The sequence below is a fragment of the Carex rostrata genome, chromosome 16 (genome assembly GCF_964058835.1).
Source record: "Carex rostrata chromosome 16, lpCarRost1.2, whole genome shotgun sequence".
NCBI lineage: Eukaryota > Viridiplantae > Streptophyta > Magnoliopsida > Poales > Cyperaceae > Carex > Carex rostrata.
In genome coordinates, this window is record NC_135933.1 from 8,366,061 (window position 1) to 8,438,149 (window position 72,089).

Below are 72,089 nucleotides of genomic sequence, written 5' to 3' on the forward strand. Positions count from 1 at the left end.
TTAAAAATTAAACACTCAAATATAGCACTCGTCCATTTTTACACACATCATACGGGCCCTCCTCGTGAGGTACTCTCACTGACAATGGGGCCCATTCTCCTTCCGAACCGAGAGTGCGTATCCTCTGAGATATCTCAATTTTTGCGTGACCGACGTGTCCGGTGCCTTTTCGGGGGTGATGTAGGGGTCAGTATTATGTGGGCTTTGAGATTCGTGCATAATATATTTAAACGGTTGGAAGTTTCCATAAAGTCACGCAAAGTTTGAGATATCTCAGAGGATACGAATTCCCGAAGCGACGCACCTCCTTTCCTTCTTTCAGACCGAAGTACCCTATATACCCCCCACCAGCTCCCATCTCTACCCGAGTCGAAAGAGGTATTCTAACCTAGGGTTTCAACCGAAATACCAAATTCCTCTTTCTTCCAATTTTCTAATACTTTTCCTTCTCCGACGAATCTATGGCGGACAACGGTGGCAAGAAGATTACTCTGAAGAGTTCCGATGGAGAGGAGTTCGAGGTGCCCGAGGTGGTGGCGATGGAGTCTCAGACGATCCGCCATATGATAGAAGACGACTGTGCGGAGAACTCTATCCCGCTTCCGAACGTGAACTCCAAGATTCTCTCCAAGGTGATCGAGTACTGTAAGAAGCACGTCGCCGCGGCGGAGGCAGCGGCGTCTAAGGCTTCGACGGAGGAGGGTACCGCCGCCGCTGCGTCTGTGACCAAGCCAAGCGATGAGGATCTGAAGACCTGGGACGCGGAGTTCGTGAAGGTGGATCAGGGCACGTTATTTGATCTCATATTGGTATAGTTTTTGTTTCATCTACGTCTATCTTTTTCTTTTTTACTGTTTTTAAGTGTATAATCTTAGTTTTTAGTAGTAGAAAAACTTAGATAATGTATAATGGAAATCTAGCGCTCTCTGAAAATTGAAAAAAAATATTGGTTTACAACGTTTTCTTGTTTAGAAGGTTGTTTTATTAAGGGAGGAACCATCATATTTTGTCCTTTGCATCATATTTGAGTTAAAGTAAAGAACGTTTTCTTGTGTTTAGAAGGTTATTTGATCTCATAATGATATTTGGCCTGTTCTTTTTATTTTTTAAAGTAAAGAACAGGTTCAGGCAAAGTAGTGGTTAACAGCATAATCATAGCATTATGTGTGTAGATTGTTTCTACTGTGTCCTCCTATTTGTATTGTTGATTTGGTATTAGTTTAGTTCACATGTTTACATATCGACAAGGTAAGTGCATTATTTCCTTCTGTTTCACATAATTATGAACTTAAGCAGGCAATACAAATTACCTTAAATTGAAGCATATTTGAAGTAATTTTAGAAAAGTTTTGTCATAGATTGTACAATAAGATGCTGTATACAATATCTTGTAATGCACTGTCTGTTTAAGGGCCTGTTCGGCCGACAAATGGGAATGGGCACGGGCACGGGAATTGAACTGAAAAACACTGTTCCCGTGGGAAAAAATAATTCAGTTGAACTGAATTTTTTTTTTCCCACGTGAACAGTGATTCGGCCGAACACGCCCTAAGTTGACACCCTTGTTTTCATTTCTCTAATGTGAATCACTTGATAAATAGATTTCATTTATGAGAACTGTGGAGTATGGATTTCAGGTGATTATATTTAGAAGCCTAATACTTTCCTGTAATTGTATTTTGTAGGCTGCTAACTACCTGAACATCAAGGGGTTGTTGGATCTGACATGTCAGACTGTGGCAGACATGATAAAGGGGAAGTCACCAGAGGAGATACGCAAGACTTTTAACATCAAAAATGACTTTTCTCCTGAGGAGGAAGAGGAGATTCGCCGTGAAAACCAGTGGGCTTTCGAGTGAAGAACTCTCCTCCTGTTTCTTAATAGACATTTTTAATTACCTACTTATCTGTGTTACTTTTCAATAGTTGGTTTGTGTAAGATGGTGGTTGGCCTGTGTGTTATGCCTGTTTTGTAAGTACCCTTGTGGCTTTTGGTGGTGCTGGTGCCGGTAAAATGGTAAAACTCTTATTATGAGATCATTTTGGCTGGTTAAATGTTGAAACTCTTTGAGAAGTTGCAATGAAGATTAGCACTTGTTTCTCTCTCCTCTCTGTGGTTTGTGCACATGTTGGTTGATTTGGATCATCAAATTATCGATTATTTAGCTTTTATCTGGTAAAATTATGACCAATAATCACTGCTTGACTGAAATTTTAAGGGTCAAATGGTAGGATTTGTGTAATCTGTTTGGCCTTAAACTGAATTTTGAAAACCCTTAAAAATTCAATTTAAGGGTCAAATGGGAATTTTTGAAAACCCTTAAAAATTCAGTTTAAGGGTCAAATGGGAATTCTAAAATAAGATAAGTCAAAATAGACCTTGATGATTGTACCATTTTTTTCTCTGTGGGCATATGATAAAATATTTGATGATTGGATTATATTTGTATATACCTGGTATTTATTTCGATATATTGTAAGGGGAAGAATCACTGGATAGTGTAATATATTATGTTTTGACTAATACTGACGATATTCTCAGATTAATTCAAGTAAACTGATGATATATTCTCAGATTAATTCAAGCAAATCTATATAAAGTTGAAATAATGAGCGGAGGAAGGCAACGGAGAAGTACACAGTTTATATCTTTTACCTGGAATGTCTGATCAAATGCCAGCAAGTAATAATTACTACTTTGTACATCCTGCTTTTTGTGTTCTGCGTTGTAATATATTATTTTTCACTTGTCTGATTAAAATCACACCGCGAAGGAAAAACGAAAAAGCTGTATACATCGTGAAGGAAAAGCCCGAAATTTTTATTAATATTAAAAAAAAAATTAATTTTAAAAACTACCACTTCTGTGTTGAAATTTGAAGTTTATCTAAATCGGTTTTTTTTTTTTACCAGTTTTAAGTCAACTTTTCTGAAATATTATTTCCGGTTCAAATAATTCCAACACCGGTGAAAAAATTTTCGGTTTCTAGAACCGGAGATACTATTACCGGTTTTGAAGCTTGGGAGTTGGGATCGGCATTTTTTTCAATATGCTTTTTACCGGTTACTACCGGTTCTATTATTATCTGTTTGTTTGCATTGAAATACGTGCTTGTTGGGTCTCAAAGCAGATGAATAGTTGGAATTTGTTAGGTAGTAGTAGGTGTCGAAGATCACTTGGACCATCTAATGAAATTCTTACAGTTAAGGCCTGTTCGGTGGATTGATTCCATGGTTATTATTTTGGGAATTGCTTGTCTGTAGGAATATTTCCTGGTATCCGTTCGGCATACAAGTTTTATTTCCTATTTCACAATTTCATATGGGTATTTTGCCCTTGTTCTCTTCAACTTTTTGTGGGAAAAATACATTCAGGGCGTGTTCGGATGTCACGGGATTACGGAATGGGAATAGGAATGGGAATAGGAATTCACTTTTGAAAAAGTGGGAACCCACGGGTACGGAATGCACGGGATTAATTATGGGAATATGAGAAGATGAGTGTTCGTTTGTATCATGGGATTAATTGTGGGAAATCTTTATTTATTTTAAAATATGTATATTTATTTAATTGTTTTAGTTTAGTTAAGTTATAAATGATTTTTTTATTTAATTATTATTTTTGAATAGTATATAGTTCTGTTCTGTATTGATTTTAACCAATTAAGTAGTAATTAAATATAAAATTACAATGAAAAAAAAACTGTCATGCCACCATCTATTTATTTAGACCAATAATATATTGTCAGTTTAATATTTTAATGGGTTGTAAATTGTAACATTTGGTAAACATAATTTTTTTTAAAAATTATATTAATGAAATTAAATAAAATTGATTAAATTATAATATTAAAAAGATGAACTATTTCTAATAAAAAAACTAACTAGAATTGTATAAATATTAAGAAAAATAAACATTTATAAACAAACAAACAAACAAACATTTAAAATATATAATTACAAAAATTAGAAAACAAACAAACATTTAAAAATATGTAATTACAAAAATTAGAAAACAAATAAATATGTAAAATATGTATTAAAAATTAATTACTAAAATGTATACAACTAAAATAAAAAAATGTTTATAAATAGAAATAAGAACGGATCTACGTTTATATTTTATTATGATTTTTTATAATGATTTTATTTATAAATAATTATGATTTTTAATAATGATATTAAAATAATAACAAAAAACATTATATTTTTTACAGTGAGAATGTTCTTTTATAATTAGAAAATTAAATTATGTGAAAATATTTAATTGTTATAGTTTGTATTCATAATAACTTGTTTATATTCATAAATATAAACAATTCAATAAAGTCTAAATTTTGTAATTTTCTTAAATATATATATAATTAAGAAATGTTCAAAATAATTATTAAAGTTATTGACTTAACATAATATTTATTACAACTAAAAAAAATAGAGATGATATCACAACTTTTTTTTTGTATGCTCACATAGCAACCATGTTATCTAAAGAATAAAATAAATATCATCAAGTCATCATTGCCATGGATTAATATTGTCTAATGAAAAGAGAGAGAACAATAACGTTTGGGAAAAAAAAAATGCAATCCGATCAAATTTTCTTTTTCCCACCAAATAACAAAGAGTTGGGTTCAAAAATGGGAATAGAACTCAATCCCATCTCTGTAAAAATATGTAACCGAACGGTGCTTTGGAATTTTTTTCTACCGGCCTCAAAATCCTTTCAATTCCTATAGGTTTAGGTGCAGCCGAACACGCCCTCACTTGGAGCTCTGTTTTTTTTCCGTTGATGGTGCGCCTCTTGATTAAAATATATAATAACTTCTGTTCCTAGTTAACCGTTCAAAGATGTTTAAAATTTAAATAATAACTTTTGTTCATTAATTAAAATATATATTTAATTGTTTAATTAATTAAAAGGGGAATTATACTAAATAATACTTGTATAATTAATTAAACTGAATTAACTTGTACAATCAAGCACTCAATTAAACAAACACAATTTAATAATACAAAGGTTTAAAATTAATTAAACAAGCACAATTTAATAATACAAGAAATTATTAAACATGCATAATTAAACTACCAACACTTAATTTTAAAAGTACAAGAAACTATTACAAGCATAATTAAACAAGCATAATTAAACTAGTCAATTCACCCATTAATCACTTTGCAGTGTGTGGTCAGTTCACTCTGATATCACTTTGCATTGTATAGTCAATTCACTCGTAAACTTTTTTAGAATTTGATATATACAGTTATATTGATCATAATCAATGATTAGTATTAATACACTTAATATAGTTTAATATTATTATTACTTCTTCTATAAAAAAAAACAAACAAACATCCTAATAAATTTTCCATGCTTTTGCCGAACACCTACATTTACAAATTTTCTATGGGTTAAATAACTTTGGTTTGGACAAATTGAAATTCCCATTTTCATATTAAAAATTCTCATTCCCACAAAATTCCCATGCTACCGAACAGGCCCTAAGGGTGTGTTCGGATGTCACGGGATTATAGAATGAGAATAGAAATGAGAATGAGAATTCACTTTTGGGAACCCACGGGTACGGAATGTAAGAAATTAATTATGAGAATATGAGAAAATGAGTGTTCGTTTGTATCATGGGATTAATTGTGAGAAATTTTTATTTATTTTAAAATATGTATATTTATTTAATTATTTTAGTTTAGTTTAGTTATAAATAATTTTTTTTATTTAATTATTGTTTTTAAATAAAATTGATTAAATAATAACATTAAATAAATGAAACATTTTTAATAATAATTACTACTAAAATGGGTAAAAATAAAATAAAAATATTTATAAAGAAAAAATAAGCAAACAATAATTAAAAACATTTCCCAAAAAATAAACATTTATAAACATTTACAAAAAAAATAAACATTATAAACAAACAATTCATGTATGTAAATTGAATTTTCAAGAATAATTTGTGTATAAAATATAGTATTACAACATGTCACCTTTTTTATTCACTTGAATACTTTAATATTGAAAAAAAAAAGAACTCAGTCCGGATCATTGGTTTGCTTAGTCCCACTATTTAAAATGAATAAAAATTGATCACTTTATATATAACCCATTGTAAATTAGTATGTTATTGGAGAGAATGCATAGTGGAGAACTGGAGATGAATAAAAGTTGGCAGCTCTGCCACGTCTTCAAACAAAAAGTAAGAAAAAACAAAAATGAGAGAGAATGGGAAAAGAAAAATGATGTCTGAGACCGGGTTTTTGAAGAAAACGAGTCGTCTGCCCCCAGGGGACAGGAAATTCATGCCCCCAGAGTCTCTGCAGGGTGGGACCGGTTACTGTTTAAGGGTTTAAATATTGTTACTGTTTTTAAATGGGCCCCACCTGCAGAGACTCTGGGGGCAGACGATTTGTTTAAGGGTTTAAATATTGTTACTGTTTTTAAATGAGCCCCACCCGCAGAGACTTTGGGGGCAGATGATTTGGTCTCGTTTTTGAACATCAAAAATTGTACTGAAATGAGAACACATCGGGTACACCTAGGGGAAATTTTGAGAAAAATTTTGGACTGCCGAACGCTTTAAAAGGAATACAATCCTATTTGATCAAAACCCATCAAATTCCCAGTAAAATTTTGACAGCCGAATAGGCCTTAGAGAATCATGAAACTGAGGATAATTTTACCGGTCCTACAAACCGGAAAAATTATCATCAGTTTTGAAAGGCTTTAAATCAGGCTTTTTATTATCAAAAAGTTGGCTTGATTGTCCGATCAATTCGGCCATTTTTATTAATACCTTAAAAAAAAAATTAAAACTGCTTCCACATTTATTATTATTTTTTTAAAATTGCTCCGACCGTCAAGTCCACGGGCGGCCCAGATCCTCTAGCAGACCGCCCGGGCCAGGGGCAGTCCGCTAAGGACCAGACCGCATGCGGGCCGGGCGGTCCTCTATTTTTTTTTTTTAGAGATCTTAATATTTTTGAAGAAAAAAATTTATTGTATGCCAAAAAAAAGACATTTGATATATTTATGAGTGATATGTCGTAACTCGTTCAAGAAGGAATCTTCAACGCACCAAAAAGCTATACTTTCCGAAATCTAACGCACGGCGCCAGGTATAACTTTAATTTGATTTGTCAGTTGGATATCACAAGTCTAAAGATAACACTAATTAAGGAATTAACATTGATTCTTAATAATTTATAATATTCAAATATACACAAGTAAATATGGTTAGATTGCATCAATGATGTCAACTTCTTTATTTTTTTTAGAGAATAATTGGAGAGCGAAAGAGAGAATAATTGAATTATTTGATTATTGTCAACATATATTATTTGCTCGGAGATAGGCAAACGAACACAATAGATAGTAAATACATTTTAAAATAATTATATGGATAATTCTTGAATAATCTCTTAGGCTTTTGACTAAACAAAATACCGATCGTTGTATGCCTACCGTTGAACGAAAACTTAAACTGAATTTTTGAGGCACTAAACGATGTTTTTTTGAAATTCTGATGCTTCAATTGGAGATTCTCCTGGGCAATATTCAGATCCATCTCGTCCCCCCTTTCGGAAAAGTGGTCATACGCGCAAGTCTGACTTTCCTAGCCAAAGTTATTGCTGTTTAAAGTTTTTTCGAAAGCTAAACTTTGAAAATTCATAACTAATTGTAGAAAAATCAAAATAAATTGAAATTTGTATCAATTCTGTGTATTTTTGAATGCTCTACATGCTGGTATAATCACTTTTATAGTTTGGTTCCTGTATCAATCCATACTTGCTGATTTACTAGCAAAGGTCAAATTTGATGTTTTTAGTGCATTGCACTAAACCAGTGGCCTTTGCCTAGTGCTTGGCTGCTAAGTTTGGACTTGTTATCATACCAGAGGTTAGTTTAGGGTGCTTGTGCATGGACATATCTAATTTGAGATTTGAACATATTTTAGTAGCTCTAAAGTACTGTTTTAGTATGAGAAATAAATAGAAGAAGATCAACAAGCTGTCAGAGCTTGGAAATTTTGTAATCAAAGCCAAGTCCTTAATTAGTGTTATCTTTAGACTTGTGAAATCTAACTGACAAATCAAATTAAAGTTATAAAGAGTTATGACATCACTTCATAAATATATCAAATGTCTTATTTTTTGGCATACAAGAAAACTTTTTATTCACAAAATTATTTAAATCAAAATATTAAGATCTCTAAAAAAAAAATAGAAGACCTCCTCATAAAATAATTAACATAATAATTTAGCTATTATAAATTTTTGATATGTAATTGTAGTTACCATAGATTTAGCTAACATAATAATTTAGCTATTATATATATCAAGCTTTATTATCTTAGCTAAATCTATGGTAACTACAATTACATATCAAAAATTTATAACAGCTAAATTATTATGTTAATTATTTTATATAGTATCCAATTAGTTATTGAGTTTGAACCCGATAAACTATTTGAATTCGATTTCTGTCCCTCTCTGACAAAAATCCTGCGTCCGCCCCTGGGTGTTGGATGTGTTGCGTCTAAACGAATTCATGCTCTACTACTGCAAATGCCATGTCTTTTGCTAACGAAACAACTCACGATACGACTAGACACGACCAAACACGGTATGGACAGCACGAGCAAGCAAGGGCACATCACCGATAGATGTTATTATTATTATTTTTTGACATGAAGCCCTTAGGCACGATAGATGTTATTAAACACGACGTGCCAATCCGTGCCGTGTTATTTTCCGACATTGTGTAGAATAATACCAGAGCAAATTTAGTATGATTTTAAAATTTTTAATCACATGTATTAGAATTTCATTAGTCTTTCTATTTTTGACATGTACTGGCCTTCCTATTTCATCATGCGTAGTTCAGCTGAACCATCAGCAGCAAGCCACCGCCACTTATTAATCCTACAATCGATATTTTTGTGATCTAGTGTTGCCTTTTTAATTTAATTTTAAAAATAACTAGAAAAGAAAAAGAATAAAATAACATAAAATAGTTTTAAAAGGCGATCTTTATCCCTAATATTTAAAACTCTTATTACTTTGTTTCTGTGTGACACGACACGACAAAACACTGCGAAAATAAGGCTGAACGCGCCAAGCAACGTTTACAGTTCAGTAGCAAGAGTGCTCTAGTTTTGTACGTAGTGGAACTTTCATATCCTCTCCAGTTAAATACCAAATAGGATAGATGGCATCTTTATAATTTTATAATTTTAAGTTCACACATCTTTATAACTAACAAATGCAAATCGATACTTGTAAGTTTACAAATGCAAACCGGGTGCGTCAATTTCATGTATAATGCAAACCATAAATTTAATATTATAATTATCATATAAATATTTGTAATTAATTTGCAATTAAAATGCAAATGATGCACGTAGGCCTTACAAGCAATCTGTGTTTACTGTTTAATTTGGATCCATTCTGTTCTGGGCTATTGCGCGCGCCGCTAACCTTTTGGGTTATTCTTAGCAGAGTTTTTATTTCATTTAGGAAATGAAATATCAACGAAGTTTAGATGAGTTCTTGACTTCTTGCTAACAGAACAATGTCATCGATGGTGTACTACCCATAGTGACAAGGTACCCGAATTATATCCGTTTAATTCTTTTTTGGGGTGATGCTGAACCGAACACCGAATTATTCGGTTGACCGAATTTTGACCGAATTAAACCCGAATAATTCCCGAATTTTACGAACTTTTCCCGAATTTTACGAATTATTCACGAATTATTCACAAATTTTTCCTGAATTTTTCCAAGAACAATTATTTTTTTGCTCCCTTGCAGGACTGAGATTTCTGGTCCGGATAATTCCGAATCATTCCCGAATTATATCCGAATCATGAATTTTTGATCTCGCCGAACCGAACCCGAATAATTCATTTGTCACTATGGTACTACCTACTCCCCACGTTGACGCAAATAGCAAGCAATCTGAGCCGTCCATAAAAGATCGGATGATATGTATAGATATTCGATATTTTATATTCCTTTCAATCTTAAATGGACAATTACTTCGGAATCAGATTGATGATATCAGATCAAATTCGGTTAGATATCAGATCAAATTTAGTTAATTATCAGATTGTTATATTTCTTTCAATCAGAGTCGTCAGATATATATCAGAAAATTAATACATATAACTTTAAAATTCGTACAGATTAAGTTTGCACAAATATTAATACAGATCAGACAACTACACATAAGACCAAATTTAATACAATACTCAACGTGCTACCCCCTCCGTTGTAGAAGGGGAAACTTTACATTAATTGTCTGTTAAGTTTCTTTACCAGTTGTGCTATGGGATTTGAGCAAATGAGATCAGAAGATATGCTCTTCTTCGCGGATCCCGGTTGAGAGAACATTATTTCACAAATGGCGGCAGTGATGATCTTTTACATGATTGGTTTCATTTTTGGTTCTAGAATAAAATGTCAAAGTAGGTAGATTCCAGAAGTTACATAACTGTCCTCATAATTTTGTCCCATGATGTGGCAAGTCGTTCTGTTTTTACACAATCCTTTTTATAAATAAACAAAGATTACAGTTCTCAAATTACTTTCAGTGCGCACTGAATTTTTTTTTTTTTTTTTTAAAGTCAGTGCGTCGGAACTCCCGACAATTTTATTGATTAGTTAAAAAATTAGTTTCCCTATTTTATTGGCTATTTACAAAAAACTCAGCACAAGTACTAAATTGAAATACTACTCCTACGCCTATCCGCATATATCATTCCTTGCTCGGGGATCCGACTTTGCTGCTTTTCTATAAGAAAAGCAAGATCCTGCTTTTCCGATCCTAACCATTCAAAATTTTCTATTTACGTATCTTTATAAAGAAACTTTTTCATGCACAAACCTCAACAAATTTAAACAAATTTAAATGGTTGGAATTCGAAAAGCAGGACCCTGCTTTTCTTATAAAAAGACAGCAGAGTTCATTCCTTTGCTCGGATGTCTGCCTGCCCCTGGTATAAGGTTCTGTACCAGCGAAAAAAAAAAAAAAATTGTTATTGTGCGCTAAACCAAAGAGCCAGCGAAAATTACAGAGGGCTTGGCCCGTTTGATTTAAGAGAAAGCAGCCAGCAAAATTAGGCCAATATGGGTCCGCTCCTGCACAACAAGTTTATAATTCACTAGTTACAAGGAAAAACAAGACAATAAACAGCAAATCCTAGCAACTCTTCATCATGCAAAATTCGTGTGCTTCATACGTACGTTTCAAGTCTCTCATGCACCTTTCATTTGCTTCATCTATTTTTTGATTACTTCATGCATTATTTGTGCTCAGAAAAGAAACTATATAACACACAAATTCGTCATTAAAAATTGCATTTGTTTTTTTTTTGAAGGTCAGTCGGCAAGATGCCGCTAATGGGATAATTTTATAGAAAAAAAGGGTCAATTTACAAGTGCATAGAAATACTGAAAGTAAAACCCTATTACACGATCCCCCTAATGGGTTTATTTATTAAAAATTGCATTTGTTACACTAGTACCAGCTAATTTGAGGAACCAAATCTGCTGCTATTCTCTTCCCGTGAACAGTAACCCTGTTATTCTTGCTTTTCCGAATCTAACTGTTCAATTTTTTTGAGAATGAATCTCAAAGCAATCTTTTTTAGAACTTTTCTGTGCACGTATCTCAAAATAATTCAATGACTGAATTTAGAAAAGCAGAAATAGCAGGAACACTGTTTATGCACGAGAATAACGGCAGATGCGTATCCCTAACTCGACATATATCTTCACATTTTCCCAATACACGCAGTACTTGTACTCTAAAAGCCTTAATACCAGTGTTGCAAAATGCGGCGCATATGCGGCCGCATATGTGTATGCGGTTGGAAACCGCATAGAAAAAAACATATGCGGTCTAATATGCGGTTCCGCATGTGCGGTCTTATATGCGGTCTTATATGCGGTTCCGCATATGCGGTCTAATATGCGGTTCTGCATATGCGGCCGCATATTCAGCCGCATAGAACCGCATTATGTTTGTATTAAGCTGTTTGTATGCTATGAAATTTATGTATTATGTTGTGATAACTGACTTGTGATATGCTTGTATTATGTTATTTTATGTTCTTTGATATGTTTGTATTATGTTGTTTGTATGCTATGAAATTTATGTTTGTATTATGCTGTGATAACTGACTTGTGAGCTGTGGCATTTATGTTTGCTGTGATAACTGATATGTTGGCTACAGCTATTCACTATTTCACATTTATGTTTGTATTTTTATTTTGTTGTGAGATTATGCATATAATGATACAAATTATATATGAATTCTTATTTTAAAATCCGCATATATTAGTCCGCATAAAAATCTGCATATGCAGCCGCATACCGTATATGCGGTATGCGGTGCCCTTCCGCATACCTTCCGCATACCGCATTTTGCAACACTGCTTAATACACGCATTACCTGTACTCTTTGACTTTTTGTACGCGGGTCTTTCTTGCACGCTAAACTTCTCGTGAGCGCCTTGATGCTTCTCTAAGCGTATTCTCTTCTTTTCATGCCCACGTATATCATCCATATCGTTGTTACCTTATAGCTGAAGAATCATTACCCATCTCTCCATTTCCTCCATGAACTGGAGACTTTCTTTACTTCCTCCATGCATCCACTTATCTTAGAAACCGAGATCATAAATAAAAGAAAGCTAGTTTAAAAATAAACTATATTGTGAACTTTGCTTTTATGGTCAACATATTTTGTAAGAAAATTATCTAAATCAAGAGCAATTTTGTTCATTTGCTTGTCTTTTTACATTCCATACAAAAAGTGTTCAGAGAGAAATTTTGAAAATTTGAAATGTCTTTCAATTATTGTACTGCTGCGTAGAATTTTTAATGCCACGATGTAATATAATAACCAGAATAGGAATATAAAATTTAAATAATTAAAAAATATTCACTATAAATTCATACACTCACAATTTTTTGTCATTTGCTTGTAATACTAATTCTTAAAATGAAAGCAGAGAATGTGTAATATATTTAGAAACAGAAATGGAGAAGATCTGTATGAACAGAATAAAAAATATATTTTCATACTTGGATCTAACTGATCCAAAACATATGCTTCTTTTTACCTCATTGGGTAAGATTGCAGTTTCCATACGTTGAATTTTATGTTTGCCCAATTGCCCTGTGTAATTTTTCTTGGAATTTGGGTTTTTCTTTGATGTGCTTTTACTTCTTATAATTCTTGTATATTCTCTCTCCTTTTTTTTTTTTTTCCTCTTTTGGGTTGATACTAGTTTTCAAAAAGAATTTCAGGGCTGCTTTTTATAAACTACCCACTTTATAATCTCGATACGATACACTGCTTATAATCTCTGTACAAATCATGAGACATTCTATTGTACCAAAACTGCACAACAACAACACTACCTCAAAATCTATCTCCAAAGTAAAATCTAAACAATTACGGTCACGCAACCAATGTCGGTGCTCATGTGGATTGCTCATCGGCCTTGTCACCTTTCTAATCTTACAACAACTTGAGACGCTTGGCCGAAGCATCGCCTTCCTTCACCTTGACTTGTCACTTCCTTCATGGCGCTTCCCGAACAAGTTCTTCCTTCATACCTCTTTTCACGGTAGCAAATTACCGAATGAGTTATTCCTTCATACCTCTTTTCACGGTAGCAAATTACCGAATGAGTTATTCCTGCATACCTCTTTTCGCGGCAGCAAATTACCAAATGATGAGTTCTTGCCATTGAAGGATCTAAGCCTTGCAAAGGTCCCATGGGATGGAAACACTTGGTTCATGAGCTCTTTAAATGATACGTTTGATGCGGGTGAGGCAGAGTACCTCCATTTCCCCTCTAATCAATCAGAGGGACGATTCCTCTGCCTGGCAGGCAACAGTACCAGAAACGGTACGTTAAATTCATACGCCTTGGTTCGTCCCGAGAAATTTCCACCTGGCTATAGGTTTGTCCCAGGTATTACATTTGTGTCGGAGTCTTATTACGGTTACAACAATATATGTCACGGGCTATTTGCCATGATGCCATTTGCAGCTTGGCACTATAGAAAAGGGTGCGTGCAGCCGGATAGGTGGGTACTGTACCAAAGAGGTGAGATAAGGAGAGAGATCTCTAATTGGTTGAGAAACTTTATAGAATTAACCTTTGGTGAGGAAATGATGATCGAGAAGTTTGAAACAGGAGGTAAAGTGAACTATGTTTCAAGTTGTTTCGAGGAGGCGGTGGTGTTTCGGCACAATGAAGGAAAGATGCTAAAGGATAAGAAGATTCAAGTTTATGAAATGGTGAGGTGCAAGAGCAGGAAATATTGTAAGATCCTGGAGAGAGATGAAACCGAGAATGTGATAAAATTGACATTGTTACTGAGAAGCAACAGTCGATCGTTTAAAGATGAAGCCAGCGTGATAAATGTGTTTCGAAAGGAGTGTGCAAAGGTGAAGGCATGTCGGCTTAAGGTAACCCGGCCCGATAACCTCACCTTTTGTGATCAGGTTAGTCGTCCCTTCTATTCTCTGGTTTTTAGATCGTCTATATGTGTCTATTCTCTTCATGGATCATTTAAGTTTAGTTGAAAAGAATCCAAGTCTTTTTTCATATTTTTGCATTTACTTTTCCAAATCAAAGGATTCAATTCAGAATTATCTATAGTGAATTCCTACCTAAATCTAAAAAGAATTGGCGGTTAAAGTTGTCGGCATGAACTCATTTATTTTATTCACTTGTATGTGAGCATGTTCTTATTGCATAACTATTTTTTTTTCTTTTTTTATTACTTCACCTCATGATATTTAGAAAATGGATACATAACCTTTTTGCCATTGCAAGTAGTTAGTAATTTCATATAAAGCAAGGACTGGATTAAAAAAAAATGGTTGAGAAATAAGGCATCTTTCGGTTTTGTTAGAGTTACTACAGCAGTAAGGAGAAATTCTAAACTTATGGATTTGTTAATTTAAGCATTTCTTTTGGACAACAAATTAATACATGCATGCTCACCAAGAAAAAAAAAAACAGCCAACAACTACCATTCTTACATTCTTTAACCATATATTAGTTTTGTATGGCTTGCTCAATCAAATAAAATTTTCTTGCAAGTAATGGCTCTAATTTGCCTACTATATTTCATTAAGCCAAATAAAAAGAGCACAAACAAAGAATTACTTGTAGAAAACAATATATATATCTTAAGAACCGATGAGTTTATTGAAGAGAGATGCATGGTGGTTGTAAGATTCCTTTTTTTCTTCTTGTTTGTAATTTCCCAAAAAAAAGGAGAGCATAGAAGGTGATCACCTTTTAAATTCATACAGGTGAAGATGATGAGCGAAACTGACGTTCTAGCATCGCCACATGGTGCTCAACTTACGAATCTATTTTTTATGGACAAGAACAGCAGTGTCATGGAATTCTTTCCAAAGGGATGGAAGGATTTAGCGGGCCCGGGACAGTTTGTGTACCAGTGGATATCGGCATACTCTGGAATGCGCCACGTTGGCACCTGGCATGATCCTAAAGGCGATAAGTGTCCTTATAGTGACAAAGCACAATGCATGTCTTTTTACAAGAATCGGCAAATAGGAATCGATGAGCACTTCCTCTCAAACTGGACCTCCAGTGTTTTGAAGGAGGAGATGGCGCGGAAATTGCACACATTGAAATTAAATAGAGGAAAGGAACGGCAGTGCAAATGCAGTTAATTGATGTTAGTAATTCAAGAAAAAAAAAAATGTTTTTGTTAAATTTTGAGATGAATGTGTGTCGCATATGGTGCAGGCTAGGCACAATTCTAAATAAATGAAGTAGATTGTTCATATAAGGATTCAAATGCATTAATGGAAGTTGAATAAGTCGGGAGAGTGTTTTCATTTGTATCAGGGTTATGGTCGAACTGCTACAACATTATATGAATTGAATGTGCTTCCTTCATATATGCGTCGATCCCTCCAAGTGGAACAGTAGGTTCCTTTTTTTGTTAGGGGTATTTTGACATTAACATTAATCAATGTCGTATAATTTTAAGCTTCTTATTGTAAATATATATTCTTAATGGTTTATTATGATAATGTGACTGGTACGTGAAATTGGATGCCAATTGCAAAAGAAATATTCAAGAAGACTCGCAAGTGAGGCCCAATAGTCGGCCTTTTATTTAAGTTAAAATTACTGTTTGTATCATATATATATATAGAGAGATATTATATTGTTTAATAGTATATTCTGAGTGCAGGACTCTAAGCCTATCTCCAATTCCAAATATATATATATATATATATATATATATATATATATATAGACTAATATGTTTTTGGTAACACTTTGACCAAAGTGTTACCGATTCAAATTCTAAAAAATTACATTCAAAACTTCGAACTAAATAACTGTAAATTGGTTATATATTGAATATGGCAAAAAAAATGGCCTAAAATAGTGGCAATTTTCTTTTATTTTTAGGTCATATAATGCCATCTTTCATAAATCACAAAAAATAGTAATAATTGGTATTCTACGAGTTCAATATATAACTAATTTATTGAGCTATTTAGTTCGAAGTTTCGAATGCAATTTTTTGGAATTTGGACCGGTAGCAATTCGGCCGAAGTGCTACCAAAAACATATTAGTCAATCTCTCTCTCTCTCTATACATACACACACACACACTCCATAGAGTAAGGCTACCATACATTGCAATGCATATGCATTTTGGTGCATTGGATTATAAATCACCGGATTCAAAGTCCAAATGACCGATCCAAACCGTTCATCTTGTTCTCTATATTAATATGGAGTTTGGCTAGTATAACATCAGTGTCATTTCAACCTATATAACACCAACTCTAAAACCTATCAAATCGACTTCAAACGGTGAATCCAAACTGTTCAAACCGATCAACTTCATTAGTTGTGCGTTTACATGCAAAATTTATAACTTTTCGAATTTATTTAGTATTAAGTCAAGTGGTCAAATGTGTGAGTTTTTAAGTTAATTTTAATACATTAATTTTTCAATATTTTTACCGCTTGATTTGGTACTAAAATAACTCGAAAATATAAAAAAAATCTGTATGTAAACGCATCACTCATAATGTAAATCGGTTTGAACGGTTTGAATTAGTTGTTCGAAGTCGATTTGATAAGTTTTAGAGTTGGTGTTATATAGGCTGAAATGACACTGATGTTATACTAGCCAAACTCATTAATATGTGCTTGGAGACCAAATTTTACATTTTTTGGAATTGTTTTACTATTTATTAAGCCACTTTGAAAATCGCTGATCCAATGGTAACAGTAAAATCAAAAGGCACCGTTGGATCAGCGATTTTCAAAGTGGCTTAATAAATAGTAAAATATTTCCAAAAATGTAAAATTTGGTCTCCAAACACATATTAATATGGAGAACAAGATGAACGGTTTGGATCAGTCATTTGGACTTTGAATCCGGTGATTTATAGTCCAATACATCAAAATACCTATGCATTGCAATGTATGGTAGCCTTACTCTATATGTATATATATATATATACATGAGGAGGGTTCAAATGCCTCCATTTTTTGTGCCTCCATCATGCCTCCATTTTTAAAAACTTTAATAACTCAAAATTTAAATCTTAAAATTCAAAATAAAACCGTTGGATATGAACTATATCATTTTATCTATGCACATGTAAAAAATTATGGCATTTCAACTTTGTTTTGATTGTCATCTTGAGCTTATAAAAATGTATACAAATGTGGATAATTTTTAGACGTTGATTTTTCAACTTATTGATTCATATAAAAGCAAAATCAAAATGTGATAATTTTTTATGGGCACATAGAGAAAATAACATAGATCACATCTAACGGTTTTATTTTGACGTTTAAGTTTTAAACTTTGAGTTATTTAAGTTTTTAAAAATGGAGGCATGATGGAGGCACAAAAAATGGAGGCATTTGAACCCTCCTCTATATACATATACATATGGGAGTTGGCTACAGTAGATGGCCTCCGTGTAACAGCTCAATTTTTGAGTTTTCAAGATCCTTACGGTCGATCCGAACAGTTCAACATGATCTCCATATGAATATGTACTTGCAAACTAAATTTTACATTTTTTAGAATTTTTTTACTATTTTTTAGATAGGTAGAAAATCATTTGATGTGAATGCGTAATTTTCAAATCAAGTGATTTTCTACCTATCTAAAAAAATAGTAAAAAAATTTCAAAAAATGTAAAATTTAGTTTGCATGTACATATTCATATGGAGATCATGTTGAATGGTTCGGATTGACTGTAAGGATTTTGAAAACTCAAATATTGAGCCGTTGCATGGAGTCCCTCTATGCTATGCATAGCATATTAGCATTTTTCTATATATATATAGAGAGAGAGAGAGAGTGGCTAATATGCATTCGGTTGCATATGGACCGAAGTGCTTACGGTCCAAATTTGATTTTTCAAAATCCAAACGGTCGATCTGAACCGTTCATCTTGTTCTCCATATTAATATGTGTTTGGAGACCAAATTTTAAATTTTTCTGAATTTTTTTACTATTTATTAAGTATTTTACAAAATTGTTGATCCAACGGTAGCTTAACAAAACAGTAAAATCAGCAGCTACCGTTGGATCAACAATTTTGTAAAATACTTAATAAATAGTAAAAAAAATTCAGAAAAATATAAAATTTGGTCTCCAAGCACATATTAATATGGAGAACAAGATGAACAGTTCAGATCGACCGTTTGGATTTTGAAAAATCAAATTTGGACCGTAAGCACTTCAGTCCATATGCAACCGAATGCATATTAGCCTCTCTCTCTCTCTCTCTCTCTATATATATATATATATATGAAATCTTCATTATGAACCAACATTGATCAATAATTATTTCCCAAAAACATTGATGAAGATTCAATTTTAATCGATATTTTTCGAGAGTTGATTGAACTGTCTTAATGAACTAATATATTGAATTTTGTTCTGTCACTGTCACAAAGAACAGAGGTGCACTCTGTTCCAGCAAGTGGAGATTCAATGAAAGCGCACTACAGAGTACAGAGTGTTAAATTAGTGCTAAGATTGCATGCCCAGTCAAGCATGCTAAGAAGCATAACAGATTGCATGGGTTCGATCCAAGAAACGATAACCTATGAAAAAGAAGAAAAATGGAAGTGGAAACAACTGTACCTTCCACTTTGGTACTTAAGAAGCAAACTTATCAGTAAAAATTTGACATCACGCGTGCCTCGAAGTGTGAAAAAGGCGACGTGGATAATCTCCAGACTTCATCTAAGCTTGGTGGCAGTTAGAAGAGCACTAGCAAAGGGTGCATCTTTGAAAGTTCCTTTAAATCTAACAATCAATTTGATCTCCTTAATTTAGAAATTCAATTTGTTTTCTAGAATTGAATTCTTTGGGAATGAGAATATATACAAATATATATATTTGCATAATTGAAGGATTTTGATGAATGAATATAGGATTTGAAGATTTGCTCACAACTTAGCAGAAGCAATGCTTTCTTGTTTCAGAAATGCTATGTTTAGTCAGGCAAATCAAATTATTTTTTTTAGAAAAATGAACCTAAGTGGGAGTGTTGGAACATGACCATAACTTTCACAACACTAACAAAAAGATAACATAAAAAAGAATGCAGCACTTTAATTTTTTTGTTAATTTATTGCATGGACAAAAACCACAATCAACAAAATGGCGACACATACCACCTTCTTGCATTATAAATACTCAACCCCTATGCATTCTAAGAAACAGCACAGATCAAAGAGAGATGGATTTCTCTAGAGTTCAATGGAAATGGCTTCTCTTTTTTTTCTTTTTGTTATTGGTTGTAGAAATAAAAGGAGAGAATGAGGACAAGAAACAGATTTATGTAGTGTACATGGGTTCAGTGTCACCTGATTCATCTAAGGATTTCTTAAGAGAAAGCCACCTTCAACTTCTTGGCTCAGTACTTAAGAGGTTGCTAATTATCTATGTATAGTATTTATTTATTTCTTTTTCTTTTTCAAACTTTGTCACAAAGGTTCGTATTGCTCAATACGATACGTAGAAACCCTACCAGAAAGTAATAATAATACAGTTAGGTTTAGAAGTGTTGTGTGGTATGGTGACGGTGTACGTAATTAGAATGTGGAGGTTCTGAACTGGTATATACCGGTTTAAATCTGACTAGTATATTACCATAATGGAATTACCAAGTACTTAATATCTAAATCTTGTTACATTCTTTATGTGGTAACATATAACATATTTGGAGTGGTTTGAACACAATACCAATGGCTTGTACCAAACTGACAGGTACAGTACCATAACATTTGCTCAAAAGTCTTTTTATTCTCTCTAATTCTTCAGGGGAGAAAAAGCTGAGAATATTCTAGTCAGAAATTACAAGTATGGCTTCTCGGGCTTTGCCGCAAGACTGTCAGAGGCTGAGGCTTTGGCATTGAAAAGAAAACCCGGGGTAGTGTCAGTTTTTGTAGACCCAGTCTACAAGCCCCATACGACCCGCTCCTGGGACTTCTTGCAGAATTATGTTGAGATCGACTCGAGACCAAATTCTGACTCAACTCCTCCTGCAACAGCTGATACCATAATCGGTTTACTTGATACAGGTAACAACAAAAATATTTTAAGATCTGAGACAATTACAACTTAAAATGAAAGAGCTATACAATAAATTACTGGTAGCAGGAACTGTGTTTTTGTAACAGGGTTTTGTACTGCACTCCACTTGACTGGAGCAAAATTTTAGGATGATGCAATTATATTTATTTTAAATCTAAATTTCTTTTTATATATATATTTTTTTGAAAATTTTTAGAAATAGAAGAATAATTTTTTACTTTATTTGTGCCAGTGCCATCCCCTGCCCCATGTCGCTCTGCCCTTGACTGTGCCAAGATATAATGCTACAACAATCTAAGCGTGTTTCTTTTATTAATGATTATAATCTTCTCTTATTTATTTAGGGATTTGGCCAGAATCTGAGAGCTTCAGTGATAATGGTTTTGGACCGGTACCCAGCCAATGGAAGGGGATTTGCATGAAAGGAAGCAATTTTACTTCTTCCAACTGTAACAAGTAAGTGAAAATGCATTGATGCGTTTGTTATATGAAAGATCTAACTTCAGGTTTTTAATATCATGTTGGAACCCAAAATGATAGCATTGTAGTCTCAGACTTTGGGAATATTACCATATCGTTTGATACATGTCATCTGTCATTGCATCCCTATATGATGCCCTTCATCTGACAATTTTAAAAACAGGAAGCTAATTGGAGCAAGATACTATGCAACTGATGAAGCACCTTTTGCCCGTACATTCGGATCCAATACCAACTCAGCACGTGACGAAGAAGGCCACGGGACCCATACTGCATCTACTGCTGCAGGGAATTCCATCACAGGCGCATCCTACTATGGCCTTGCCTCAGGTTCTAACCATTATTTTTATAAGGATTTGATCTCAATTATACCAACAGTTGAAGTGTTGAACTAATATACTTTTTTTATAAAATATTTGTCTTGCATAAATAAAATGTATCTAGTGAGGCTATGGTACTATGCATTACACAGATTGGTCCGTACTACGGATCAATATTTTGGTTTTCAAAGTTCGAGCAGTCGATTTGAACTATTCAAAGTGATTTTCATATGAAAATGTAATTGCAGAGTAAATTTTATATTTATTTTTATTATTTTTTTAGATAGACAGAAAATCACTACATTTGAATGGTCTAGAATCTTTAGATCAAGTGATTTTCTACCTATCTAAAAACTATTTCTAAAAAAATGTAAAATTTGATCTACAAGTACATTTTTATATGGAGATCATGTTGAACGTTTCAGATCAATTGTTTGGACTTTGAAAATGGAGATATTGATCCATAGTACGAACCAATATGCACTATGCATAGTACCATAGCCTCACTCAAATGTATCACCTCTGCATAAACTACACCATTTTGCATGTACAGCACAAAACTTTTGTATTAGTCATGTCATATATGCCGTGTACCTATACTGTTTTACATAACAATTACTTCATACAATATACAACGTGGAAGATGTTTGGTAACTAAATATTCATACCAGGAACGGCCAAGGGAGGATCAACAGGTTCACGGATCGCCATGTACAAGGTCTGTTCATCAGTGGGTTGCCCTGGGTCCCAGATCCTTGCTGGCTTTGACGACGCGGTTGCTGACGGGGTTGACTTGTTATCGGTTTCTCTCGGTGCATCTGCATTTTTTCGGCCTGATTTTTCAGAAGATCCAATTGCCATTGGTGCTTTCCACGCTGTGGCTAAGGGAATCACTGTGGTTTGCTCAGCCGGTAATGACGGGCCCACTGCCAGCTCAGTGGTGAATGCGGCTCCATGGATTTTAACCGTTGCAGCTACTACAATCGATCGTTATTTTGAGTCCGATATATTGTTGGGTGGAAACACGAGTGCGATTAAAGTATGATTTCAATTTTAGCATCTTATATATGAAATTATATCTTTTTTTGTTTAAATTTTAGAATCAAACTTAAATTAATACTAATATTAATTTTTTGAAGGGAGAAGCTATAAACTTCTCAACGCTCGACAAGTCTCCAAACTATCCTTTAATTGATGGCGGATCAGCAAAATCAAACTCATCAGATGTTGCATCTGCAAGGTTGTCTATATATTCATACTAATTTGACACAACTTTTCATATCTTGGAAACAAAAAGATAGCTGAATTTCTGAATACTTTTTCTTTTTTAAGCCACTGTGAGCCTGGAACATTGGATGGAAGCAAGACGAAAGGGAAAATAGTTGTGTGCAAGCACTCGCAAAGCGACACCTCAAAAACCATTAAATTTGAAGCATTAAAGGACTCAGGTTCTATTGGCACTATCTTTGCTAACGACATGGAAACATATGTTGCCAGTTCATACAACACCTTTCCAGTCTCTGAAATCACTGCACAAGCTGCCAATGATGTGTTTAGTTACATAAACTCAACAAAGTATGGGTAAAAACTATTAAGTAAAATCTTTTGGTTTCATTTATGATTTTTCTTTTTTACTGATTTGGTTGATTTGTTTCACAATTGAAGGAACCCAGTTGCCACCATTCTGCCGACAATTACGGTGACAAAGTTCAAACCAGCACCTGTTATAGCGTATTTCTCTTCAAGGGGTCCATCGGCACAGACAAGAAACCTCCTTAAAGTAAATCTTCTCTTAATCTTATTTAAAACTGTACATAAATTAAAAACAAGTTAAAACAAAGCACACAATGGAAAAATATAAAGAAAATTCCACAGCTCTGACATCTGAATTTGTAGCATACTGGTAAAAATTTCAACTTGCAATTCACACAACAAGATGCTTTGTTATAGAAGACGATTGGGTGGCAAAAACGTAATTTTTAAAAATAAATGGAGATTTAATCAATAAATTCGTCTAGTTTTACCTCTGAATCTTCTTTAATTATTCCAGCCTGATATAGCTGCTCCTGGGGTTAACATACTGGCCTCATGGATACCTACATCAACTGGAGTACCAAATGGCCAGAATCCGTCACAGTTCAACCTAGTTTCTGGTACCTCTATGGCATGCCCTCATGTGGCCGGTGTTGCAGCCACGATTAAAGCATGGAATCCTACATGGAGTCCCTTTGCAATTAGATCAGCGATCATGACAACAGGTTTGCTTTCAAGCTGTAGTACCCGAGGATTATAGTTTGACAGTTTTAAATCACACCGGTACTCATGGGTGGACCCAGGAATTGGGTCAGGGGTAAGCAAGAAAATGAATTAGGCCCAAAGGTAGGCAAATTTGTTCACCCAAAAGCTCAAAAATACATGAGCTAAAATTGGTTTTTAAAATTCAGGGGTGCCTGGGCCTTACTGGGTCGCCCCTGCCGGTATTAGTTGGCACTACCCTCTACCAACTAGGTACTAATGAGGGTTTCTTATTTTTAAATTTCTTTTAGGTACTATCCTTGCTGTAAATTTTATCACACCTTGACTATTGGTATAAAATTTATGATTTCCATCTTTAGAATGACATGTAATCAAATACGCAATGCATCATGTTCTAACGACAGTTTTGGATTAACTATTTTGCACATTTCTACAGCAACTCAAGCGAACAGTGACAAGGCACCACTGATGACTGTCTCAGGTTCTGCAGCAACACCTTATGACATTGGTTCAGGAGAGGTGGTCCCCACCACAGCTCTGCAACCTGGCCTAGTGTATGACATGACGACCCGGGATCTTCTCCTCTTTCTTTGCAACTATGGTTACAGCTCCTCCAAAATCAGCCTTATATCAAACAGCACAAACGGGTATAGCTGCCCGAGTAACTCTAGCATAAACCTCATTTCAGACCTCAATTACCCTTCAATTGCTGTATCGGCTTTGAAACAAAATGAGGTCAGAACCGTGAACCGGGTCGTGACCAATGTGGGTGCGCAAGATGACACAGTGTACACTGCCAGTGTCAACTCACCAACCGGGTTGGATGTAAGAGTGGTCCCTAATAAGCTTAAGTTTAGTAAATCATATAAGAGTTTAGGTTTCCAAGTTCTGTTTTCAGTGAAAGACTCTTCCTTGCAAGGTGACTTGTTTGGTTCTATTACATGGTCGGATGGGACCCACACTGTCAGAAGCCCTTTTGCAGCGACCACTGCAGGTTAACTCTGTATGTATGTAATTGAGATTGTAATATAATAATTATAAAATATGATAATTTTAGTACTTCTCTACTTGTATGTTTTCTTTTATTTTCTTAGATGAGAGCTCCTTTTAGTCTACTTAATTTATGTTTTGTCAATTGCGTGCAAACAATCTTTACTTTGTGCTAAGTGCTAACCATGATAGCTTCCTTTTAGTGTGATTAACTATTGAAAGCTAAGTCTATTATAATATACTAATAAAAAATTAGCTACTATACTAGCACTATTTTTTTTATTTACTTAGCACCATTTTTTTTGTACACGACTGTCATGAAGTAACATATAACATATGGTCTAGTTTAGCAAGTATAAACTCAGTATATAACCTCTTTATGATATGACTTCAATTAATTTTTATTGAACTCGAACTCTAATTAATCATTGATCAACTTTTTATTTTGTTCTACTATGTCGAATATTATACAATTTTAAATTTTAATTTCCACAAAATTTAGATGCAGAAATACTCGTGTGTAAGTCGAGCTCCAAATCTATAACTTTTAAGTCCATACATTAGGGGTATAAACGGTCGGATATGGATTAGATAGTGGTCAAATCGTATTCTTATCCGTTATAATTTTTTGGATATGGATACAAATATGGATAGTCTCAGATACGGATACAAATCGAATATTAAACACTACGGATACGAATTGGATATCAGACGCATACGAATCATATATCATACGGATACAAATTGCATATGAATATAATTATCTAATGTATATTCTAGTAAAGAATAACATCTAAATATAATTTTTCATTCATAAATTAGATCTAATATTTTTTTATAATAAGTTTGTTGGTTACAAAACATATATCATATTATCAAAACATTACTCATTAATCATGTCATAGTGTTATATTGTTCATCAAAATATATATTTATATGCATTTTAATAAATCATTGGTCCATTCTTATATTATGCACGTAAATGTTCTAATCCATCAACGACTATGATTGAAAGATGAAATTTTATATTTAATATCAACTCTCCAATTAAATAATCTGTCTTCTTTTAATTAAATACATTTTACGTGTAGAAATCTAAATTTAGTTAGAAACATACTTGCGACACATACTGCCACACGATATATTACAATTAAAATTGAATTGAGGACAAAATTGGAGAGAAAAATTAATTTATTCATTTTCTTATTTCTCCTCTCCAACTATCTCCTATTCCTTATTTCCTTATTTAAGAATCATGATGGATGATCAATTTATTTTTAAGAATATCAAATGCTGGCATCTTTTAAAAATATTTTATAAGCATTTGATATCTTATCAAATTATTTGATATCTCCAAATTTAACACATTACTCAATTTACGCCATAGTGAATCTTTTTACAATTTTACTTCTTCAATTTTGATAAGATAAAATATTCTTTTTTATTAGTATGTTCAGGTTCGTTCTTAATTTCAGTTGTTAATTATATGGAGAACATATATTGATGAGGAATTTTAGTAACATTAACTATAATTAGTGTCACAAAATGAAACAACTAATTTATTAATACAAATTCATTTTCACTAAATATTTTTTGTCCTTTTGGCTTTTGCTTCTACAAGCCATTTCTCTCTCTCCCTCTCTCTTTTTTCTAATCAAATCTTTTTACTTGCATCAAAATTTGAAATTCAAATCGTAAATTAAACTATTGATCTTCTTCATTTTATAATATGTCGCAACCTTCATATTATAATATGTTTCCGTTGGTTGTAATATATTAGGAAATGAAGGTTGCAACATATTAAGAACATAGAGTATATTTGTTGTGGTTTAGGAGTGTAAACGGTCGGATATGGATAAATACAGATAGTTAAAAATCTTATTGTATCCTTATCCGTTATAATTTTTCAGATATGGATACTGATAGTCTCGGATATGGGTACAGATCATATAATTTAAGTAATTTTCAAGATTTGGATCTGGACGAAATCAGATAATATCTGATTCGTTTACACCCCTACCATACATCCCTTTTGACATTAAAAAAATTAGTAATTGAAAGTTGTAGTATTTAATTCAATTAAGAATTAATTTCATTAGTAGGAGAATTTTTGTTTAGGATTACAACCAATTATTATTTATTAGTAATGTCAGTAGTTGATAATTTTTATTAAGTGTGAACTACAAGTTAAAAATAATGAGAGGAAAGCAGTTAAATATTTTTATAAAGTGTGACATGATAATTTTTTTCACGATTTGTTTATAAAGGAAGACGCTTATTATCTGATAAATTAACGATTTGTTTATTCGCATATGCCTCATCAAATACGATATGAATAAAATAAATGAATGAAAAAGTTTTATTAAAACACTTACTTCTGATCACTGAAATTATATGTAAAAATAAATTTAATCATACATCATCAGTAATCACTAATCAGTATAGATTTTCAATGGGCCTGATCATTTATTTATAAAGAAAATCCTGCGAACTGTACGATATTTAATACCTCCAGTTATTTTAACTGGAAAGATTGTTACAACAAAGAAAACTGGAGAGTTGTAGAACTAGAAGACTATTGAATTCATATCACGTAAAGTAACTCAAGTTTTGAGTTTAGATCGGGACCGTATGTTTTGACACGAATATTAAGGGGCTCCGTGCATTCCACAACGGGCCGGATTGATCCATTATGATAGAACGGTCTTGATACAAATTCAAAATTTGAGTTACTTCAGAGGATATGAATTGAAGAAGCTCAAAGAGTTCTGGTCCTCTGATGGAACTCAAATTTTGTATTTATGTCCGATTAAAATCTGGAGAATGCCGCCGAGTAAATTGTTCATAACTTGTGAGTCGCTCATAACTCGTTCATTAAAAGCTCGCTTAAATTCGCTTATTTATCAACTCACTTAAATTCGCTCATTTACTTAATGAGCGAGTATGAGTATGTTTCAACTTGCTCATTAAGAATTTGTCACATCTAATCTCTGCTACATTCAATTCCAAATAAATTTCTGCAGCACTAAATTTATGTAGCATTAAATTAATGAACTAAATTTATGCACTATTAAATCATTCTTGCGACCTTGCCTCATTAAATCCCTATGTCATATTCATACATTCATATTTTTGTAAAGTCAACAAAACAAAGCCGATAGTAGCTGTTGCTACTGTGAAGAATGTAATATGTTAATTCTATATTTGTTAATTTTTGTTGGATTTTTATTCTATTTTATTTAAATGAATTATGACAATTTGTTAAATTTTCGTACTCATAACTTGCTCATTTAGTAACTCGCTTAAATTTACTCATTAACAACTCGCTCATTTACTTGATGAGCGAACATGAGCATACCATAACTCGCTCATGCTCGCTGATTAATCACCCCTAAATTGCCGTCCAACGTGGATTGCAAGTGGGATCTTTCATATTCGTGCTGAAGCAGATCGGACGGTCCTGATGTAAACTCAAAATTTGAGTTATCTCGGGTGATATAAATTCTTTTCTCCCATTATCGAGCGTTTTTTCTCCGCCGTTTCCGATCGATAGCCCTATGCTCTCCTCTCTCTCTCCATCTCACCTCCTCGACTTAGCTCGATTCATAAGTTCCTACTCCCTCTATCTCTGGTTCTCTATACCGAAGACCGATTTGACTTAAAACCCTAGAGACGCTACAGTGAGGCGTAAAATTGACACAAATTAGAGCGTAATTACAGATATTACACGCTAGTACAGGTGCATATATTTATTTTTTAAATAAATTAGCTTTAATTACTCCTCGATCTCTTTGTGACTTTGTTTGTTTCTTGGTAGTTTCAATTTTTTTAGTGAAATTAACCAATGGCTGAGAAGGAACCGGAAACGAGTGAGAGGAAGCTAGTCCTGTTTAATTCCCTGACAAAACATAAGGAAGAATTCAAGCCAATAGTTGAAGGGAAGGTAAGTATGTATGTTTGTGGGGTCACACCGTACGATCTCAGCCATATCGGCCATGCACGCGCCTATGTAGCCTTTGATGTGCTCCACAGGTCACCTTCTACCCATGATTTTATACAATTTAATGTTACAAGAAAATTAGACACTATGAAATAATTTTCTTTTGTTGGGTATTAGATTTTTCTCTCATTTACCTTTAAGTACTGAAAGTTGGACCTTAGAATTAACATTCAAGTGTGAATTCTATTTTTGTAGTACTCAGTGTGTTATAATTATGCTAAAGAGAATGGTGTATTGTGATCTATAAGTTTTTGATTTATCCCTTGGTGCAGATATTTGAGACAGTTGAGATATGACGTAACTTATGTGCGTAACTTCACTGATATCGATGATAAGGTACTAGATACATTTGGCTTTTGTTCAATTTCTCCCAGCCCAAAGTTTCCCAATAATCGGAGAGAATTTTCCTTTATCAAACAGATTATAAAGAGAGCTAATGAAGCAGGAGAGGATCCATTAAAGTTAAGTCGTCGCTTCAGTGATGAATTCTTGATTGACATGGCGATGTTACAGTGCTTGCCTCCCACACATGAGCCACGCGTCACAGAACATATGGACCAGATCAGAGACATGATATCTAAGGTATTGTAATGTTTTAATATAGTCACTGCTCTCTAATGTTTTTGATTATAATTGTCATGATCATGTATAAGTAAATGACACAATTGCTGGGCAGATCATGGAAAATGGGCATGCCTATTCCATAGAGGGAGATGTCTATTTTTCTGTAGACAGTTTCCCTGAATACTGCCGCCTGTCAGGACGCAAATTGGATGACAACATGGCCGGTGGAGGTGGCCGGGTCACTGTGGATACAAGAAAGAAAAACCCTGCTGACTTTGCCTTGTGGAAGGTAGCACCTCACTTGACCTTTGATTTTTTTTATTTTTTTTTTGACAAAAGTGGGTCTAAACCCACTGAGTTCATTAGAAATCAGGAGTGCTCACAGAAGATGGTACCGAAATGGTACCAGTCCACTTGTGATAAGTTTTACAAAATATGTAAAAGTACCGTAGTGACTACAATTAAACCACCACATAACCTGTTGAGTTATTTAGATATAGTAAGTTAATTAGTTAATGTTGTAGGGACCTATTTGTAAGAGTGTATTAATATAAAAGAGGGGCCTCTCCATGAGAAATGGTTAACCCTAATTTTACCCCAAATAACTTCATAACCAAACAGCATTACAAGCCAGAGAGCATAAACTTACTACAAAAACTACTCATCATAAGAAGCAAGATTCAGAACTGATAAGTGATAACAAAACAACAGACAGACATAAGACTAGATTGAAAAACCAGTATCAGACTGGTGTTTCCCAGACAAATGGAGAGGATACAGGGGTTCTTCCACCTCTTCCTCTGCCAGCTGGACCTGCTCTTCCTCCCCCCCTGTACCAACTGTACCATCCTGAATCTGTATTGGTAAGTCATGCACATCATGTGGAATAAAAAAAACTTAAAATTAAAGTTATCCCCATTAGATTTGCACCAAAGAGGCTATACTTGACTTTGATTTGTTCGGTATTATTACTTATGGCTTATGAATGCACTACTTATATAGTTGTTCATCTCAACTACTTATGTAGTCTGCAAAGCCTGGGGAGCCGAGCTGGGAGAGCCCATGGGGTTTGGGGAGGCCAGGTTGGCACATCGAGTGCAGTGCCATGAGCGCACAATACCTGGGCCAGAAATTTGACATACATGGCGGTGGCAAGGATTTGGTATTTCCACACCACGAGAACGAGCTGGCGCAGAGCAAGGCAGCTAACTCTGAAAGCTGCATCAACTGCTGGATGCACAATGGCTTTGTCAATAGAGACAACCAGAAGATGTCAAAGTCTGAGAACAATTTCTTCACCATTAGAGATGTATGTTCTTGTTTACCTGTGTGTTTTGATTTGTTTTTGCTGATATTGATTTCTGCAATGATTCTGTAACATTACCAGTCATGGTTTGATGGGGCTGCCTAAGGAGTACGGTGATGTATTCAGATATAGTTTTAGGTCATGTCATTTACTGGTATAGGACAGATGACTAGTATGTACCCAGAGTAGCGGTGGAGGGAGCAACCAGGTTGGTTGAATTATTTTAGTATCGATCTGGTCATGTAATTTGATTTCCTCTCAGTTGGGTTATATCTCTATCTTATCTTGGTTTTCAAGTTAGTTGTCTTGCGGTGTCTAAATCTTTAAAATTGGTCTTCCCTGAATATAAAGTGAGTTCATTAGATTGGTAACTTGATTTTTTAGCTTCTTTTTTGGACAAGATTAGTCAGTTTGAATTGAAAAAGTTTGTGAATTCTTGGTACCATCTATATGTGTATGCCTCTGATTTTTTTTACTGGTGTCGTAACTACTGATCTTTGTTTGTTGCAGATAGTTGCTAATTACCATCCTTTGGCTTTGAGATTCTTCTTGATGCGCACCCATTACAGAGCTGATGTCAATTACTCCAACCAAGCAATTGATAACGCATCTGACCGTGTCTACTACATTTATCAGGTTTTCATTTTCTATTTTTTTCTTCTGATTTCATCCAAGAAAATCTTTCTTTTGATGAGGCACATTCCTACTGTTGTTGTACTAGCATGTGCAAAATTGAATAATATATGACTGGCATCTTGTGATTGCTTAATTTTTGGCATGATATTTGCACTATAATGTAGACTCTTCAAGATTGTGATGTGGCCCTCGCTCCATTTCGTGAGGGAACCTACAAAGTTCAGGTCCCAGACGACATCAAAGAATTGGTACAAAAATTTCATGCCGATTTCTTTGAATCTATGTCTGACGACCTACACACCACAGCTGTTTTGGATGACCTGGTGGAGCCCTTGAAAACTATCAATGGCACCTTGAAGAAGTTCAAGGTATGGATTTGTTGGTGCTTCTTACCCTTTTATTATGGCTTGGCAAAAACCTCTTTTGTCTGGTGCAAATCTCATCCGATTAAACCACCAGAGCCATCCGCAATATGCTGCTAAAGTCAATTACTTCATTTAAGACTCAGGTTATTTTTATGATTAATATTAGGTACACCTCTACAAACTAAGAAACACCATGTTATCCCCTACAAAATATAATAATACCACATATACCCCTAGTCAAAAAGAGCTCACTAAGAAGTTTCATGAGCTTAACGTCAAAATCCATCAGATCAGCTTCAAACCATGAAGTTGATCTACTTCACGAGCGAGATGCTTAACTTTCAAATTTTAAGTTTTGAAGTATGATCCAGAGGTTGAAAGTTGTCGAAAAATAAATACACCAAAATAAACTTCTTAATCTCTTGGTCATGCACAAAACAAACTTAAAATATTATAATTTTGTATTATTGCATAACTCACAAGGGTAGATAAATAGCAGTTGGAATTTTTCATTTGAAGCCGATTTGACAGTTTTTGAGGTTAATATCACAAACCACCCCTTGGTGAGCTCAATCTAACCCTAGCTTTACCCCCTACAAATATGATAGCTTTCCTCGTTCCTTTTCTGAATACTTCCACAAACTAGGAAGGAGAAGAATGATATTTTTGGTATATTACTTTTTGTATAAAAGAAGCAACACAGCACAGGTGTACTTCATTTGTTGTTTGTAGGGGTGTATGAGATGTCTTGTTTTGCAGGGTGTTGATGAATTTAGTGATTACCGTAATAATAATAGTAATAATTTGATGCAGGGTAAAAAGCAACAGCAAGCTCTTATAGTAACTCTACTCGCTTTGGAGAAAGAAGTCAATGAGGTGCTTGGCATTCTTGGTTTACTTCCTACTTCCTCTTTTGCTGAGGTAAAAACTCTGGGAAAAAAAAATTATGTTTATTCATATCATGTTCTGGTTCTGCTGTTTCTCATGATGTGGTATTATCATATTATGTCAAAAACAACAGGTGTTAAAACAACTGAAAGATTTTGCATTAAAGAGAGCGGGGATGACCGAAGAAGAGTTGTCAAATAAAATAGAGGAGAGAACACTTGCTAGGAAGAACAAACAGTACGAAGAATCTGACAGGATTAGAAAAGTACTGACAGCTGTTGGTATTGCTTTAATGGATGAACCTGGCGGTACGGTATGGAGACCTTGCGAACCAACAGATGAATAATTACAATTTACAGCATGTTGCAAATTAGCAATATTTTGTTATCTATTTTTACGTCCTGTGTGGTCACCCAAGAGACGTGTTAATCATTAGAGAGAGGTATGTGTTTGTCACCTTACACTGGTTTTTGGAATTATGCCATTCGCCCTTTGTTACATCAAAGGTTCACTTAGCTGATCTGTACTGGTAACTTTGATTATATGAGATGTACCTTTTTTATGTGACAGCGATGAGTATGAATTTTTGGACTTGATATTCTTCTCTCGTTTGTCTTCTCTCCTCTTTATTTTTTTTGTCTTTTTTAATAGTTTCACACTTTAAACATTAATTTCCTAGCTATTGTAAGAGGTTCTGAATTTCAAGGCATTGTTTTCAAATTTCTGAACTCCAGAAAAGGAAAAAAAAATTAATCTACTATTGCACAAGTGTAGATGTTATTTTTATTGGCCCTGGTTGTAGTTCTAATGGTGTAAGAAATCTATTGAAGTGCAAAACCCCAAATTAATGAAACTAAAAGAGGGTCTATAAGCAAGCCAACAGCTATAATAAAATAATCAATTCGAAACATTTCAATGTAAAAAAAGAAACTGTCTGACAATTTTTTTTTTTTTTATATAATAAGTATACAGTGCCCCTTGGCAGATGTATAATTATTAATTATATACTCTCAAGGCCGCCACAAATTACATGGCCTTGGAAACAGCTCTCAAACTGTACAAACCGCATCAGCTCACGCCACACTAAAATCATCCTTTGAAAATAAAGTGAGTACAAGAGAAAAAAAGGTGGTAATTTGATGCACTTTCTCCAAAATTGCAACTCTTAGTACCATTGAATAACAGTACCAATTGCAATTCAGGAAAGAGCTTACAAATTTCACCAAAAAATAAGTAGAAAATCAAACACCTAGTCAGTCAAAACTAGATGACCGGCTCCACCGATCACGCAAGTACTCTTCTATGGAACTGAGGTTGCTGTACTCTGTGCTGGTTATTGATTCAACATCATCTACATCTAGTAAAGCAAGCCCCAAATGTGAACTCAAATTCGACATTGGGTACGTCTCATCATCCACGCAATCATATTCACTTGTAGAAGCCTCTGTTTTGGGATCAACTATGCTGGACTCTGCTCCCTCTAGAAAGCTTAGTATCTATTTCAAATCGAAAATTAGCTTTAAGACACGTGCTGAATTGCCTGTTTGATTGGAGAGTGTTTGGTGTGTTATGTGTGTATATATATACCTGGCTGATCTGAGGTCGGAGACGGGCCGATCTAATAAGGCAAAGAGAAGCAGCCAAAGCCATTCGTCTAGCCTCAGCCTCATTGTACTTCCCATCAAGAGCTGGATCCAACAGCTCATTTATATCACCTTTTTTCAGTATTGGTGCTGACTGTATATAAACAATCAAGTAAAAAAAAATAAAAATAAAGAAGTTATTTTCAGGGATAAGCTTTCACAGAAAATCCTACAGAAATGACCTATTCTTGTCTATGTAACTTACTTGTATGGCATACTAACCACAGTAAAACTTCTCAGGCCCTAGATGCTGAACACATACATATAATATATTGTCTTGCAACTGAACATATTAATTACACAAAGCTTATAATCTACTAATTACATAATATAATTTCCATATAAGGTACGGCGGTTTCTTACCCACATAACGAGGCTCTCTTGGCCATCAGGGTTCTCACTGGAGATACACTTTCGTCCTGTCAGGAGTTCGAGAAGTACTACTCCGAATGCGTACACATCTATCTTTCTACTAACCTTTCCATACATAAAGTACTCTGGTGCAAGATACCTACAATTTAATTAAAACAACATACATGTTACCTGAATTAATTTCTGATGATATTGGGCAATTGGTATCAGCATAACTGGTACAATTGTGCTGGTAACTGATACTTTATTGTAAGTGTTAAAGAGTAAAATTTATTGCTAATTATATAATGTATGTACCCGAATGTCCCAACAACATCTCCATGGGTTACAGACGTAGAGGCTGTAGGTGCCCAGATCGCAAGCCCAAAATCAGACAACTACAATATGCAAATTGATACAAATAAAACATAAATTTGTACATCAAACAATAATTAATAAATGATGCAGTCAACAATATAGAAAAATGTCCTTTCGCTGAAGAAGCATCAATGGTTATTTTGATGTAAAGTTAATTGTTACTCTTATCTTAAATATTATTTATTAGGATAGACCTAAGCCCAACCTTGTATATAAACGAGGTAATTATTTTTTGACATACATTAAGGTGATCTTATCAAGTGAACTATGTATGTGGTCACTAATGGAGCCCGATAAATATAAAGAATGTGCTCATAATTACTTAATTTTGTTGTTTTTACCTGAGGTTCATTTTCATCTGTGAGAAGGATGTTAGATGATTTGATGTCTCTATGAATTACTGGTGTATCGCATTCAATGTGGAGATAGTTTATTGTTGATGCAATCTCCATAGCTATACTGTATCTGTTTTCCCATGGCAAAGAAGAGTTGGTCTTTTTACCTATATAGTTTATAAACCAAAAAAAAAAAAGATTAGGCATTTTACTAATTTCAATAATACAATTAAGCTTAAATTATTGAACTCGGATCATTTAGTAGAACTCTTACAATTTAAGTTTTCTTCAAGGCTTCCTCTGGAGATGTAGCTATAAATGGAGATCAGGCTGTTGGCCTCTACACAAACCCCAATTAGTGGTACAATTCGCTTGTGCTTTAACTTGGTCATGATTTCTACCTCTCGGAGAAAATCTCTCGAAGAATTTGTATTTAATTTAGACAATTTTATGGCAACTTTGTCACCATTATTGAGGCATCCTTTGAACACCTTGCTGCTACCTCCTTTCCCAATCAAATTTTCTATATTTGAAAAAATATCAAGAGTAAAATTTCAGATTCTAGACAACACGAGGAATAATACAAGCAAAGTTGAACTGAGGCAATTACACAATTTAACGATTGAAGAACCTAAATGGCATCAACTAGGGCTCAATTGCATGTTTGAATCACAAAAGCTTAATTAATTGGTTCTGATTAGATTAATTTCTGACAGAAATTAAGTGAATAATTAATATATTACTGGACTTAATTGCACAACCTGAAGAGAATTGGTTTGTAGCATCACACAGTCCCTCGTAGGAAAACATCTTGCAATTGCAAGTTGAATTGCTAGCATCTAGAACTCCAATCAGCTCCCTACTCAATTCGCAACCCGGGTTCTCCAATTCAGGCAACCTCTTTGGCAAATTCATGACCCAGTGGACAACTGACTGCTTTCTAACATCCAAAACATCGCGATTTGATGCGGTTCGTCTTAGCAGAGGCCAACCCAGTCTCTGTTGCTCCTCTAAATTCTTAATTGAATTTGAAGAGTTTACCTCGAATAAATCTTTCGAAGAAATTGATTCCGTTCTCGGTTTGTTCATGTAGCTCGGGCTTCTATCAGGATTTGGAATTATTACTTTCGGATCCATGCCGACACTTGGGTGTAGAACTGTACGAAGAACTGGTTTTGGCTCACCACCTTGTATTACATGATTAAAAAAATGCGCAAAAGTTTTATACGACAAGAAAAACATAAGGAAATTGACAAAAAAAATAAGCAAGCACATAAGGTGGTGCACTTGTTAGAGTTTTTTTTATTTTTTTATTTCAAGAATATGGAAGTTTCTTTCAAACTAGCCTAGGATTTTTATTCTTTTGTTTTCTTTGGAACAAATGTTTCTGCTTATTTTTGGCCTTCTTAGTGAAATAAAAGAGAAAATGCTGGTGTGAGCCTTTGAATTGCTTTTTTGAACTTCATAGAAAGAAAAACATAAAAGAGAGGCACCTAGTGCCAAATTATCAACTTCCAAGAGTGACTAATAAACTATTTTTCTTTATAATTGATATAGACTGAATTCCACTTCCTCTTACTTTCCAAGAGCCAAACAAATACATATTGAAGTAGGATTTGAGGTTGCAATATATTGTCCTTCAGGAAGAAAACAGTACAATATATCTTTCTACAATCAAAATTGAATAAATTTACTGTATCTTACCTTCTGGTGGCTTTGTAGCTTCCCTTTGAAAAATCGTCTTCCCGTTTTGAACCGCAATAACAGATGTAGTAGGAGGGAGATGCTTAGCACAATACTTGGCCAGAGCAGCTGAGCCTCTGTATTAGAAAAAATAATCAAATAAAGTTGTCCAGTTAGTTAGAGATTAGGCAAGAATTAGTTAAAATAATGCATGTATTATCCAACTCAGACCTACCCAATTGAGTAGTTCTTGTTTACACCTACAACCACAGTCATTGCTGCACAATGCTTTGCCTCTTCAACCAGTACTTTTTGAATTGATTTCCCTGGCGTCACTCGGCCAACTAGAATTATCTAATATTCAATTGTGGATTAGAAAATTCCATGAAATTCCTCCTGAATTTGTACTTATAAATTTATAAAGAAAATGAAAATTGCAATACTTGTTTCATGCTGCAGACATTCTCATACTCTGCCAAATAATCATCCAAAACTTTGATCGAAGCCAAAGTGTTCATCTTTGCTAGTGCTATAAAAGAACAAAAATAAAATAAAATAAAGATGTAAGAATTACTGCTATGCTACTGAATTGCTATAGTACTGCTATATTGTATTTAGTTTACCAGATTTCTTGCAAACATGGACGGCCACGATTCGATCGCCTTCTCGGGAGAGTTTGTTTAATGTCCAGTCAAGCAATTTCTTCCCAATTTCATCCATTTGAAGTGCTACCAATATACAACTTCCCTCCATTTTATTGTTAAGTTTGTGCCTCTCAATTGCCATGCTCATGCTCTATTTCTTCAATCACCCCACTTCCATGCTCTATTCTCCTTTATGACTCTGCCTCTCCTCTTAGTAAGACCATGAGCCGACTGAGATTATAATAATAGAATAATTTAAGTTCCAAAAGTTCATGCTATTTTTAAAAGGAAGCAAAGAAGATTCCACCCACAAATAAAATTCTACCAATTGGGTATGGATGCAACCAAAAGCAGCCAACTTTATCTGAATTCAAGTAGAGACCCAACTAAGAGACCAACTTCCTCACTCTCGTACAAATAGAAGCCCCAAAATAGGCTATGAAAATTTAAGATTTGAAGATATAAAATATTCTTAAAACCATGTCAAAAAACTCACCTAAATTATTGTTGAGTTGTCTTGAATCAACTAAAAAAATATTTAATAATTGGCCCGGTGGATGTCATTAGCTCAACTACTCCATCTAAGTAGAAATTCAATCTCCCTGACTATAGAATATTAATTTTTAACCTTTGAAAACAACAGGGGTCGGTGCAGTGACGCCTCAGCTTTTAATTAGTTAAGGAGCTCTTTTCTGTTGCTACATAAAAGAGACGAGAGAGAAGGACAAGAGAAGAACACAAATCAAAGAACACGATGCGAAATTATGTGAACCCAAATCAAGAAAACTAAGATTTACTTCAGAACAAAGATAACTAGCAGCCAGATAATTTGACTACTACTAGTATAGATGAAGATAATTTGACTAGTAGTAGTATATATGAAGAGAGGAGAGAAACCGATTTTCACGGGTAAAAAAAGCAGCCGGGTTTAGTCTTTTATTACCGGTGTAGACGGTCAGATCTCAGATGTACCCCGACCGACGGTTTAGTACGGGCCAGAAATTCGGATCCTTTTTGTCGGGTTGTTGGAGGATCCGTTCCAGAAGAAATTTGAAGGGAACCCGGGTTGTTTTGTTTCACTGTTTTGTCTTTCTAAATCAGATTTCTTGTGGCCTACATAGAATGTAGCTTCACAAATTCGGAAGAGTTTGTATGATCTAAGGCTGTCTAATGTAGGGGCGGACGCAGGATTTTTGTCAGGGCGGGGCAATAATCGGATGCAAATAGCTTATCGGGTTCAAACCCAATAGCTTATCGGGTACAATTCAACATAACAAAAAAAATACCAATCAATATAATAAAAATCCTAAATTACTTGAAAAAAAATCAACAATTCAACATTTATAGGGAATTTTGGTTCAACTAATTTTCGCTATTTGGGATCAGCCCCTATTTGGGTTCCGTTAATTTGTTTCGCTCAGAGTTTATATGGGCTCCGTTCCGTCTATTAGAATTCCAGAATGGGCTATAGGGGGGCAATTTGAATTCCAGGGAGGGACAGAGGTCCGAAAAGCAGATTTTTAGCACTATTTTTGAAAATCCAGCGGGGGGCAGCTGACCCCCCCTGTGCTACAGTGGGTCCTCTCCTGGTCTAATGAGCTGAGCTGAGTTGAGTGAAGCTAGATAAAGTTTGAATTTCATGCAAAGTAAAAAAAAAAAAGTTGTTGATTTAATATTGTGAGTCGTATATAGACCACAAGTTGAAAAATAATTTAATTTTTTTCTTACAAGAATATTAAAATATCCCTTACATATAGGTGGGAACAAAGGAAGGGGTCAGATTTATCCTGATGGTGGAAAGAGTAACAGTACAGTCTATAATGCTACATTAGCGGGTATAGTAAACAAAATAGTATGTATCATTCTCTTTTGATGAAAAGAGAATAAAAAAGTCAGAAAATAATTTTATCTACATCTTGTCACGAGTTGAGAAATAAGTCAAGCTCAAACTCATTAATAGCGAGTTGAGTTAGAATCAAGCGAACTAATTACAAATTTTTTTTTAGTTCAACTTGAGCGAGCCACAAGTGACGATATTTTTACCAACTATATTTACTTATGATAAAAGTAATTTAGAGTTGCTCAAGTATTTCAAAACTTAATGATTCTTATAAATATATTCGTTAACAGGGGCAGATCTAATGTAGCACGCAGGGGGGCAGCCGCCCCCTTTTAGATTTCGAGTTTTAGTGATGATCTATTGGTACCGATCGACTTTGCCCCTCTCTGGAAATTTTTTTGCTCCCCTCTGGAAAATTTTTTGCCCTCCTCTAGATGTTTGATTTGTAATTCGGGTTAAATTTAGTGTTAAAATCAAAATAAATTTTTTGAATTATGATTGGTAATATTAATTATAAGTTATAGAATAAAAAATTATAAGTCAGGGTATTGAAAAATATAAGTCAAAATATTATTTTTTTTATCGAGTACCCAATTAGTTAATGGATTTAAATCCAATAAGCTATTTAAACCCGATTCGATATTTTTTTGTCCCCCCTGACGAAAATCCTGTATCCACCCCTATTCGTTAAAGTAATCACTGCGAATAACAGATGGTGTGAATTGATAAGAAACAAAAATCCTAAAAAAAATACAAGTGTTTGATGACTTAAAAAAAATAAAACTAGTGATAGAGAGGTAGGGACGGAGTTCCAATTTTACTATTGAGGAAACTTGCTATAAATTTTAGCTCGCGTCTTTTTTTATTGCTATTCTTATAAAAGAAATTAAAACTAAACATGAGGTACGCTATTATGTTATCATCATTATTTACTGATTTCACATAATTACTGAATATTTTTTATTTTCTGTTAAATAATTCTACAAATTAGCAAATAAACAAATAGTTTAACTACAGACTGGGAAGTTTAGTTTCATTTCATATCTATTTATTTTTTAATTTTAAAAAGGAATAAATTTAATAATAATCAAAACAAGTAAAAAAAATAGTTAAATTTATTTAGTAATAATAAAAAAATCTTCGTTGATTAAAATCCAAATAATTTATTGAGATTAATACGTGAAAAAAATAGTAATTACGAGTGATATTTTTGAAAGTTTGGACTAAAAGAAATATGGAGAAAGGGGGCTATGGAATTTAACTTTTTCTTTAAAAAAAATATGGTGATGTCAATTGAAAATAACTATCATTTTTTTTTTGGCTTTTAATCTTGCATAACCACCAACTCTGAATATTTTTTTTTTTAGTTTTAAATACTCTGTTTTACTCAGTAAATAAATGAGAGTCAACTATTAAGGATGATTATAATTTATATGTATAATGATAATGTAGCTTTCATGTTCTATTAACTAATAAAAGTATATGAATATATTTGATGGAATTAAATAATGATAATTAGCCTTATATTTAAGGAGTCGAGTGAATGAGGAACAGAGCATGGATATAGGTTCAAGGTTGGACAACACACCATTTGAATTTTAGATTCAAATGTTGTCGACAATTCAATTCAATACATAAAATTGTTTGATAAGTAAAAATGGAGGACATTGGTATTCATTTCTAGAAATTCAATTTGAAGTAGATGTAGAACATTATTATGAAAAATAGTCAACTTCTTGTGGTAAAATAAAATTTGTTGATCCACAATTATACAAAAATGAAAATATATTTATGCAAATTGTTGATATCCTTAATCCTTACTTACTAGTTCTCTTATGAGGCAAAATGTTTACATAATTTTTTTTTTTATTGTAAAGAAGTTCAATGTACATTAGATTAAATTTAGTTTAACATTCAATCTGCATCAATGCACACTTTATCAGCAGAAACTTTAATATTATCTGCACAGAATTTTGATACAGATCAGACAGTTTCGATCAAAAACTAGATCGTATTTGATGTGATGTCTAACAGATTCCTTTTATTTCCTGCTTATTCTTGTTGGATACGGATTCGGAATTCCCTCGCGAAGAAATAGACTAACCCAAAATCCGCCGCTTTGGAATCAATATGGACAATGATAACAATAATTAGTTAATTACATAAATAGACCGGCTGTAAGCTGTAGCCGGTTTCCTTTTAACGGTATCGTTTTTTAGACGTTAACCGTTAACGTCGAAGAAAACATGACGGAGGTCGGACAAATAAATCCTACGTGGCAAATCCTCATTTGATTCGTTCTCGAAAAAAAAAAAAAACTCTGCTATTAGAGTAGACCACCTGACTTTTACCAGACGGGGTATGATCGGTTTCTATAAATGGCGCAGATTATATATATATATATATATATATATATATATATTTTTTTTTGAAAACAAATGGCACAGATTATGAATCGGAGAATAGCAGCACCTTACAATGTTTTGCGAATTGCAGCGAATAGGGACTTGACCGAGGAAAGTGCGATTCCAAGTCATACTCCGAGCATTCGGGGGTGCGTATCCTCTGAGATATCTCAACTTTTGCGTGACCGACGTGTCCGGTGCCTATTCGGGGAAGATGTAGGGGTCAGTATTATGTGTGCTTTGAGATTCGAGCAGAACGTAGTTAAACGGTTGGGATTTTCCATAAAGTCACGCAAAGTTTGAGATATCTCAGAGGATACGAATTCAGCATTCGGAACCTGAGCCTACCGTTTTTCTGCGGCCAATATTAACCGAACATTTTGTAGTTTGTTGCTGACAGAAGCAGTCAACCAGTCTTTCCAACTTTCTTTTATTTCTAGAAATAAAAATCAAAACAAGATTGATTATATTTTTTTCTCATTCGATAATAAAATAATAAATGGATAAAACAATATTTCAATGATTCGGTTCTAAAGTTCCTGTGGTAAGAGAGCAGTGAGATTAAATTATTTATCACAACACCAACGGCCACACAAAATTATTGGTTTAATGAGACTTGAGTGGAAGAGAGAAAAGAAAGGAGATGAGAGAGCTTGCGAATTTCAGAGGTCTTATTATAATCAAATCAATGGTTCGTAGGGGCGAGTAAATCGCTCATAACTCGTGAGCCGCTCATAACTCGCTCATTAAAAGCTCGCCTAAACTCGCTTATTTATCCGCTCATTTAAACTCGCTCATTTACAACTCGCTCATTTACTTAATGAGCGAGCATGAGCATGACCCAACTCACTCATTAAGCATTTGCCACATCTAATCCTTGCCACATTTAATCCTATGTAATTCTGTGTAACATCAACCTTGCCTCATTAAGATTGATAAATAGTGAGTATAGTTTCATATTTGATCCTGTGTAATATAGTGAGCACAATGTAACATTTAATCGTGTGTAATATATTAATATTCATAGTTTCATATTCATTTTTTTTTTGTAAATCGGCAGAACCAAAACCTCCGCCTAAATCCCAAAACAAGTAATAGTCATAACAACTCGCTCATTTAAATGAATTATGACAATTTGTTGGATTTTGTTATGATGACTTTTAACAAATTTTGTTATGCGTGGGCACACTATATAATTTTGTTATGAGTCATAAGTCATAACTCGTGAGCCGCTCATAACTCGCTCATTAAAAGCTCGCTCATTTACAACTCGCTCATTTATCCGCTCATTTAAACTCGCTCATTAACAACTCGCTCATTTACTTAATGAGCGAGCATGAGCATACCCTAACTCGCTCATGCTCGCTCATTAATCACCCCTAATGGTTCGGTCTTAGTTATTTTTAGAGTTTTCTGACGAAGATACGATACAATTGAAGACACGATGCAACTTATGAAAAATATTAGAATCAAATCATTAATACGATTTCATCCATTTATCTAAAAAAAATCAATCTTGAAAAATTAATTTTTAATTTTTAAAAATTTAGAAAATGTTTTCGTTTTGCATACCGCTAATTTTAATTCAGGAAATTGAGGTGTCGGTGTTCCATCCCATTCTGTAGTGTCTGAGCCCACATCACAATATCATAAATGCTTCATGAGCCAAGAATATCGGGAACACGTGGCGAACTAATTTCCTAGTACCACTTCTCCACGATTTTTATAACTTCTTTAAATTAACATTTTTTTTTTCACAATATAATACATTAGCAAGTACAAAGTTAATATTGATTTTAATTTTATTTTGGACGATTGTAGAAGTTAATTTGAGTTTAAACATTGTCAACAAATTCAATACATAATCAAAATACATGAGAGTATCATTGTTAACTAGAATCCTTTTCAAATTATAATGCAGATGGGACAAAAATTTCTTTGGAGGGATGCTAATTATCGTTTAGAAAATTTTGCATATTTCTTGTTCAGTAATGATCCACTTTTTTTTTTTTTGTGCTATAAAATTTGTATAGGGTTCATTATTCAAATTACATAATTTGTATTGAACGATCTTCTCTATTCACTTTTTTTTTTTCTTTTTAAGCAGCATTCTCTTTGTTGATCATATCTTTCCATTTTTTGCATTTAATTACCACCAAGAAACCAACCGCCCTTCATAAATTTGGCAAAATCTGAGTAATTATTTCACAACATGTCTTTTCTTGGTTTCATTGAAGGAACTAACCGTGTTACATAAATTTGACAAAACCCTAGTAAACTCTTGGAAAACATGAATTGTGCTATTGAAGAAACTACAATTAAAACCTGTGCTTTGGACAAGAGAAGCATCAATCCCTATTTCACTTTTTTGTCTTATGGTGATTGCCAGATCGGTGAATCAATACAGAAGGCAACTCAAGGAAATATCACTGTCCCTGCATTTATAAGAAACAACCAACACATAGCATAACAAAATTAATAAAAAATAAACTAAACCTTCTCACTGAATTTGCAAAAAAGAACTCTCTTATATACTATTTCCATACTGTTGTTTCATTTTACAAAATGATCACACTACAAAAAAAAAATTCAACAATACCTCAATTTCATATTCTTAAAGTGAAAGAATATAAAAAAAGTGAAATTTAAAATACGTTTTTATTTCGTACTACTCTCATCATGTTTAGTTGGAGAACAGCTTGGGTCTGATGGCCATTGGACCCAAAGTGGTTCCAATGGGTTCGCTCACCATCGGATCTGCTTTAGGATTCGCGCCCGTACTTTTGTGTATGCTTTAAAATTCGTGCGCACGAATCCTAAAACATATCCGATGGCGAGCGAACTCATTGAAACCACTTTGGATCCAATGGCCATCGGACCCAAGCTGAAGTCGTTTAGTTGAAAACGAAAATGTACCACTAGAATAGTGGAAAAGTATCGATAAATGAGTCAATTTCATTTCTTAAAAAAAAAAAAAAATCATTTTTTCATTCCACCGTCCTCATGAAATCGATATTTAATTCATATGGAAATAAATGAAGAACCTACTTGTAAAAAGCAAGAATTTGAGTACAGGTCTTGTAACTCAATACTCAATTCTACTTTTTTTTTTTTTTTCAATTTCCACAATTTTACTCAATTTCTTTCTACTTTGACTGAAATAAAACTTTTATTCCAATATATTCCTCTTTTCCACTCGCCAAAAGTGCCCAAAACGTCAAAAATTTCAAATAAAATTTACTTCTGTTTTTTCTAGATACAAAAATCATCCGAAGAAACATGGTGCACAAAATAAAATATACTTTAAATAGTATATTGATATGGACCAGTTAAATTGGAATCATCTTCTTGTTTTCGTAATAAAGTTTCTCATTAAATGTGGATGATTGATTGAAACTGGTGTACATTTAATGCTGTTCACAAAATTTCTTGGGTTATGAGAGAGACCTTTTTGCTGAACCATCTTATTAAAGATATATTTACAGTTGATACTAATTTATCTCATTTAAGACTATTATTTGGAAAATTAATTAGCATCTGTATGTACTTAATTTGAGTTTTATCACATATCCATACTTGATCTGAGGTATATCACATCAAAGATTAAAATTATGAAAATTACTTTAATAAGCAAGTTTTTGTTGGATGATTTTCCTATGTTATTAAACAATTTTAAAATGAAATGAGAAAAAAAAAAAAAGTTATTTGGTTAAAATTCATATTTATTAAGGAATATTTTCTTATTAATATTAGGAACTAATCTTAAAAGCAAACTAAATAATCCTAACTTTAACTTTGTTTGATTAAATGTTCAAAATTAGCTACTGAGTTTTTTTGTCAAAAAATATGGTATACCAGAGTAGTGCGCTAATTTATCTTTTAATTAGCATATATACATAACAAATTTGAGTTACATCTTAGTATTTTAGGTGAAAAAAGAAAATAACAGAATATTGCAAATTATCTCAATTTATTTAAGTTTCCATATATATTATATAGGTCACTTAGGAAGTCTTTTTACCTATTCGTACCACTAATGAAAAAATTAAGCTGGATAAAATTAAAAACTATATCTTAAAGTATCCTCTTTTATTATGATATTAACAATTATCATACTCACCTTTCATGGTTAGGTATAAATTATCAATAGCTTCAATTCAAAACAATCACAAACATAGCTATTAAATAGAAAACGATGCATATTAGTGTCATTGCTTGCCAACAAACCAGAGGTTTCATATAATTAATTATTTCTGACCAGATATTAATATTAATTAGCTAAGGAGCTCTTTTTGTTGCTTAAGAAATAAATTTATCAATTAAATATTCATAGACCTTTCTATCTTTTACATACTTTGAGCCTTTGAGGTAAGGGTTCGTTTGTACATTTTGGATTATTGAGTTGGGATCGTTTGGCGTTTTGTCCAAGTCTAATGGAATGCCTTTTTTTTTTTAATGAAAGTTGAAGATAAATAATTTAATTATTTAATATTCATAAAGAATTGTTTTTTGAATTTTAAGCGAGTGACTTTCAACACGGAGGAGTTCGGATCCTCTTCATTGCTTTATACCGTTTGAGTTTGAATTAATATGAACTGTCCAATTATAGTTCAAATTAATTTGGTTCAAACCTGTAATACATGTGGTTCTTTAAGATTCGTGTCAATATATAACGAACATACCAGATTAAAATTCATTTATAATTTGCTCTTTGATATAAATTTTTCACACAAAAAAATTTATTTATATGGCTAGAATAAAATACTGGTTCTCTTATTATAAAATATTTGTTAGTAATTTGCTATCAAAGAGCAACATCAACATTACTGGTTTGAAGATTGAACGGGTCACTCAACCTTTAAGAGAGACAGTTAAGTCCAGTTACCATCCGAGCAACTGATAGTAATTAATGTGATACATAATAACTTTGACATATGATAATTATATTCAAATAAGAACTTATGAACTAAACGGAAGTGTGCAGGAGTTCTTAAAAGTGCCCATAATTATTACATGTACAATTATGTTCGACGGAGAGGGGGTGAAGCTTTTCCAATGCTTTAAAATTTCAACTTGTTACTTTCGCAGGCATTAAAGGCCACTTTTAGTTGCCATATAGATTTAAGGAGAATTAAGGTGTTTCTTTCATCTCAATTTTTAATTTTTTACACTTCGGTTGACAGAATAAATCACGGTTTAAGTTAATTCACCTGGATGAATAAAATATTAAAGTGTGTAAATTTGAGAGTTTTGAAAGTTTAGAGGGGGGAATACATAATTTTAAAGTTTTTGAGGGGTATACGTGAAATCCCCCCTTTAATTTTTTAATCATTTATAAATTTTTATTAATATAATTAATATTATTTTATTGTTATTATTAATTATTAATAATTGTTATTCTTCTACTAGTATTATCATGATCTCAATTATTGACATTGTTATTATTTTATCTTATTTTATTTTCTTACATGCATCGAAAGTTGTGCTTGCAAAAATTTATGCTCGAATCAAACATGATATTAAGTCTGCATTCTAGAATTTATTATTTATTTTTTTAGGGAAGTCTGTTAACCTAGTAGTTAAATTGCTGGAAAAAGAGAATGTTGCAAACGCACAATAATTTAATATGAATGAACTTGATCAAAATTGTGCAAAAGATGTTAAAAATATCATTTTAGCTGCAGATACATCCAGATTTAACTTATTGAGATATTTGTTAATATGTGAAATTCCTTTTCCCAAACAATTAGCACTAATCAATCTGTATTCCTCTTTTCTCAAGTTGTCTGATTGGTGCCTCATGATGAAAAAGAGAGATAACATGCATGACAAAATGGTTACATCGAAAATTTATTCAAAGAATGTATATTGACCAAATTAGATAATCATTTTGGGTTTTTGGATTATGATATATTCAACTTCATTTTTTTCTTGGAGAGACTTTTAACTACTAAGTTTTGAGCATTGAAATTCACCCATGTATTTAACACAATGCATTATTAATTCTCAGCAACATGAAGTTTGTTATAACTGATTAAATAATCAACGTAGGCCCATAAAGAATGGCGCTAAACAAAGATCATAAAATCCAATTGCATTTGGTATTAGAAACCAAAATTGGATAATGGATGTTTCCATGAGGCAAGTGTAATAATCGATCCAATCATTGATTACATGATCCGTTAGTTGAGATCTCAACACAGGATTGCTACAGCTCAACCAATCAAAAACTTGTGTCAGTACTCAACAGTGATTCCATATGTAATTCCTTTCAATTGTTCCTTAGTTAACTAGAACAGTAATTAACTATGCCATACCAAAATTAAGGTCAAGATATTAACAGAGTTAGTTTGGCTTCACACAACACATGACCAATAGAAAAAAAAAATGAAAAAAATATATATAACTAGTGCACTGCACAAAGTCAATCTAACTCTTTCAATAACTTTACCTCCAAAATAAAATTGGAAGTCAAGTCACTCCATTATTTTAATATCTAACAGAGATCTCTATTTGAATTTCAAATCTATTGCCAGGGACGGAACTAGAAAATTTAGTTAGGGAGTGCTTAAACTTAATATGCATAATTATTAATTTGTGGTTAGTGAAATTTGAACCCCAGACCTTACAACCACAAAATAAAGTCTTAACCACTACAAAGACACATCTTACATTTTATGAGGGGGGTTGGGCTATATAAAATCTTAGAAAATAAAAATTTAATTAAATTTCAACCCACGTGATTAAAAATTTCAAAATCATGGGGTGGCTTAGCACCTCCTGGGCTAAGTGTAGATCCATCCCTGCTGCTGGATCAAAGGTTGATAGTTATCTCTAAAATTTGATGGAGAGTTCGATTTCTACGAGTGATGAAATATAAATGGAGGCAATGCTAAGTTAAAATTTTATCTTAGTTTAAGGAATATTATATTTATTAATTACCAAGTTCTCAGCTAACAAATATCTTTAAATTGGTCAATGAACAGTACACTTAGTTTATTGGCAAAATCATTAATTGCTTCAATATAGGAGGTCGCAGGCTCAATATTCAATGTCTGCACTAGATTGATAATCAAAATTATTTTTGGTCAACTTTAAGGAAATAATATAAATCAAATGTGAATTGTGAAATATTTAAGTGTATGTTTGGTAATAGTTAAGTGTGCATTGTTCAAAAAAGTGAATATGTAATTTTAAAATGGTTGTTGACAACTGTAGAAATCAATGTATTTGATTTGCTCAAAGTGTCACATGACAACTATAGATAATAGTTTTATTTAAATAGACATGTACAAATGTGTATTATGAAATGGAAAATTATGGTGTGTGAAAACTATACATGAAAAGTATTTTAATTGGGAATACATAAATCATGAAGTAATTATCTAGCCTCTAGAATTAATTACTAGGTAAGAGTTGATGTTGATTACTTTCCCCTTGTGAGAGACATGAATGTCAAGAAAATGCAAAAAAAAAAAAAAATGTAAAAAATATATATTCTGCCGGAAAAGAAGAAGAAGATATTTTCATGGTACTACTTAAAGGAGCATCTTTGTTAATACTAATATTCCGGGTTTGTGCTGAAAAAATATTTATTAAAAAATACGTAATTTTTTTATGAAAAATGTTACATTTGGCAAATTTTCAGAATAAATAAATATTATTTCTGAATGATAAACTTGTATATAATAAATATAATACAATTAGCTGTATAAGAATCTTTACAGAATAATACAAAAGAGTTTTTATTTTAAAATTTACATAACGTCTTAGGCGCAATATTAAACACATTTTTGTTTTGTTTATAAGCCCGTAGGCATACAATAAACACATTTTTAATGAGAAGAGATATTGAAAGTGACATGGCATGACTAATTAAGAAGCCTCAAAAGCTCATGAACTGCTTTTATGGAGTATACATTATTCAAATAAAATAATATTCTTGACGTGTTCTTCTTAAAACTCTTTTAAGAATTATTAATTGATTTGAAAATGTTAAAAGTTTAGTTTTAAAACTTTTATAAGTTTAAATTGGATCAAAATTGATATAGACTAATTAACTGAAATGGTGAGAAATACATTTTTTGGATTATTTAATTTGTGAAAACTGAATCTACATCTCATTATAGAGATAAATTTTATGACCATTCATATTAGGCTTACGGCTGAAGACATAATTTTAAACATTTGATTCGGACAACTTTCGCCAATAGTTAATAAAAAAATATTTAAATTGATGGATGCTAAATTATCTAAAATATAATACTGTTGGAATCTGAATAAAACTACAGGAAAGCACTTCATTTGGACTTCCTGGCCTCTAATTAAAAGCGTTAGAAAATAAATTGCAATTGATCTTTTTGCCAAGCTAACTGTAGGCATGAGTCATTTACTTTTTATCAAGGTTCTAAATAGCGATTATAGCGGCATAGTGGGGAGACAAAAAAAAAAAGCTATTGCGAATAGCGCAGCTATAGCGGAAGCTATCACACATAGCGATTTTTCCTTTTCAAACTTTATATTATATATTTCTACTAATTATCAACATAATCAATATTAGAGAATTGATGTAACAACTACATGACAACTAATCTAAGTCTATACTTTTTATCAATTACGCAAATAAGAATGAAAAAGTATTACTCAATATACATAGTATTACTAAATGACAACTAAAAAGTAACATTATTTAATAGTTTATACTTCATAGTATTACATATTATAATAGACAAAGAGCAATTAATTTTATAAGGTAAATGAAGTCAATATACATATTTAAACATTTTATAATTATAATAATAATCAAAATCAGCTTTCAATTGAAACGAACGATAATAATTTTACAAATGAATACTATAAAAAGAGTAATCAAAATGAATAATTAGTATTTGAATATTTCTCGATATAGAATGATAGAATAAATCACAAATAAAAATAGAAGCATATAGTTTGGTTTAGTATACTTATCGTAGAAAACCATGTAGCATTAGAAATAAGAATAGAAGTACAGAAGTCCATATAAATTGCAAAAAACAAAATCATGTAGCATAGCGGTAGCTATAGCGGGTCTCATATAGCGGTAATAGCGGTAAGCTATTATAGCTATAGCGGTCGTAGCTGAGTTAGCGCAATTTTATCTCATAGCTTAGCGTTTATGGTCCGAAAAAGCTATAGCGTAGCTATAGCGCCGCTATAGCTAGCTATTTAGAAGCCTGCTTTTTATTTAAAATGGGCACCGACATATATTTAATTTAAATTGCACCTCCACTGAAGATGTGATTCCTTAATATAATAACTGTACATAAAGTAGCTATTATTTGTTTTCTAAACTTAGTCTAAGGTTGTCTACGGATAGACAGGAGATGACTGATCTTGCAATGCTATTTTCTTTAGAATTTTGTTTGTTTGTGAGAGGCTATGGTACTATGCATATGAAAATGTACTTGCAGACTAAATAATATATTTATTTTCAAAGTTCAAGCAGTCCATCTGAACTGTTTAATATAGTCTCTATATGAAAATATACTTGCAGACTAAATAATATATTTTTTAGATTTTTTCTTACATATTTTTAAATAGGTAGAAAAATTCTACTCTTGAATGGTCTAAAATTTTAAATTAAGTGATTTTGTATCTATTTAAAAAAGTTAATAAAGAATTCTAAAAAATGTAAAATTTGGCATCCAAGCACATTTTCATATGAAGATTATGTTGAACAATTTTTTTTTTGGCAGAAAACCCGTAGGCAGTTTCATTGAAACAAAATAACTGTTACATAGGATTAGACAACAAGTGTCTGTAAAAAACACACAACTAAACAAAACAAAAAATGCACAGGGATATATGCATCATGTGGACGCAAATTGATCATCCTTGCTTGATTAGAGTGATAGGAGCCTAGCGATAGTGTTCTTTGTACGTATATCACAACCGAGCAAGCACTGAATCCAAACTAGATCGGGAACTGAAGAAGAAGCGAAATAGAAATAGAAAAAGAAGAAGAAGCGAAAAACAGCACAGAATAACACTAAACATCATCATCACGAAAAACTAACATTTATTCTACGATATATATACATATATATATATATACTAGTATCGTGCCCGTGCGTTGCAACGGGAACATATTACTGGATTTAATAGTATGTGAAGAGAAATTGTGAAATGCATATTGGTAGCAAGCAACAAATTAAGAAATTGTGAAAGCATATTAGTAGCTCTCATAAAGACTATTTCTCCTCTTCACACATGAAAAAATGATTTTCTCTACAAATTCGGAAAGATTGAATAATTTCTATTTTCATTGTTGAGAATATAGAGGACATAATTTAATTGCAAAGAATCGGAGAAATAAGGAAATAATTGAATTGCATGAATCAAATATAGCTATAAGGAGAAATAAGGAAACAGATCGTTAGGGATACATTCAATTTTAATTGTGACAACCATGTAGTAGTCTGTGTGGCGAGTATGATTTTAAGTAAATTTATACTTCTATACATAATATAGATGTATTTAATCAAAAGAGACAAATTATGTAATTGGAGGGCTAATATTTAATCTAAAAACTCATTTTTCAATCTCAGCCGTTGACGGATCAGGACAACTACGTGCATAATATAAGAATGGAAATATATATATATATATATATAGGGTCTGTCTAAATTGCTGCTGGCAGCATTTCGGCAGAGGTGCTGCCGGGGCTATATTTAACCGTGTGATGTCCAAACAACAAATCCAAACCGTTAGATGTTTAATCTATATTATAATCTACTTGGAGACCAAATTTTACATTTTTTGGAATTTTTTTACTATATATTAAGTTGGTTTGAAAACTGTTGATTTCAGTAAATTTCTGCAGCATTGAAATCAGCGGTTTTCAAACCAGCTTAATATATAGTAAAAAAATTCCAAAAAATGTAAAATTTGGTCTCCAAGTAGATTATAATATAGATTAAACATCTAACGGTTTAGATTTGTCGTTTGAACATCAAAAAATAGAAAAAATAGTGGCAGCACCGCCGGCAGAAATGCTGCCAGCAGCAAATTAGCCACAGCCTATATATATATATATATAACTCGTTCCACCCACTCTAACATTGCCAAAGAGGGGAAGAAAAAGTGAACCATTGGTATTGGAGAAGAAAACCCGCAAAATGACAATACGGAGAGCGATGACCAGATCCACGAAGTGGAACAACCAAAAAATGTTTGCCAAATCCGCTAAATGGAAGCACTGGATCGGACAACTACAGAGGAGAGAGCAGTGGCCGTACCCACTAGGCGGAAGCACCAAAAGCGGTAACCAGATCCACCAGGCAGAAGCACTGACTCAGATGAAGAAGATGGAGAGAAAGTGGAGGAGAGAGGAGACTGCGGGAGGTAGGGGCGCAGTCCTGAGTGCCATGGCGAAATATATTTTCCAGGCTCACTGCTTAAGCGGCACAGCTTTGATTTGTGTTTAATGATCACACAGTGGTTGTCCCATTATGTTGAACAATTTGAATAGTCTGTTTGAACCGTGCAAATAAAAATATACATCCATAGTACGAATCAAAGTGCACTATGCGTAGTACCATAGCCTCACTCATTTTGTTTTACTAAAAGTCTTGTCGTATTATTTAGCTACAATTTTTATCAGAGATCTTTGAGGGTTAATAACTAGGTTAGGCTATGGGATAGCTACTAATTAAAAAAAGTGTCTTATGTTGTTGAGTTGAGCTATGGACCTATGGTGCTTAATAAATAAGTTATTTCTTACTTCACATTTATATATCAGTTTTTAAAGTTCAAATAAACGATTTGAATCGTTCAACATAATCTTTTATATGAATAAGTGTTTGGTGACCAAAAATAGATTAGATCATGGCTCATGACCATCACTAATAATCCCCACACTGAGCAAATCTCCTCATTAGAAGGTCCACCATGCATGTGTAATGTTCAGGTATTGGGTCATATATGTTAGAAATGTACTATAGGCCAGAATATTATGGACCATATTAATAGTTAATATGGATCAACTCTTATTGGGCTGGGCCCAAACTTCTACTCTCAACTGATCTAATCTGATCTGATCAGAATAAGTATTTATGTAGAGGCCCCACTAATTGGTGCAAGTGAACAGGCTCAACGAACTGGTGCAATCTGTTATAAACATACAACAACAGTTCATTTTTTTGGTTCGCCATTCTGTTCATTTCTATTCAGAAAACAAGAGAGAAAAAGAGAGAAAAGTAGGGTCTGTCAATTCGGTACTAGCATACTGAATTACAGTAGTTTGTCAACTTGTTCATGTGGATACTGATAGAGGCGTGACTGCTGGGCTATTATGTGAATCTGACACGAGAAGGAAAAGAGAAGAAGGCTACTGCTAGACTTAAAGTTTCCGCTGCGCGTCTAGTGGTAAACTCTATTTAAATATTGGAATTAATTTTATGCATGGATTCTGATTTTCGGGTAGTAAACAAATCTTGAATTGATTCGAATTGTTGCACAATAACCTACCCGAAATCCCTACAATGGTATTAGAGCCACTTGTGTAGAATTACTTCTGGATTTCTGATTGTTAATTAGATTAACTTTTCAATTTAATCGATTGGATTAGTTAAAATTATACAAATTAATTTGGCAGTTTATGTGAGGGTAAGGAATAATTAAATAATCATATCAATTAGATTGTTCTGACAAAATTGAATCAGTTGGATTGATTCGAATTTTAGGTTAATTAAAATTAATTTGAAAGTTTTGTTTTATGGAAACCGAATCAGTTAGACTGGTTCGGGTATATGATTATGTTGTGAATCTGAAGAGAATTTTTTTTAGTAATATGTACTGTATTACTAGAGTGCTCCAAACACCTTCAATTAGAGTGTTGTTTTAGGGTTGTAAATGTCCTATTATCTTGCCATCTCGAGACACAACTAGAGTGCTCCGAACACCTTCAATTGAAGTGTTGTAAATGCCATATTATCTTGTCATATAGAGACACTACTAGAGTACTCCAAACACCAATTGGAGTGTTGTATTAGGGTTGTAAACGCCATTTTTGTTGGTTGTGGCAATAATCTTTTTCGTCTATTTGACTAATTTGCAAAATATACAATTACTTGAATTTTACGATTTCTTCTATTTTATATCAATGCAGGTTCAAGTCAATTGGAATGGCAAAGTAGATGGCTTGAACTGAAGAAATCATGAAGACATTTATCAAGAATTTACTCTGTAATATTTTAAACTTGGTAAAGCGTGTTTGATGTTGTTTCAACATGATACAAACGTTTGTAACGTTTGTAAAACGTAATTGAAGTGTTTAATTCAGGTTGTAAATGCCCTTTTATCATGCCATATAGAGACACGACTAGAGTGCTCCAAACACCTTTAATTGGAGTGTTGTATTAGGGTTGTAAATGCCCCATTATCTTGCCTTCTGGAGACACTACTCGAGTGCTCCAAATATTTTTAATTGGAGTGTTGTATTAGGGTTGTAAATGCCCTATTATCTTGAAATGTAGAGTCATTACTAAAGTATTGCAAACACCTTCAATTGAAGTGTTGTATTAGGGTTGTAAACGCCTTTTTATTTTGCCATCTGGAGACACGACTGGAGTGCTCCAAATACCTTCAATTGAAGTGTTTTATTAGGGTTGTAAAGATATTTTTATATTACCATATAGAGACACGACTCGAGTGCTCCAAATACCTTCAATTGGAGTGTTGTATTTGGGTTGTAATTATCTTGCCATCTTGAGACACTACTCGTGTGCTCCAAACACCTTCAATTGGAGTGTTGTATTAGGTTTGTAAATGACCAATTATCTTGCCATATAGAGATACTACAGAAGTGCTCCAAACACCTTAAATTGGAGTGTTGTATTAGGGTTGTAAATGCCCTATTATCTTGCCATCTAGAGATATTACAAGAGTGCTCCAAACACCTTTGATTGGAGTGTTGTATTAGAGTTGTAAATGCCCCATTATCTTGCCTTCTGGAGACACTACTCAAGTGCTCCAAACATTTTTAATTGGAGTGTTGTATTAGGGTTGTAAATGCCCTATTATCTTGAAATGTAGAGAAATTACTAGAGTGCTGCAAACACCTTCAATTGGAGTGTTGAATTAGGGTTGTAAACACCTTTTTATTTTGCCATCTGGAGATAGGATTGGAGTGCTCCAAATACCTTTAATTGAAGTGTTTTATTAGGGTTGTAAAGATCTTTTTATATTGCCATATAGAGACACGACTAGAGTGCTCCAAACACCTTCAATTGAAGTGTTTAATTCGAGTTGTAAACGCTCTTTTATCATGCCATATAGAGACACGACTAGAGTGCTCCAAACACCTTCAATTGGAGTGTTGTATTAGGGTTGTAAATGCCCTATTATCTTGCCATCTAGAGATATTACAAGAGTGCTCCAAACACCTTTAATTGGAGTGTTGTATTAGGGTTGTAAATGCTCCATTACCTTGCCTTCTAGAGACACTACTCGAGTGCTCCAAACATTTTTAATTGGAGAATTGTATTAGGGTTGTAAATGCCCTATTATCTTAAAATGTAGAGACATTACTAGAGTGCTGCAAACACCTTCAATTGGAGTGTTGTAGTAGGGTATTTCGGTTGTAAACGCCTTTTTATTTTGCCATCTGGAGACACGACTGGAGTGCTCCAAATACCTTCAATTGAAGTGTTTTATTAGGGTTGTAAAGATCTTTTTATATTGCCAAATAGAGACACGACTAGATTGCTCCAAATACCTTCAATTGGAGTGTTGTATTTGGGTTGTAAATGCCCTATTATCTTGAGACACTACTCGTGTGCTCCAAACACCTTCAATTGGAGTGTTGTATTAGGTTTGTAAATGCCCAATTATCTTGCCATATGGAGATACTATAGGAGTGCTCCAAACACCTTAAATTCGAGTGTTGTTTTAGGGTTGTAAATGCCCTATTATCTTGCCATCTAGAGACACTACTAAAGCGCTCCAAACTCCTTCAATTAGAGTGTTGTATTAGGGTTGTAAAGGCCCTTTTATCTTGCCATATAGAGACATGACTAGAGTGCTCCAAACACCTTCAATTGGTGTGTTGTATTAGGGTTGTAAATACCCTATTATCTTGCCATCTAGAGATATTACAAGTGTGCTCCAAACACCTTTCATTGGAGTGTTGTATTAGGGTTGTAAATGCCCCATTATCTTGCCTTCTGGAGACACTACTCGAGTGCTCCAAACATTTTTAATTGGAGTGTTGTATTAGGGTTGTAAATGCCCTATTATCTTGAAATGTAGAGCCATTACTAGAGTGCTGCAAATATCTTCAATTGGAGTGTTGTATTAGGGTAGTAAACGCCTTTTTATTTTGCCATCTGGAGACACGACTGGAGTGCTCTAAATAACTTCAATTGAAGTGTTTTATTAGGGTTGTAAAGATCTTTTTATATTGCCATATAAAGACACGACTAGAGTGCTCCAAATACCTTCAATTGGAGTGTTGTATTTGGGTTGTAAATGCCCTATTATATTGCCATCTTAAGACACTACTCGTGTGCTCCAAACACCTTCAATTGGAGTGTTGTATAAGGGTTGTTAATGCCCTGTTATCTTGCCATTTGGAGGCACCACTCAAGTGCTCCAAGGACCTTTAATTGGAGTGTTGTATTAGGGTTGTAAACACCTAATTCTATTGCCATATAGAGACATTACTAGAGTGCTCCAAAAACCTTCAGTTGGAGTGTTGTATCAGGGTTGTAAATGCCCTATTATCTTGCTGTATAGAATAACTACTAGAGTGCTCCAAGCACCTTCAATTGGAGTGCTGTATTAGGGTTGTAAATGCCCTATTATCTTGCCATCTGGAGATACTACAAGAGTGCTCCAAACATTTTTAATTGGAGTGTTTTATTAGGGTTGTAAACGCCTTTTTATTTTGCCTTCTGGAGAACGACTGGAGTGCTCCAAATACCTTGAATTGGAGAGTTCTATTAGGGTTGTAAACTCCCTTTTATGTAGCCATCTGGAGACACCACTAGAGTGCTCCAAACACCTTCAATTGAACTGTTGTATTAGGGTTGTAAAGAGCCTTTTATTTAGCCATATAGAGACACGAGTAGAGAGCTCCAAATACCTTCGATTGGAGTGTCATATTATGGTTGTAAATGCCCTATTATCTTGCAATCGTGAGACACTACTCGTGTGCTCCAAACACCTTTGATTGGAGTGTTGTAGTAAATGCCCAATTTATCTTGCCATATGGAGATACTACAGGAGTGCTCCAAACACCTTAAATTGAAGTGTTGTTTTAGGGTTGTAAATGCCCTATTATCTTGCCATCTATAGACACTACTAAAGCGCTCCAAACACCTTCAATTGTGTTGTATTAGGGTTGTAAAGGCTCTTTTATCTTTCCATATAGAGACACGACTAGAGTGCTCCATACACCTTCAATTGGAGTGTTGTATTAGGTTTGTACATGCCCAATTATCTTGCCAAATGGAGATACTACAGGAGTCCTCCAAACACCTTCAATTGGAGTGTTGTTTTAGGGTTGTAAATGCCCTATTTTATCTTGCCATCTAGAGACACTTCTAAAGTGCTCCAAACACCTTCAATTAGAGTGTTGTATTTGGGTTGTAAACGCCCTTTTATCTTGTCATCTGGAGACACGACTGGAGTGCTGCAAACACCTTCAATTGAAGTGTTTAATTGGGGTTGTAATCGCCCTTTTATCTTGCCGTATAGGGACATGACTGTAGTGCTCCAAGCAACTTCCTTTGAAATATTGTATTAGGGTTGTAAATGCCTTATTATCTTGCCATCTAGAGATAATACAAGAGTGCTCCAAAGACCTTCAAGTGAAGTGTTTAATTAGGGTTGTAAACGCCCTTTTATCATGCCATATAGAGACACGACTAGAGTGCTCCGTATTAGGGTTGTAAATGCCCAATTATCTTGCCATCTAAAGATACTACAAGAGTGCTCCAAACACCTTTAATGGGAGTGTTGTATTAGGGTTGTAAATGCCCCATTATCTTGCCTTCTGGAGACACTACTCGAGTGCTCCAAACATTTATAATTGGAGTGTTGTATTCGGGTCGTAAATACCCAATTATCTTGCCATCTGGAGGCATTACTAGAGTGCTCCAAACACCTCGAATTGGAGTGTTGTATTCGGGTTGTAAATGCCCTATTATCTTGCCATGTAGAGACACTACGAGAATGCTCCAAACACCTACAATTGGAGAGCTGTATTAGGGTTGTAAACCCCCTTTTATCTTGCCTTCTGGAGACACGACTGGAGTGCTCCAAGCACCTTAAAATGAAGTGTTATTGTAAAGGCCCTTTTATTTTTCCATATAGAGACACGATTCGAGTGCTCCAAATACGAAGAATTCGAGTGTTGTATTAGGGTTGTAAATACCCTATTGTCTTGCCATCTGGACACACTACTCGTGTGCTCCAAACTACTTCAATGGGAGTGTTGTATTAGGGTTGTAAATGCCCCCATTATCTTCATATAGATACATTACGAAAGTGCTCGAAACACCTTCAATTGGAGTGTTGTGTTAGAGTTGTAAATGCCCTTTTATCTTGCTATATAGAGTCACTACTAGAGTGCTCCAAACACCATCAATTGGAGTGTTGCATTAGGGTTGGAAATGCCCTATTATCTTGCCATCTGGAGATACTACAAGAGTGCTCCAAACACCGTCAATTGTAGTGTTGTATTAGGGTTGTAAATGCCCTATTATATTGCCTTTTGGAGACACTACTCGAGTGCTCCAAACAGCTTTACATGGAATGTTGTATTCGGGTTGTAAATGCCCTATTATATTGCCTTTTGGAGACACTACTCGAGTGCTCCAAACAGCTTTACATGGAATGTTGTATTCGGGTTGTAAATGCGCAATTATCTTGCCATCTGGAGACATTACTAGAGTGCTCTAAACACCTTGAATTTGAGTGTTGTACTTGGGTTGTAAATGCCCTATTATCTTGCCATGTAGAGACACTACGAGAGTGCTCGAAACACCTTCAATTGGGGTATTGTATTAGGGTTGTAAACGCCATTTTATCTTGCCATCTGGAGACACGACTGGAGTTCTCCAAGCACCTTCAATTGAAGTGTTGTATTAGGGTCGTAAAGTCCCATTTATTTTTCCATATAGAGACACGATTAGAGTGCTCCAAATATCTTCAATTCGAGTGTTTTATTATGGTGTACATGCCCTATTATCATGCCATTTGGAGTTTAGGGTTTAGTGTTTAGGGTTTAGCACCTTCAATTGGAGTGATGTATTAGGGTTGTAAATGCCCTATTATCTTGCTATATAGAATCATAGAGGGCTCGAAACACCTTCGTTGGAGTGTTGTGTTAGGTTTGTAAATTCCCTATTATCTTGCCTTCTGGAGATACTATAGGAGTGCTCCATACACCTTCAATTGGAGTGTTGTATTAGGGTTGCAAATGCCCTGTTATCTAGCCAGCTAGAGACACTACTAAAGTGCTACAAACACCTTCAATTGGAGTGTTGTATTAGGGTTGTAAACGCCCTTTTATCTTGCTATATAGATTCACTACTAGAGTGCTCCAAACACCTTCAATAGGAGTGTTGTATTAGGTTTGTAAATGCCCTATTATCTTGGCTTCTGGAGATACTACAGGAGTGCTCCAAACACCTTTAATTGGAGTGTTGTATTAGGGTTGTAAATGCCCTATTATCTTGCCATCTAGAGACACTACTAATGCGCTCCAAACACCTTCAATTGGAGTGGTTTATTTGGGTTGTAAACGCCCGTTTGTCTTGCTATTTGGAGACATGACTGGAGTGCTCTAAATACCTTCAATTGAAGTGTTTTATTATGGTTGAAAAGATCTTTTTATATTGCCATATAGAGACACGACTAGAGTGCTCCAAATACCTTCAATTGGAGTGTTGTATTTGGGTTGTAAATGCCCTATTATCTTGCCATCTTGAGACACTACTCGTGTGCTCCTTCAATTGGAGTGTTGTATAAGGGTTGTAAATGCCCTGTTATCTTGCCATCTGGAGGCACTACTCAAGTGCTCCAAGGACCTTTAATTAGAGTGTTGTATTAGGGTTGTAAACACCCAATTCTCTTGCCATGTAGAGACATTACTAGAGTGCTCCAAACACCTTCAGTTGGAGTGTTGCATCAGGGTTGTAAATACCCTATTATCTTGCTATATAGAATAACTACTAGAGTGCTCCAAACACCTTCAATTGGAGTGTTGTATTAGAGTTGTAAATGCCCTATTATCTTGCCATCTAGAGATACTACAAGAGTGCTCCAAACACCTTTAATTGGAGTGTTGTATTAGAGTTGTAAATGCCCCATTATCTTGCCTTCTGGAGACACTACTCGAGTGCTCGAAACATTTTTAATTGGAGTGTTGCATTCGGGTCGTAAATGCCCATTTATCTTGCCATCTGGAGGCATTACTAGAGTGCTCCAAACACCATGAATTGGAGTGTTGTATTCGGGTTGTAAACGCCCTTTTATCTTACCATCTGGAGACACGACTGGAGTGCTCCAAGCACCTTAAAATGAAGTGTTGTATTAGGGTTGTAAATGCCCTATTATCTTGCCATCTGGACACACTACTTGAGTGCTCCAAACACCTTCAATGGGAGTGTTGTATTTGGTTTGTAAATGCCCCCATTATCTTGCCATATAGAGACATTACGAGAGTGCTCCAAACATCTTCAATTGGAGTGTTGTGTTAGAGTTATAAATGCCCCTTTATCTTGCTATATAGAGTCACTACTATAGTGCTCCAAACACCTTCAATTGGAGTGTTGTATTATGGTTGTAAATGCCCTATTATGTTTTCATCTGTAGATACTACAAGAGTGCTCCAAACACCTTCAATTGGAGTGTTGTATTATGGTTGTAAATGCCCTATTATGTTCTCATCTGGAGATACTACAAGAGTGCTCCAAACACCTTCAATTGGAGTGTTGTATCAGGGTTGTAAATGCCCTATTATCTTGCCTTCTGGAGACACTACTCGAGTGCTCCAAACAGCTTTACATGGAATGTTGTATTCGGTTGTATATGCGCAATTATCTTGTCATCTGGAGACATTACTAGAGTGCTCTAAACACCTTGAATTTGAGTGTTGTACTTGGGTTGTAAATGCCCTATTATCTTGCCATGTAGAGACACTACGAGAGTGCACCAAACACCTTCAATTGAAGTATTGTATTACGGTTGTAAATGTCGTATTATCTTACCATTAATTGGAGTGTTGTATTGGGGTTGTATATGCCCAATTATCTTGCCAAATAGCGATATTACTAGAGTGCTCCAAACACCTTAAATTGGAGTGTTGTATTAGGGTCGTAAATGCTCTATTATCTTGCCATCTAGAGACACTAGTAAAGCGCTCCAATCACTTTCAATTGGAGTGTTGTTTTAGGGTTGTAAACGCTTTTTTATCTTGCCATATGGAGACACGACTGGAGTGCTACAAACACCTTCAATTTAAGTGTTTAATTAGGGTTGTCATCGCCCTTTTATGTTGCCATATAGAGACACGACTGGAGTGCTCCAAGCAACTTCATTTTAAGTGTTGTATTACGGTTGTAAAGGCCCTTTTATCTTGCTCCAAAACCTTCAATTGGTGTGTTGTATTAGGGTTGTAAATGCCCTATTTTCTTGCCATCTGGAGCCACTACTCGACTGCTCCAAACACCTTCAATTGGAGTGTTGTATTAGGGTTGTGAATGTCCTATTATCTTGCCATCTGGTGATACTACAGGAGTAACAACATCAATTGGTGTGTTGTATTAGGGTTATAAATGCCCGATTATCTTGCCATATAGAGACACTACAAGAGTGCTCAAAATACCTTCAATTGGAGTGTTGTATGAGGGTTGTAAATGCCTTATTATCTTGCCATCTAGAGAAGCGCTCCAAACACCATCAATTCAAGTATTGTATTAGGGTTGTAAATGCCCTATTATCTTGCCATCTGGAGACATTACTAGAGTGCTCCAAACACCATCAATTCAAGTGTTGTTTCAGGGTTGTAAATCTGCTATTACCCAGCCATCTCGAGACACAACTAGAGTGCTCCAAACACCTTCAATTGTTATATTAAGGTTGTAAATCCCCTATTATCTTTCCCTATAGAAACACTACTAGAGTGCTCCAAACAACTTCAATTGGACTGTTGTATTAGGGTTGTAAATGCCCCCATTATCTTGCCATATAGATTCACTACTATAATACTCCAAACACCTTCAATTGGCTTGTTCTATTAGGGTTGGAAATGCCCAATTATCTTGCCATTTGGAGAGACCACAAGAGTGCTTCAAACACCTTCAATTGGAGTGTTGTATCAGGCTTGTAAATGCCCTATTATCTTGCCTTCCGGAGACACTACTCGAGTGCTCCAAATAGCTTTAAATGGAGTGTTGTACTTGGGTTGTAAATGCGCAATTATCTTGCCATCTGGAGACATTACTAGAGTGCTCCAAACACCTTGAATAGGAGTGTTGTATTTGGGATGTAAATGCCCTATTATCTTTCCATGTAGAGACTACGAGAGTGTTCCAATCACCTTCAATTGGAGTGCTGAATTAGGGTTGTAAACTCCCTTTTATCTTGCCATCTGGAGTGCTCCAGGGACCTTCAATTGAAGTGTTGTATTAGGGTTGTAAAGGCCCTTTTATTTTGCCATATAGAGACACGACTAGAGTGCTCCAAATACGTTCAATTCGAGTGTTGTATTAGGGTTGTAAATGCCCTATTATCTTGCCATCTGGAGATACTACTCTAGTGCTCCAAACACCTTCAATTGGAGTGATGTATTAGGGTTGTAAATGTCCTATTATCTGGCCATCTGGAGGTACCACTCAAGTGCTTCAAGCACCTATTATCTTGCCATATAGAGACACGACTAGAGCTCCCCCAACACCTTCATTTAGAGTGTTGTATTAGGGTTGTAAATGCTGTATTATCTTGCTATATAGAATCACTACTAGAGTGCTCCAAATATCTTCAATTGGAGTGTTGTATTAGGCTTCTAAATGCCCTATTATCTTGCCTCCTGGAGATACTATAGGAGTGCTCCAAACACGTTCCATTCGAGAGTTGTATTAGGGTTGTAAATACCCTATTACCTTCCCATCTGGAGACACTACTCGAATGCTTCAATCACCTTCAATTGGAGTCTTGTATTAGGGTTGTAAACGCTCTTTTATCTTGCCATCTGGAGACACGGCTGGTGTAATACAAACACCTTCAAATGAAGTGTTTAATTAGGATTGCAATTGCCCTTTTATCTTGCCATGTAGAGACACGACTGGTGTGCTCCAAGCAACTTCATTTTAAGTGTTGTATTAGGGATGTAAAGCCCTTTTATCTTGCCTTATAGAGACACGACTAGAGTGCTCCAAATACCTTCAATTGGATTTTTGTATTAGGGTGGTAAACGCCCATTTATCTGGCCATATAGAGACACGGCTAGAGCTCCCCAAACGCCTTCAATTGGAGTGTTGTATTAGGGTGGTAAATGCCCTATTATATTGCCATCTGGAGATACTACAAGAGTGCTCCAAACACCTTTAATTGGACTGTTGTATTACGGTTGTAAATGTCCTATTATCTTGCCTTTTGGAGACACTACTCGTGTGCTCAAAACATCTTGAATTGGAGTGTTGTATTTGGGTTGTAAATGCCCTATTATCTTGCCATCTGAAGACACTACTCGAGTGCTCCAAACACCTTCAATTGGAGTGTTGTATTAGGGTTGTAAATTCCCTATTATCTTGCCATCTTGAGACACTACTCGAGTGCTCCAAACACTTTTAATTGGAGTGTTGTATTAGGGTTGTAAATGCCCAATTATCTTGCCATCTGGAGACATTACTAGAGTGCTCCCAACACCTTCAATTGGAGTGTTGTATTCGGGTTGTAAATGCCCTATTATCTTGAATCACAATTAGAGTACTCCAAACACCTTCAATTGGAGTGTCGTATTAGGGTTGTAAATGCCCTATTATCTTTCCATCTGGAGACACTATTAGGGTTGTAAACATCACTGTATCTTGCCATATAGAGACACAACTACAGTGCTCCAAACACCTTCAATTGGAGAGTTGTATTAGGGTTGTAAATTCCCTATTATCTTTGCCATCTCGAGATACTACAAGGGTGCTCCAAACACCTTTAATTGGAGTGTTGTATTAGGCTTGTAAATGCCATATTATCTTGCCTTTTGGAGACACTACTCGAGTGCTCTAAACACCTTTAATTGGAGTGTTGTATTCGGGTCATAAATGCACAATTATCTTGCCATCTGGACACATTAGTAGAGTGCTCCAAACACCTTGAATTGGAGTGTTGTATTAAGGTTGAGAACGCCCTTTTATCTTGCCATCTTGAGACACGACTGGAGTGGTCCGCACACCTTTAATTGGTGTGTTGTATTAGGTTTGTGAACATCATTTTATCTTGTCATATAGACATGACTAGAGTGCTCCGAACATCTTCAATTGGAGTGTTATATTAGGGTTGTAAATGACTTATTATCTTGCTATATAGAATCACAACTAGAGTTCTCTAAACAACTTCAATTCGAGTGTTGTATTAGGGTTGTAAATGCACTATTATCTTGCCATCTGGAGACACTAATAAAGTGCTCCAAACACCTTCAATTAGAGTGTTGTATTAGGGTTGTAAACACCCTTTTATCTTGCCATATAAAGACATGATTAAAGTGCTCCAAACACCTTCAATTGGAGTATTTTATTAGGATTGTAAATGCACTATTATTTTGCCATCTGGAGATACTACAAAAGTGCTCCAAACACCTTCAATTGGAGTGTTGTATTAGGGTTGTAAATGCCCTATTATCTTGCCTGCTTGAGACATTAGTCGGGTGCACCAAACACCTTTAATTGCAGTGATATATTAGGTTCGTAAATGCGCAATAATCTTGCCATATAGAGACACTACTAGAGTGTTCCAAATACCTTCAATTCGAGCGTTATATTAGAGCTAGAAATACTCTATTATCTTGTCATCTGGAGACACGACTGAAGTACTCCAAGCACCTTCAATTGAAGTGTTGTATTAGGGTTGTAAACATCCTTTTATCTTGCCATATAGACACACTACTCGAGTGCTCCAAACACCTTCAATTGGAGTATTGTATTAGGGTTGTAAATGCCCAATTTTCTTGCCATCTGGAGACACTACTTGAGTGCTCCAACACATACAATTGGATTGTTTTATTATGGTTGTAAATGCCCTATTATCTTGCCATCTGGAGATACTACAAGGGTGCTCCAAACACCTTCAATTGGCGTGTTGCATTAGGGTGCTAAATGCCCCCATTAGCTTTCCATATAGAGACACTACTAGAGTCCTCCAAATACCTTTAATTGGAGTGTTGTAATAGGGTTGTAAATGCTCTATTATCTTGCCATCTGGAGACATTACTAGAGTACTCCAAGAACCTTCAATTGGAGTGTTGTATTAAGGTTGAGAACCACAACTAGAGTTCTCTAAACACCTTCAATTCGAGTGTTGTATTAGGGTTGTAAATGCCCTATTATCTTGCCATCTGGAGACACTAATAAAGTGCTCCAAACACCTTCAATTAGAGTGTTGTATTAGGGTTGTAAACACCCTTTTATCTTGCCATATAAAGACATGATTAAAGTGCTCCAAACACCTTCAATTGGAGTATTTTATTAGGATTGTAAATGCACTATTATTTTGCCATCTGGAGATACTACAAAAGTGCTCCAAACACCTTCAATTGGAGTGTTGTATTAGGGTTGTAAATGCCCTATTATCTTGCCTGCTTGAGACATTAGTCGGGTGCACCAAACACCTTTAATTGCAGTGATATATTAGGTTCGTAAATGCGCAATAATCTTGCCATATAGAGACACTACTGGAGTGTTCGAAATACCTTCAATTCGAGCGTTATATTAGAGCTGGAAATACTCTATTATCTTGCCATCTGGAGACACGACTGAAGTACTCCAAGCACCTTCAATTGAAGTGTTGTATTTGGGTTGTAAACATCCTTTTATCTTGCCATATAGACACACTACTCGAGTGCTCCAAACACCTTCAATTGGAGTATTGTATTAGGGTTGTAAATGCCCAATTTTCTTGCCATTTGGAGACACTACTTGAGTGCTCCAACACCTACAATTGGATTGTTTTATTATGGTTGTAAATGCCATATTATCTTGCCATCTGGAGATACTACAAGGGTGCTCCAAACACTTTCAATTGGTGTGTTGCATTAGGGTGGTAAATGCCCCCATTAGCTTTCCATATAGAGACACTACTAGACTGCTCCAAATACCTTTAATTGGAGTGTTGTAATAGGGTTGTAAATGCTCTATTATCTTGCCATCTGAAGACATTACTAGAGTACTCCAAGCACCTTCAATTGGAGTATTGTATTAGAGTTGTAAATACTCTATTATCTTGTCATTTTGTGACAGTACTAGAGTGCTCCAAACACTTTCAATTGGAGTGTTGTAGGGTTGTAAATTCCCTATTATCTTGCTATATAAAGACACTACTAGAGTGTTTCAAATACCTTCAATTGGAGTACTGTATTAGCGTTTTAAAGTCTTTTGCTTTTGCTATATAGAGTACTAAAGACTCCAGACACCATTAATTGGAGTGTTTTATTAGAGTTATAAATGTCATATTTTCTTGCCATGTGGAGACACTACTTGAGTGTTCCAAACACCTTAAATTGGAGTGTTGTATTTGGGTTGTAAATGCCCTATTATCTTGCTATATAGAGACACTAATAGAGTGCTTCAAATACCTTCAATTGGAGTGTTGTATTTGGGTTGTAAATGCCTATTATCTTGCTATATAGAGACACTAATAGAGTGCTCCAAATACCTTCAATTGTAGTGTTGTATTAAGGTTGTAGATGCCCTATTATCTTGCTATATATAGTCACTTCTAGAGTGCTCCAAACACCTTCAATTGGAGTGTTGTATTAGGGTTGTAAATGCCATTTTGTCTTGCCATCTGGAGACATGACTGGAGTGCTCCAAACATCTTCAATTGAAGTGTTTTATTAGGGTTGTAAACACCCTTTTGTCTTGCCATATAGAGACACGACTAGAGTGTTCCTAGCACCTTCAGTTTGAGTGTTATATTAGGGTTGTAAATGCCCTATTATATTGTATGGAGACAATGTTTGTTTGTAATAATCTAGAAGTCAATAATAGGTTAAATTATCATATATGTTTTGTTCATGAATTGGATGTTTAATTATATATCATTTTGTTGCCTTGAGTATTATTGCATTTATGAATCATTCCAAGGTCATAACTGGAATTGTGAAACTTCATAATACAGATGATATATACTCTTAAAAGTCTCTAACCGAGGTAATTAGCAGGAACACTAATTAACCGCTATAAGGTTAGTATGTGGATTAAAAGATGGTCAAGTTTGACAGATCACTGACAAGAGATGCCTTTTGAATCTCATAGATACATGTTTTAGGAACATGATATTTGACAGACCCCGAATGAAACATTAAATGGAATTGTGTTCGTGTCATTAATGTTTTCATTCATTGTTAAGTTCTAAAGTATGAGGTATTCATCTTGCCTACTAAGAGATGTGTATGTGTGATTGTTATCTAACGTTGTCTGTAAAAAACAGTTATAACGGTAGCTCTTTGGTATACATAGCTTAGCTGAGGAAGTGATGGTTTGCCAAAAGTACTATTGTCCCTCGTGTCTCTATACGAGTTATAGCATCACTGGGCCCCTTGGCAAAGTAAATTATCTGCTAGCAGTATGATTACAAGAGTAATCATATTTGATAATCTGCTCAAGATCAAAAAAAGATTAAGTTTGCAAGGAGGACACACACCTACCTTGAAACTAATCTGATAGCTATGAGACAAAGAATTAACATGAGTAAAATAGTTTACTAGATCATAGTATTGTACAGTACAACATCATCTGTGTAATTAGATGGTCATAGTGCATTATGTCAGGCGCCTCCTATGATTATAGAAGTTATAACAGTTTTAATTCTATTTACCAACATAACACAGATCCTATTGGGTCACACCGTATAGGAGCTAATCGGAGAATCTTGTTGATTAATTATAAATTGATTATGATTAATAATAAGATGGTTATAATTAATTATACGTGATATAATTAAATTATAAATGTCATATAAGATGACAAGCAGAAACAAAGGTTAATTTAAACGTACAAGGTACGTTGTCTAAAAGTTACCAAAACAACAACCGAAAGAAATATAATTGTACATGACAATTATATATATGTTTGATTTGAATTTTAATTGTTAATTATGGATTTAAATTATGGGCTTAGAACCCATTAACAATTAAAGCCTTAATTAAGATTAAAGCCCAAACCGAAAAGCCCAAATCGTTTCAAAGCTTATTGGGCCAAAGTGCAAAAATCAAATTTGGTTTCTTCATTCAAAACCGAATTGATTTCCTCCTCTTGAAACCGCCACATATGGAGGGTATTTCGGTCATTTCACACCTCCACAAAAGGCTATAAATAGAGGGGTGAGATAGAGAGAAAGTTACTAATTCACTTGATACTGAATCGATTCGGTAATCTATTTTCTCTCTTTCTCGGTTTACAATTGTTGTTTAGAGATCATGGGATCAGTGAATAGTGTTCTTGCGAAGCACGCGGTGCATATGACTCACATGCTTGTGATAATCATTAACATCTAGCGGATCGTGACTAATACTATTTTGTCTTTTCTTGGTGAATAGTGTTTTTGCATAATTCCACGGTTTACGGTATTTCTGGCAAAAGAAATAAACCACTCTCTGGTTAGTCCTGGTGGATAATCGATAGAGGTATCAGACGTATGATACTCCGAGGCTAGCAGTTCCCCAGATTTGTTCTTCTCACTCGGCTGCATTCCAATTGGAATTTGGAGATAAGGTATAAATAAGTTATATTAATCTATTTAATTGGTCAGTAGATTAAAGTTTTAGAAATCAATCATGAAGTAGATCTGTAAAAGGATTAAATTAGGTTTTGATGCCAAAGGAATACTGAAGGTGGACAGCCTTGGAAAGTTTCCTGACATACCCCGTTTAATCCTTGGCTTAAGTTAGAAGTAAAATTTTTGTTTTACGGTCTTTCCGCAGCTTAAGCCTAAATCAGTTTTGGTTACTCCGAAACCCAACAGACACTACTCGAGTGCTCCAAACACCAAAAGGGGGCCCCGCCCCCCTTAAATCCCCAGCTCTCTTACCGATTAGCGGGGTAAGGAAACCCCCTCATATATATTGTTTTATACATGAGCCCATATTTAGAATTGGATTCTATGTCTAACTTTGTTTTGTAGTTATGGAATATGTGAATAGTATGGTCCCGTTGCCTTGTGTGTAAATGTTGTAATGAATGAATGATGATGTGTGTAAATGCGGCCTAAGGTTCCCCGTGAATTAATTTATTATATAATTAAAAGTGACTTGCATGTCACTTATTGTGTATTCATTTATGCTGTCTATGAACCGTTAAAATTAGGACATGTATGTATTTTCTTTATTGCCATTAGAGTAGTTATTTTGGTTAGAATAAAGAAGATTACATGAAGGATGAATGGTGGCTATTGTCAAGTGGATTCTAACAATGGAGATTATCATGCCATGGATCATACTATTCCACTCATGAAATGGGCTCATGTTATTAATTTAATTATTTATTACTTAGAATATTTTTCAAAATAAACAACAAAGTCCCTTAAAGAAAAATTAAGTTTCATGTCTTTCCAAAATCTCTAACCTATTAAGGTTTCGATCACTAGTTATCTTAATGAAGTAGGATATAAGTGTTGGATACTTATATATGGAGAATTGGTTTCACTTAACTAGGCTATCAAAACATTTTTTAGCCTTTAGGCATAGGTTTGAGGAGCCGGGACATAGAATGTTACCTTAAACAAACCAAGAGTTATATTAGATGTAATTAGCATAGGTGTGCTTACCTAAATAACTAAATTCAAGCGGTGATGCCAAAGCTCACTTGAATTTGGTGAAATATGGATCTTGGTCCGCTATGTGGTTTTATATGGGACATCAGTTTTAAAACACATAGTGGGAGTAAACTTTTTGTTAAAATGGTTTTCTAAAACATAAAACTTAAGTCTAAATTTCTACATATTTGTTTTGTTGTACATCTACTTTTACATTGCGATCTTCTATTAAAAAAGATAGTGCTAAACTCACTGGTCCAAACTTTTTAGACTGGTATAGAAACTTACGCATTATACTCAAGCAAGAGAAAAAAGAATACGTTATAGAGAAATGATATCTCCATATTATATCTAAATTACAGCCCTGATTTACACTGAAACATGTGCTTTAAAGCCTATAAATGTGGACTTTTTACTTATATTTCGATGAAATGTGGTACTGCTATGCTTTGTTTGGTATTTTGCAGGAAAAAGGGCGAAAAACTGGATCTGACTACTTTTCATACGGCCCGTATGACATTCCCTACGGCCCGTACAGGATCTGCCCAACTACACATAAGGTTCCACAACAGAGGCACAAAGTCTCCAAGACAAAGCACAGGCATACAGCCCGTACGGGGTCCCCTACGGCCTGTATGGGGTCCCATACGGCCCGTACGGGGTCCCCTACGGCCCGTAGGGCGCTGATTCGGAAAATCCAGTTGGAATCTGAAATGAGCATAATTTAAGGAGGCCGAAAAGGAAGCCTTTTGGGGCGCGATCTGGAGCATTAATTGAGATATTTCCTCACCAAAAAAAGGAGCTCACGACTGGAACTTGGACAACCTTTCTTGGAGCAAAAGACAAGAGGAGGAGAAGAGGAAGAGAAGTGAAAAACGCGAGTTTGCAACGGATCTTCGGATTTCTCCACTGTTTTGTCATGAACTATTTTATTTTCTGTTATTTGTGTTATCTTATGAACATGAGTAGCTAATTTACTTTGTTTCTAGGGTTAAGATGTAGTTTCTAGTTTGGTTTTGTTTGCATGCTACTTGGATTTTGTGTTGAATGCTTTGTTTTTACCTTGTTGTGTAGTATTTTGATTGCTTTATTTGTGGTTGCTTGAATTGATTAGTCATCCCGTTAGATGAATGCGCACATCTAAGTGTTAGGAGCCAAGTCTATGACATTTAATCCAACCGAATAAAGTATATGAAGTAGGGTGAAACCAAGGAGTACCCGAAAGGTGAAACTTTCCTTGAGGCGAAAGTCCTTGGATACTTTTAGTAAACCGACAAGTAACTTGGATAAATTAGGCCAAAATGCGAAAGTTGAGGTTTAAC

General features: G+C 34.3%; 5 protein-coding genes across 9 annotated transcripts; 4 read left to right on the plus strand and 1 right to left on the minus strand.

The window, feature by feature from the left end:
• Positions 1–327: 327 nt before the first annotated feature.
• Positions 328–2,100, plus strand: LOC144567423 (SKP1-like protein 1). The gene is made up of 2 exons (XM_078317555.1): positions 328–809; positions 1,686–2,100. The coding sequence occupies exons 1-2, from the start codon at positions 462–464 to the stop codon at positions 1,857–1,859; spliced, it is 522 nt and encodes a 173-aa protein (XP_078173681.1). The 5' UTR covers positions 328–461; the 3' UTR covers positions 1,860–2,100.
• Positions 2,101–13,399: 11,299 nt separating this feature from the next.
• LOC144567107 (uncharacterized) lies at positions 13,400–15,745 on the plus strand. Its single transcript, XM_078317160.1, has 2 exons — positions 13,400–14,539; positions 15,359–15,745. The coding sequence occupies exons 1-2, from the start codon at positions 13,400–13,402 to the stop codon at positions 15,743–15,745; spliced, it is 1,527 nt and encodes a 508-aa protein (XP_078173286.1).
• A 4,063-nt stretch (positions 15,746–19,808) lies between these two features.
• ATSBT5.2 (Subtilisin-like serine endopeptidase family protein) lies at positions 19,809–24,786 on the plus strand. Its single transcript, XM_078317912.1, has 10 exons — positions 19,809–20,007; positions 20,401–20,660; positions 21,018–21,129; positions 21,317–21,483; positions 22,145–22,512; positions 22,613–22,713; positions 22,806–23,048; positions 23,139–23,253; positions 23,524–23,731; positions 24,166–24,786. The coding sequence occupies exons 1-10, from the start codon at positions 19,817–19,819 to the stop codon at positions 24,726–24,728; spliced, it is 2,328 nt and encodes a 775-aa protein (XP_078174038.1). The 5' UTR covers positions 19,809–19,816; the 3' UTR covers positions 24,729–24,786.
• A 3,455-nt stretch (positions 24,787–28,241) lies between these two features.
• LOC144567426 (cysteine--tRNA ligase CPS1, chloroplastic/mitochondrial-like) lies at positions 28,242–33,074 on the plus strand. 2 transcript variants are annotated; one of them, XM_078317562.1, is made up of 10 exons: positions 28,242–28,458; positions 28,537–28,751; positions 28,992–29,055; positions 29,140–29,301; positions 29,396–29,572; positions 30,311–30,592; positions 31,100–31,225; positions 31,390–31,593; positions 32,404–32,511; positions 32,612–33,074. In XM_078317562.1, exons 2-10 carry the CDS (start codon positions 28,564–28,566, stop codon positions 32,822–32,824), a joined length of 1,524 nt encoding a protein of 507 aa, XP_078173688.1. In that variant the 5' UTR covers positions 28,242–28,458; positions 28,537–28,563; the 3' UTR covers positions 32,825–33,074. The 2 variants fall into 2 exon arrangements, with proteins under 2 accessions (XP_078173688.1, XP_078173687.1); XM_078317561.1 differs by having other exon boundaries at positions 28,242–28,452.
• Positions 33,075–33,388: 314 nt separating this feature from the next.
• LOC144567425 (protein kinase STUNTED-like) lies at positions 33,389–38,469 on the minus strand. 4 transcript variants are annotated; one of them, XM_078317560.1, is made up of 12 exons: positions 38,009–38,469; positions 37,492–37,743; positions 37,312–37,397; positions 37,104–37,222; positions 36,890–37,005; positions 35,947–36,372; positions 35,460–35,708; positions 35,192–35,352; positions 34,791–34,870; positions 34,485–34,632; positions 34,066–34,215; positions 33,389–33,974 (listed from the first exon to the last, which is right to left on the minus strand). In XM_078317560.1, the coding sequence occupies exons 2-12, from the start codon at positions 37,658–37,660 to the stop codon at positions 33,732–33,734; spliced, it is 1,947 nt and encodes a 648-aa protein (XP_078173686.1). In that variant the 5' UTR covers positions 37,661–37,743; positions 38,009–38,469; the 3' UTR covers positions 33,389–33,731. The 4 variants fall into 4 exon arrangements, with proteins under 4 accessions (XP_078173686.1, XP_078173683.1, XP_078173685.1 ...); XM_078317557.1 differs by having other exon boundaries at positions 38,141–38,279; XM_078317559.1 differs by having other exon boundaries at positions 37,492–37,722; positions 38,141–38,276.
• Positions 38,470–72,089: the final 33,620 nt, after the last annotated feature.

Coding starts and splice junctions, on each gene's coding strand:
- ATSBT5.2 (XM_078317912.1), top strand. CDS start 19,817: ATGGATTTCTCTAGAGTTCAATGGAAATGGCTTCTCTTTTTTTTCTTT. Junction 23,049..23,138: donor AGTTACATAAACTCAACAAA/GTATGGGTAAAA, acceptor TCACAATTGAAG/GAACCCAGTTGCCACCATTC. Junction 23,732..24,165: donor ATCAGCGATCATGACAACAG/GTTTGCTTTCAA, acceptor ACATTTCTACAG/CAACTCAAGCGAACAGTGAC.
- LOC144567107 (XM_078317160.1), top strand. CDS start 13,400: ATGAGACATTCTATTGTACCAAAACTGCACAACAACAACACTACCTCA. Junction 14,540..15,358: donor ACCTCACCTTTTGTGATCAG/GTTAGTCGTCCC, acceptor AAATTCATACAG/GTGAAGATGATGAGCGAAAC.
- LOC144567426 (XM_078317562.1), top strand. CDS start 28,564: ATGGCTGAGAAGGAACCGGAAACGAGTGAGAGGAAGCTAGTCCTGTTT. Junction 31,594..32,403: donor GCACCTTGAAGAAGTTCAAG/GTATGGATTTGT, acceptor AATTTGATGCAG/GGTAAAAAGCAACAGCAAGC. Junction 32,512..32,611: donor CTACTTCCTCTTTTGCTGAG/GTAAAAACTCTG, acceptor CAAAAACAACAG/GTGTTAAAACAACTGAAAGA.
- LOC144567423 (XM_078317555.1), top strand. CDS start 462: ATGGCGGACAACGGTGGCAAGAAGATTACTCTGAAGAGTTCCGATGGA. Junction 810..1,685: donor CGTTATTTGATCTCATATTG/GTATAGTTTTTG, acceptor TGTATTTTGTAG/GCTGCTAACTACCTGAACAT.
- LOC144567425 (XM_078317560.1), bottom strand. CDS start 37,660: ATGAGCATGGCAATTGAGAGGCACAAACTTAACAATAAAATGGAGGGA. Junction 35,709..35,946: donor TACAAACCAATTCTCTTCAG/GTTGTGCAATTA, acceptor TTTCAAATATAG/AAAATTTGATTGGGAAAGGA. Junction 34,871..35,191: donor CAGATGAAAATGAACCTCAG/GTAAAAACAACA, acceptor TGCATATTGTAG/TTGTCTGATTTTGGGCTTGC.